This window comes from Suricata suricatta, chromosome 7 (genome assembly GCF_006229205.1).
Source record: "Suricata suricatta isolate VVHF042 chromosome 7, meerkat_22Aug2017_6uvM2_HiC, whole genome shotgun sequence".
NCBI lineage: Eukaryota > Metazoa > Chordata > Mammalia > Carnivora > Herpestidae > Suricata > Suricata suricatta.
In genome coordinates, this window is record NC_043706.1 from 6,781,549 (window position 1) to 6,844,470 (window position 62,922).

The 62,922-nt window shown below is 40.5% G+C and overlaps 2 long non-coding RNA genes across 3 annotated transcripts; both read right to left on the minus strand.

Annotated features, from left to right (window-relative positions):
- Positions 1 to 48,926: 48,926 nt before the first annotated feature.
- LOC115297145 lies at positions 48,927 to 49,688 on the minus strand. Its single transcript, XR_003911301.1, has 2 exons — positions 49,561 to 49,688; positions 48,927 to 49,302 (listed from the first exon to the last, which is right to left on the minus strand). It is a non-coding gene; the product is annotated as an uncharacterized LOC115297145 (long non-coding RNA).
- Positions 49,689 to 52,199: 2,511 nt separating this feature from the next.
- LOC115297146 lies at positions 52,200 to 60,544 on the minus strand. Of its 2 annotated transcripts, none has more exons than XR_003911302.1 (3): positions 60,376 to 60,544; positions 52,960 to 53,133; positions 52,200 to 52,420 (listed from the first exon to the last, which is right to left on the minus strand). It is a non-coding gene; the product is annotated as an uncharacterized LOC115297146 (long non-coding RNA). The 2 variants fall into 2 exon arrangements; XR_003911303.1 differs by lacking the exon at positions 60,376 to 60,544 and adding an exon at positions 58,326 to 58,348.
- Positions 60,545 to 62,922: the final 2,378 nt, after the last annotated feature.

Consider the following 62,922-nt stretch of genomic DNA (forward strand, 5'->3'; position numbering starts at 1 on the left):
GCTTGCAGTGATAACTAAATGGCTTATGACAGCAGAATATCTGCTCCTGAAAACGTACATGAGGACATAGAGTTTTAGAGAAAGAAATGGTCCCTTAATAGGATCTCTGCTTCTTTCATGTAGGTAGACAAGATATTCTGGGAAAGAGATCATGTTCACAGTTCCAAATGCACCGTTTAGGCAAATTCTTACCCTGCTCATGCAAGGGTCTAATTGTGCTGCTAAAATTGCTGAATTAAAGTTACTATAACCAGAGGTGGTAACTGGATAATGGCTTCCCCCTGACAACTGGCTGTGTGGACCGAGGTATTTATGCACAAAGCAGAAGGCCTTTTTAAGTAGCAAGAATCCAATTTCGTTGTCATTATTACCATTGTGCCAAATGACTTGTAAAATAAAACAAATGAGATCTACCGCACCTAGCCAGCTGAGACAAGCCCCAATTCATCATCCCCCGCAAAATGGCCGTCTGAGAGTCTCAAAAGGAGGGGGAGACAGAGCATCAGTCCTGACCTTCCGCTGCTCAGAACAAAGTGGTATTCTTGATCTCACTTCACTGGTTTTTGACTCGCACAGCATTTTTTTGTATTGTCTTATTTTTCGTCTCTTCATAAATCAAAGTAAGAATCTAAAGAGCTTCAGGACCTGCCTCCTCGCTATAGTTTTGCATAGAAAACGCCTCCTGCTACCTTTGGAGTTGATTTATGCTTGAACGAATAGGTAAATACCAAGCTCTGGGTGGAAACCACTAATTCCATAAAATCGCCAGAGAGCCCTCTCACAGTGGGTCTTGGGCAGCATTTGAGAAGTGTGTCATCAGCTTCCCCTCCCCCTTCAAATTCCATATTTACCTTTCTGCGACTGGCACCCTGTGTCAGAAAAGTAGCAACCGGCAGTAAGTGAAGAGAGAAGTGCGGAGGGCAGGTGGTTCGAACATATCCAGAACATTGAGAAGCTCCAGCGACAAGTCTTGACTGGGTCCCTGCGAAAACTGTTTCAAGATCTTGGAAAAAGGCTCATTCCCCTGGCTCACCGTGTGAGCCTGAGAGCAAGACTTCATCTGAGCATGTTGTCCAAAACATACAGGGCATTCGCTTCTTAAGAACAATGCCACGTGTTGCACTAAATCAAGTAAAACTTGGAAGTTGTTGAGATTTTTTTTTTATTACTGTTATTTTCCGTCTTGACATAAAGTGACAGCAGATCTAGTTGAGGGAGATTTACTCATCGTTCCAAAGCAGCCACAGGACTAATCTTGGTCTGGATGAACTCATCCTTCCCGATAGCCTCTGAATCTGGGCTGGACCATTCCCACATTCGGTGTGATTTAGATTAAAGGGTGCAAGTTTTGGAGGTGGATAGCTCGGGTTATGAATCCCAGCCCATGTAACCACTTGGGTAGTCGGGGTGGAGTCACCTAAAACCACTGATGTTCAGATTTCCCTGCTGGAATTGTAAAGGTACTGAGATATTTAGTGGTTTCATTCCTGTTTGGGGGGTTGTTGTGCTGGGCAATTTGCTAAGGGCTTCACGTACATCATGTCGGTTGATGCTCATAAGAACATTGAAGTATCAGCCACTGTTTCACTAATTATATTTGAGGAACTGCTACTCAGGAGGGTTAATTATTGTGTCCAGGTGAACAGCTAGTAAGGAGCAGAGTCACTTCCCCGTACAGGTGTTACAGCAAAGCCTGTGTCAGGACCACCACCAGCCCTCGGGGAGCAAAATGGTGCCTTACCACACAGGTGCTGGGTTTCTCTGGCCCTGAGCCACCTCTGTGGAAAGGAATCCTGAGCTTTCCTTCCAGCCACATGAGGCCACTCCTCTCACCACCCTTCTTGCTCCTGATGCTTTTTTAATATGCAAAACCTATCTTGCCACCAACTTGTCTGGGTTCCCAGCTTAGGCTAAGACCAAGCCCTGTGTCTGAATCTCTTCTGGGTTATAATCCACTGCTCTTTGGCCGGAGTTTTAACTCTACCCCACAGCCTTCTATAATTCTCTTCTGTCTAAATTTCATGAGGCCAGGAGCCCTCCATTTCCATTTGATGAAGCTGGGTTCCCTAGACTTTACATTTTTTTTTATGTCAGAGTGTATTTTTATCTCTTTAAACCTTCCTGGCTTAGCTACTTTTCTCTATTATGACTCTCTTATCTGGTTGCAAATTTAACACCTATCTGCCTTCCCCTGCCTTTCTAAGCTTTATATGATACATCTGTGCATTTGTGCATGCCTGTGCCTATGTACGTATCATTCTATATGTAACCATGTCACTTGCTTAGAAAACTCTGGTTCTTATCTTCACTCTCGTAGCCTCCAGGGTCTGTTCATGGTCCATCCCAGGCCATGTGCTCCCCTGAAAAATACCCAGAGGCTCATAAATGGATTATTTTCTTCTCCATCCACACTTCGTGCTGGTTGCAAACACAATCCATGCATATTATCACTTATGAAAGACTGTGGGAAGGTAAAAAAAATTAAAAACCAAAAATACTTTATTCTCCTTTTTTGAGTAATAAACATCTTGAATCCATACAAGGATCCTTTTTTCCCCTTTGATTTACTAGTTAGATTTCATTAAAAAGACATTCCACCACGACAACAGAAAAATAAAAATTACGATCATCAAAATGAAACACGAAGGCAGAAAGAAATGGCTTTTACTCTTGTGAAGGTCAGCTTGTTCCTTGAAACATTATACCTAAGTGTTTTTCAAAACCGCAGATTTCCGGGTCAGTTCGTTTTCTTTTCTCAGTACTAAATATTTCGGTAAGACATAAAGATAGGCCGATGAGCCGATGTTTTCATTAATTTTATATAGTAACTCAGGAACAAAGTGTTACATTTTTTTACAAAAAGCAGGGAGGATTTGCATGGAATGGTGTCCCCTTTAATATTCAGATGCACTTAACAATCAGCTGACTAAAACCTCTACCAGCGTTGTGTATACAGACCTGGTTGTGTTCAGAATCCCTTCCTCCTGAATGTGTTGGGTGACAGGGCCATGGCTGCTGCCTCGGCCCAAGGACAGCTGCAGCGTCACCCACGTCTGCAGCGTTACCCATATCTGCAGTGGCTGAGATGGGACCCACAGTAGTCTCCATACTTAACAATTACAAATCGAGAAATAAGGAAAAATCCATCAGGAAGTTTTTTTCATGAAAATCTGGAAAATGAGCCATAATGCAATCAAATCAGGGACCCAACGGTCCCCACAATAAGAAGTCCTGAAGCCCAATTGGAAAAAATGGCAAGTCTAGAAATCTGTCAGTGAGAGATCAGATCTGTGTGACCAGTTCCAGTGAAGTTTTTGCAGACTTTGGCATTTTTATGTAGGAGCTAATTAAAGAGGTGGACAGGACACAAACATATGCCCCAGTGCAGGGCTGAGCTGGAAATAGACGTGCAAACGCAATCTGGTCCCACCTTGAAGGGCAGAAAGAACAAAAGCCCCGGTGTGTGTAGTAAACATTCCTATTTGATCAGAGGTTGTTCTGTTCTGTTTTTTGTTTTGTGTTGTTTTCCTGCTGAGCGGCAACATGGCCCTTGGATCCTTCTCAACATGGCGCCTCAGGCACTCCCTGCCGGTCACTGGAGGTGACCTACCAAGTGAAAGGGACTTGCCACCTCTGCTTGGGTAGCTTTTACCTTCATAGAGGTGCGTTCAGTCCCCTGTAAATCACTGCGACACATGGCAGCAGGTGGTAAATTTTGGAAAGTAATGTAACAATAAAACATGTTTAGAGAACAATGATTTCTGACCGGCGTGACAGCACAAGGCTTCATGGATACAGTGGCCTTTGAGTCAAGTAAAAGCCTTTCTACAGCATAAAAGCAGAGACGATATGGAAGGAGGTAAGTATTGTTTCACGTTGTGAATATGAAAGTATATTATTTGAGCCTGGATTTCACAGGGCTGCTACATGTGCCATCCTGTTTTAAATCAAAGGGGAGGAAACCTTCCAATAAATGGCGAAGATAATTAAAATATTCATGTGTCCCTAAGACTGATTTATAGTCTCCAAATATAGAACTGAAGGATGAGCTCCAGAATTTGGTAATTCTCTGTTTCTAAATGTAGGCACTATTATTTATGACAATAGTAATTCTTTTTTATGGCGGTTACATAAACAATGTTTCTGTGACTTAAAAATAAACTATTAAAATAGTGGTCTCATAAAAACAAAATAAATCACATAAGTAATTAAATTTATAATAAAGGCTTTATTTGTGGGACATTTGCATGTGATTTCTAACTAAATTATCAACCGTTCATCGCACATGAGCACGAGGGTACTAGTCACTTTCCTTCAATTGAAGTTTAGGAAGAGAGAAAAAGAAACCTAAATTCTGAGCTTAAATGTAAGTAGATACATATATTTGTCCTTTCAAGCCGATAGTGACCTGTTCTTCAAGTAAAGCTTCATATAAATGGACAAAATCCTATAAGAACCAGAAAAGAGCAAATTCCAGCACTCTGGTACTTTCTCATAGTGTCCATTCTTGCTTATAGGAAAACCCAGTTAAGAAAACTTTCTAGAAGGGCTCTTGGGTGGCTCAGTCAGCTAAACAATGGACTCTTGATCTCAACTCAGGTCATGATCTCATGGTTCCTGGGTTCAAGCTCCTCATTGGGCTCTATGCTGACAGTGTAGAGCCTATTTGGGATTCTCCCTCCCTCCCTCTCTCTCCATCTCTGCCCTTCCCATGCTTGCACACACACTCTCTCTCAAAGGTAAATAATCAATAAACATAAAAAAAGAAAGAAAACTTTCTAGAAACAGACTCAGACTCAGGCCCAATCCCAGTAGACCCACTCACTCAATGTTATTTTCTTCATTTCGTTTTATGTGTTTGCTTGCTTTGTCTATGGAGAAACTAGTCCATTTGGTAAGGATGAAGAGCATTCCATGAAGAAGGGAGGATTTTCTGAACCGCACGGAGCTTATGGTTTACACCGCATCTTATCATTGTATCTGTTTCCTGGGTGGCCATAACACATTACAACAAAACTGAGTGACCTACAGCAACAGAAATTTATTCTCTCCCAGTCTGGACATCGGAAGCTCACAGATAAGTTGATGGCACAGTTGGCTCCTACGGGAAGCTGTGAGGGAGAATCTGCTCGAGGCCTCTGCTATATTTGGGGAGTCCCAGCAGGTCCCCTGGCTCATGACAGATCATGCCAATTTCCACTGCCTTCATATGGCCCTCTGCTCTGTGTCCTGTTACTTTCTTTCTTTATTCTCAGAGAGACACCTATCACTGGATGCAGGGCCCATCCTAATCCACAATGATCTCATCTCCATAACCTTAATTACACCTGTAAAGATCCTTTTCCAAACAAGGCCCCATGTCTAAATAAGGAATATTCTCAGGTTTTGCATGGACATACCTTTTGGGGGGCCACCTTTCAACCAACCACAGTCATGCTCTGCTATTTTTCCTGTTATCCACATTGTAGTGTAGCTGATTCTGCTCCTTTTTGGTAATAATATTAAATTTTAAAAATTATATGTGACTCCGAACAGTGAAATTTTGCTCTCTCCTGATTTCATTTGGCTTTGTTAATTGATGTAAATTTCATGCATCTTTTACCTGATTATAAGACATTGCTGTAAATCAACAGAAAGCTTAATTGTATCTCTTTCTTAAAATCCCTCAAACACAATTCTAGCTGAAGAAAAATAAGAAACACCTATTTGTTTACTTTCAGTTAATGATTTAGTTATGTGTTCTCCCAGAATATAAGAATCTCCTATTGAATTGTCAATATGCTATAAAAATATTTTAGTGCTAGGAAGAATGTGGGGTAGTTAAAATAAAATGCACGGGCTTTAGCCAGAAATGGATCTGGTCATTATTCATAGCTCAGAGCTAACATTTTTAACCTATTTGATTGAGGCACACCATCCAGTCTTCTTTAGTCCCTACTGTTCATCCATCGTATGGAGACACAAGTACCTCTATGCCTCTTTATGATGAGGATTAGACATAATATAGGTAAGCCACTTAGTACAAGGGCAGGCACATAGTATTTATTTTGTAAATGGTAACTAATATTTATTACATACCTTGCCTATAAAGCAAATATGAAAGGGAATTTTGGTTGTTAGCTTAGTTATTTAATTCATTTAAATGCTGAAATGAATAGTCTGTGGTGTCACGGAGGTTTGCGTGATGTGGTGGAAAGTGGTGGAATATGAAAGACCAATGGCTGGCATTATGTCCTAACAGTTTCCTCAGTGGATCTGCTTCCCTATCCCTCTCATTTCTATCTATTTGTCACCCTGGTGTCCTCACTCTTCCCTGAAAACATGATTCTCCTTTCTGCCTGCGTGCTTGTCTATACCATGTGACTACTTGGGAAGGTCTTATTTTCTTCTCAGCTTGCTATCCATACTTGCCCACTGTTATGGCCCAACAGGAGTTGCTTATTTTCCCCCAAAGACTTCTCCTATATTATGCTCACACATACATTCTACTTTGAAGTTTAAAAATTCTTACACTTTGTACTCATTTTGGCATTGGACATATGTTGCCTTGCATTGTTAGAAGATGTGAATAAGTTAGGTGTTGCATATCATAAAAATGTAAGTTTCATGAGGTCAAGGATTCTAAGTTTTTTAGTGTTTTGGACTTGGATTCAGAAATTAATGAAATGGTTCTCGCACGTTCAGATCTGTGTTTTCTTTTTAGTAAAATTAAATTCAACTCCAAGTTCCCATCATCTAGATTGATGGGAAATTTGACTCTGGTGATTTGATTCTTGGGTTATTTAACCATCCAGACATCTAAAATGGAGACAAGCATTTGGATCCTTCAGTCCTTGGTCTTCTCTAGTTACCTCTGGAAGGCCATTAATCATGCCTGCATAGTCCTTGAGATCTAGAAGCACTATGTAATCTAGACAGAAGTCTCCATGGCTGGCAATTCCAATGCCTAGAGTTCAGGTTAGCTATTTTGGGAGATCTAGCCACCACTTTATGTTATGAGAAACTGGTTCATGAATCCGAAAACTTCTTGGATCTCAGAAGTCACCAGCTTTTGCTTTAGCTTGGAGAAATCTTTGTTGATGTCTGGCTTTTCTCCCTTCAAAGCCATCTTCCCCACCCTTGCCTACATATGCAGTCAAAGTCTCTTCATTGAGCTTAGATTTACAAATACAGAAAAAGAAACTGTCTTTGAAAATACGCCCTTTTCAACCCTACATTCCTACCTTAGATGGGTCCTACTACTTAAACTAGAAATAGATCCCCCCAAAATCATGAGATACAATACACTTTAGTGTTTTAATAAAATTTTCTTTCTAATTGTAAGCACCCAACCATCTAGATGATCTGGAATGTCTCAAAGGTTTGCAGAACACACTTATCAATGATCAAAGTGTGCAACAGCCTTAGGAACCAACTGGAAAATAAATTATTTCAAAGGAAAGGAGATACCAACAGAAAAATTGGATGGAGGAACTATTTCTCCAATAATATGAGGGGATGGGAGTGGGAATTAATTACACCTTTAACAGTCGTCTAAGACTTGTCCTCTAGCTCAGCCCTTCCAATCTGAGAACTTGGATGAGATTGTTATGAAGTGGAAACTGCAGAAGGGCTACTTTAAAAAGTCCAAAAGACGCAGGAAGCACCTAAGAATATTGCTTCAGGATTCTCTCACGTAGATGAATGAGAACATGAATTTAGAATACTGAGTGCTCTGAACAGCAATGCGTGCCTTTGGTCCTTTGAGATTTGGCACACTATGAACACATGCCCTGATGTGGGAACATTCTCACTAAGCGCACCAAGGTAACACGTGCTGCAGACACCTGGATACATGCGTGGGAACCTGGTAATCCCTACAACATTGGTTAAGCTTTCAGGGCCCTGTTGCACTGGAGGAGAGCCAATGGCATATGGACAACTATGATGATTTTAGTAACGATGAGCCCACATGCATCCTCATTGAACACTATTCATTATGAGAACCTATGGCAAATCACATTTGATTAGCTTGTGAGATATTAAGAGGTGTGAGAAGCAGACATATTTAAATGGAGTCAAAAAGGAGGGAGATGAGGACCAATGTGTTGAAAAACATGTGGACTAATTCTCTGGACTCTCAAAATTGTATGTATGAGAACAGCATGGGTAATACTTCGTAAAGGTCTAGATTCCAGATATATTTCAAGTCAGGTCTGCACCCAGAGAAATAGTCTAGTGGTCACCTTTACCCCAAAGTCCCTGGAGTCAACACGTGTGGACATTGGTTACATTTATATCTCTTCCCTTCATAATGCTTACTCAGTAGTCAATAAATACTTGCTTTGATAAATCATACTACTTTCATCAATTTTTTTGACTAATTGTTAGAGAAGTTGGCTTCTAAACACTCAGTTAACACTGCTGTTTCCTCACACAGGAAACTGGAGTTTTGTAGGAGTAGGTTACAATGTGAAAGCAGTTACTCAAGATCAGGAATTAAAGCATTGTTGACAGGGGTGCTTTTACAGTATCTTTAGATGGAAAGAATGAACTTGAGCTCTCTAGTGATCCCTAAGTATCTGGTGTTTCCTGAAATGTATGCTATCAAAGTCTAGTTTGTCAGTAAAGATACTGGAAGATGGTCAACCACTTTTAAATGGGGTTAGCAACCTCTGTGTATTATAACCTCATTTTAATTATCCATCACACACACTACCCACAATAGACCTTAAAAGTTCTTCAGTGGATGTTTTTAAATGGCTTTTACTTAACATGCTTCAAATTAATTGTCCATGGTACTCATTTTTCAAACGATGTCTATCAGCGCTACTGAGCAAATATTGCTCTAGGAATGTATTTTGCAAAATGGCTGTATTCCTAACGTGACCTGTGTTATTAGAAATCTTGATCATTAGCTCCATATTAAAGGTATCCCAGGGGCACTATATAGATAGATAGACAGGTAGATATTACACAATGATTTAAGCACACATGAAATAAATACACTACACTAATATGATACATAAAACACAACATAACATCACAGATAGTCTGTGACTCATGGTGGTTCGACTTAGGATTTTCTTGACTTTACGATGGTATCAAAGCAATAGCCATTGAGTAGAAACTATACTTCATATTTTGAATTTGGATCTTTTCCAGGGGTATGATATGCGATGTGATCTTCTCCCTTGATGCGGGGCCTCAAACCACAGATCCCAGACAGCTTTACAATGACAAGGCAAACATCCCAGGGGCGCTTGGGTGGCTCAGTTGGTTAAGTATCTGACTTCAGCTCAGGTCATGATCTCATGGTCCATGAGTTCAAGCCCTGTGTCAGTCTCTGTGCTGACAGCTCAGATCTTGGAGCCCGCTTTGGATTCTGTGTCTCTTTCTCTCTCTGCCCCTCCGCCATTTGAATTCTGTTTCTCCCTCTCTCTCAAAAATATATAACATTTAAAAAAATTTTTTTTAAATCATACCATTAGGCGTACCTGGGTGGCTCAGTCAGTTAAGTGTCTGATTTTGGCTCATGTGTCTCCCCCTCTCTCTCTGCTCTCCCCTGCTCATGCTCTGACTCTCTCTCTCTCTCTCAAAAATAAATAAACATTAAAAAAATTTTTTTTAATCAGACCATTACACTCTTATTCTATAAATCTCAAAGTTTAACTATTATAGTCTGTGGGGAGCGGCAAAGATTCAGCCACTTGGCCATTTGCTAGCTGGATATGTCACTCCCTGAGGGGAGTTGCAAAATAGGCAGGGGAGCGCCACTCCCTGTCAGAGGAGAAGCCAGAAGATCAAAGATCAACCGCTGTAGGCAGGGTAGTATCAGCCCCTCAGGCGCTGTGCTAAAACACTTTAGTCTGGTTCCTCTTTTACTCCAGCCTTAATCCCTTAACCCTGTTTCCTAGCAACCGACCTAGGTCAGCTGCCTTGTTTTCCCGCCTTGAAACCTTTATAAGATAGGGTGTTTTCTCAATAAAGAGAAGAGGCTTGATCAGATTCCATGTGTTGTCCTTACTCTCTGTGCATCCCCCTTCCTGCCCTGTTTTCTCTCCTTCCCTCAGGATCAAGAACTCACGAGGATTCACCACCCCAAGGGCCAGAGCGGCAGGGGCGGGACACGACAATAGTCAAGCTTTGTTAACTGGTGATCTTGGCTTAATAGGTGAGTAGGCTTACTCGTGCTTAGAAAATTATGGGATGAACTGAAAATAGACCCCTATTCATAAAGAATACAAATATAATACAGAAACAGAAAGAGCTGTAACACTGTCATGAGTTTAACATATTTTGGGCCTCAAACTGACATTTTCAGAGATGATGCTTTTTTCCTCCCTGTTTCAAGTACAAGGGCAAACAAATTCTGGGAAACAGTCAAATTCTCCTCTGGTTATAGTAAGAGCAGCTCTTCCCTGACCAGCCTGTCATAGTTTCCAATATACAATAGGTACTTATTTTATTCATAGAGAGAGAGAGAGAGAGAGAGCGAGGGAAGGAGAGAGATATCAGTATGAGTTGAATAAACATCTTTAAGTAAAATTCAGCAAAACGAAAATCCAGTCATTGGCTTCACTAATTTGATAAATGGAGATAATTAAAATTAAATCAGATCATTCAAGCTTGCATGTTTAACTAGTGACCTGAAATACACAGTTCAAAACCAGTGTGGGCTTGCAAAAGACGTCTTTTTGGAAGTTGCTACTTCTTTCCCCTGAGTTCTCAAATACTACTCTTCAATGGATCAGCAATGACCCTAAACACCACGCAGTGTTCTAGGTCATCCAAAAGGCAAACTTTCAGAACAAACATTGGCCCACTGTCTACTCTGTCCCTGCGAGCAATGAAAGTTTCCCACACTAGTCCCTGCTACTGATGTCATGTGCACATGAGCCCTATGATAAATACCTCCCCCAGTCCCCCGCCACTCCAATGAGGGTGGCTCTGTATCACACCTGTGAATGCAGTGCCATTGTCCAGCACAGAAATAATGGACTCATTGGGAATTAAATCAGAAAAACAACTTTGAGTCCTACCGCCTTATTTCATGAAAGAGCAACCTAAGGTCTAACCAAGTGAAATGATGCGACCAAGGTCAACCCAAATCATAATCAACCACTATTCCAAAAAAGTCCTAAGAAAGCTAAAGATGATTCTGACTGATCAGCATTACAGATCAATTTATTTTTAAATTAATATGCAAATGATAAGAAGTCAAGCAGGTGGACAGACTGAAAAAAATGAATAAAGACAAGCTGTGGTATTTATTGGTTGAACCACATAACCTTTTTGTGTGGTACAAACCACATGCAAAGCCAGATAATACTGAAGTATAGACACATGATCTGTGCCTAGACATGAGAGATGGATTTCTGAGGATTCTTCCTAGCCAGCAAACAGACACAATAACCAGATACACTGAGCTAGGTAACTAATTATCTAATGGAATATTTGCTCAAAGGATAGAAACACACGGGAAAACTCTGCAATTAACCTTTGAAAACAAAAAGAATTGTTGCCTAGAAGGTTTTCTGAGCTTCATTATTGATAGAAACCTAAGGCTAAATCTAAATCATGACCTTAAATACCCTTTGTCTTTCCATAGTACACCTTATTTGGGAAGTGAGACAACTCTGGCTCCTATTCTCATCAGGAATGGGACTTGACAACGTTTAAGCAACTTCTTAAATCACAGTTAGTGCATCAGAGGAAACTTCCTTTATAGAATTTTAACTTCATTGTTCTATAACCTTAAGGAATAGATTTTTCCAATTTTTATACCAGTATATATTTCCTTAATAAAAACAGTAAAAAAATTCTTCTTCACACTATAAAGTGAAAATTTTCCACATTTGAAAAGTTCTCCAAATCTGAGTTGATAGTGCTGCATTAGACCAATAATCATCACATCACACCTGCCTTTTGCTGCCTGTGAATGTTTAATATAGTCCAAGTCTCTCTGAGCTTAGTGTCACAATGTAAACTGTACATGGCATATCAGGGAATTTGTATATGAAACTGGAAGTGGTATAGCAAAAATAAATAACAATTTAATTGGCAAACATGTGATATTTTGCTGGACAGAATTGATGATGGGTGTTTCACTCTTTCCCAAGTCATATTTTCGGTGCATGCTTACCAACAAAAGAAGTCATGCAATTTTATTGATAATGTACTACATGTTTAGGGCATAGCAGGTGCACAATAAATATTTTTGAATGGATGTAGGTCAGGCACTGTGCCAGACAATTTATATGTGTTTTGTTATTTAATTTTAATTTCACATAGAGATATTGGGACACTATTAAGTTAGGTAGTTGGCTCATATTGTCCTATGTGATAATGCCAAAGTTTAAAGCTGTGTCTACCATTCTGTAAATGTCTCTACCCAAAAATATTTTCACCCTAAAATCCCGTGAATTTTAAATATGAATCTAAATACTCATCTTAGTCCAGTATTTTCAAAATATAGTCTCCTCTTCTGTGCCCACAGTGATGAAAATAGGAAGCATGATTGCCTGACTAGAATGTGGAGTAAGCTTTTACCTAATGGTAAGATATGATGAATAATGTAAAAGACCATCTCCTTAAAAATCTCTTTCCACACATGCAATTCTTTGTTTTGCATGCTGTCTAAATTTCTATTAATAAAAGACTAATTTATGTTAATAATTTTCCTCTTTCAAAATGCAAATATCCTTGAGAACATCAAATGGGTGGCCATTAATTCCTTAAAGTGAACTGATTTAATCAAATTGCTTCCACCCAGCTGAGATGAGTCTTACTGAGGAGAGAGGCATTTCAATTCAGATGCTTCTGCCCTCAAAGGGAAGGGAGAAAAGGGTATTTCCTTTGAGGGCAGACTTGGGTAGAACCATTATAAGCTTTGCGAATCCTAAGAGGAGCATGAGGGCAGTGGGGACCTGCACTTGGAAGAAGAGATAATAATCATTCGGATGGGAATCCAGAAAGAGATTGGAAAGACTGGCTTCTCTTCTTAGTTTGTGAAGGTCCAGATTTGATTTATCTTGGCGAGAACACACAACTTAATCCTAAATGCTCTCCAACCTTGGACTATGTCAGCTTGATCCATTTATTGAATTGTGCCATGCATAAGCAGGAAAACAAATATGTGTATGTATGTGGGTAAATACATATTTCCGAAGCAGGACTAGAGACAAGGAAAGCATATACTTGTTTGAAAGAGGCTTGCAGTTTTATTTGTGTGGCCGTATAATGCAAAATGCTAAGTTTCCAGAACCCTATGTATTGGACTCTTCGGGCTGCTGTAACAAAGTATGGCTCAAAACAACAGACTTGTTCTCTCACAGTTTCAGAGCTAGAAGATCAAAACCAAGGAGTCAGCAGGGACAGGCTCCCCCTGAGACACTTCCTCACCTCTTCCTAGCTGCTGGTGGCTTCTGGCTGAGTCACCATTCTTGGCTTGCAGCCTTCCAATCTCTGCTTCCGTCCTCACAGTGCTTTTTCTCTCTGCTTCCCTTTCTTTCCATAGCATTTTCCTCTTCTTATAAGAACACCAGTCAGCTTGGACTAGGACTCACTCCGATTGACTTCACCTTAACTTGATTACATTTACAAAGACTCTTATTTCCGGTAAGGTCACATTCACAGATACTGGGTGTTCAAGCTTCAAGGAACCTTTTGGGGGGACATAATTCAACCCATAAAACCAATTCATTCCTTACTAAATAACGTGATATGACTACCTCACTCTAGTCATGAGTTTTGAAGAACTGTATAATGGCTTGTACTTGGGCCACCGCCCAAAACTTTCCCAACATTTATTTATCCCAGCGAGAGGGGGCCCAGAATCTCCTGCTAAGTACCCCATGATCTAACAAAATCAGGTGTTTAATCTAAGAACTGTGATATCCCTAAAGAGGACTGAGGTCATAACTAATTCATCAAAAGTAAAACTATTTACATAGAAGTTTAATTAAATAGCATCAATTTTAATCACTCTAGCATTGACTGATGCAAAGAATAAAATTCCAACCTAGGGAGAAAGAGCACCATAGATAATATGACCATTCCTGGAACAGAATTTTATTTCTAACAGTATTTCCCATGGGTCTTCAAAAATGTTATTTTGATATTTGTGTCCCATTAGTTAGACAGATGGTACAATATTTCTGCTTTTTAGATAAAAGAGATAATCTAGTCAGTGAGCATAAAGTCTTCTCACACTATAGTCACTTCAATGATGTATTAATTTTTGTTTAAATTTTGTTTTGATTTTTTTTTTAGTGTTCATTTATTTCTGAGAGAGAGAGAGAGAAAGTGAGAGAGCATGCGCAGGGGAAGAGCAGAGAGAGAGGGAGATACAGAATCTGAAGCAGGCTCCAGGCTCTGAGTTAGCTGTCAGCACAGAGCCAGACACAGGACTAGAACCTACAAACCGTGAGATCATGACCTGAGCTGAAGTCAGATGCTTAACCAACTGAGCCAGCCAGGCGCCCCTGTCTGGATTCTCTTATGTAGCTTCTCCCAAAGTGCTCTCTCTCACCAAATGACTGGGTATTTTTTAAATTCACATCTTCCACAGGACCACTCATTAATCTTGTGCTTTCTAGTACACATTGAACAAAACTTCATGAACATTTATTATCAATCATGTGCAACTTTCTTTTGCATTTTAATTTGCATAAAGTTTTATATTTTAGCATAATAAATTTAATGATAAACCCTTGTATTTCTATTAAAAAGGGCGGATTGAAATTTAAATGTATATGATATGTCATGAGCTAGCTCTAAGAGGTGGGTATTCAAATTATTTTATAAGAGGATGTTATTGCTTGATACGCTTTCAGCTCTGTATAGTATTGGTATAAATTTTCAAGACAAGTTACCTATGAAATAGTGACAAATGGCCTTCTTGGCTCTATGCCAGAGAAAGGCATGGCCAGACCAGTCTGGGTCCTCTTGATATATCAGAATTTAAGAAGATTTCATCAGCATCTCCGGGAAGCTTCTCCGTCTGTCCATTTCGATTTTCACCACCCCAAAACTCAAGCCAGAACTTGCATGTGTAAGCCTAGTTTCATTGCGTTTTTTGAGCTGTGGCTGGACTACAGTTTGTGTGACTGCTTGGCTCTAAGCCATTCTTTGCAACACTGTGGATCTGGTGAAGGTTACACCCTGGGGCAGTGGGAAGAAAGGTGGCCTTGGGCAAAACCCACCTGAGCAGACTCATTTTGCCCTTGAGAATGGAAGGAGTGTGTGCAGAGAGCATAGCTCCCCATGAAGGCAGCTCTTGCCCAAAGCCATTCTTTAAACTTGATTCACAAAGGCTATTTGACTTGGTTGTATCTACCCCTGTAACGGGTGTAATTGTCTCCCCTCTAACTTTGTATGTTGGGATGCTAATCCAGTATCTCATAATGTAGACTTATTTGGAAATAGGGTCATTGTAGATGAGTTAGGATGAGACCATATTGGAGGAGGTGGGCCCTTCATCCGATATGACCATTGTTCTCGTCAAAAGGGAAGTTTGGCCACAGACACGAACACAGGCAGAACACCATGTGAACATGAAAGCAGAGGTCAGGCTAACATGCCTACAGGTCAAGGAACTTGACATCATAAAACAAACATCATAAAAGAGCATCTAGAAAAAGTTGGAAGCAGCCGCCAACACACACTGCAGAACCCAGTTGGATTTCCTGCTGCCTTTGTGTGTGTGAGCACACGATTGTACATTTTTCATATGAGTGTATATTACCCAACATGAAAAAGCAACTCTGGGGCTTCTGGTCCTTTGAACTTTGGTAACTGTGGCCTATAACTCAGTGTTACCCAACTTACTTGATTCCCAGTGTGTGATTTGGTTTGCTACAAAGTATGTGCAGACAGGTAGGCGTGTGCACATATAAATAGATGTACATGCTTGTGCCCATGTTTAAAACCTAAGGTCTTGTCAAGAAACATGCTAAGAGTACGGAAGCCGGCCCAGACTGCGTTTGCACCCTTCCAAATGAGGCAGAAAGTCGTAGGGCCGTGTGCTGTGTTTTTTAGGAATCTCATTTATTGTCAGCACACGTCAACGCAGGTGGAGCACGTGTAACTGTTAGTTTCGTTTCCTTCCCACGAGTTTGCCTTCCCAAGATCTGCATGTAGCAGGGGCACTGGTGTGTGTGCTGGGGAATGGGGAAGCTTAGTGAAGACGCCTTAGAATAGTCTGGATTAGTGAAGTCTTCTTTAACTCCATCTTTCTCAGCTCTGAGTTCATTTTCCCTTTGCCAAATATAGCTACTAAAGGAGTCAACGTAAATAACTAGCACATCAACGTCAGCGGAAATCCAAGCTAGGGGAAGGTGACACAGAAAAATGCCTATCAATCCACGCTAATTCAGAGGTGGCATTTATGCTAACATGGGCTGGACTACAATTTATTTAGCACAGTTTATTGAGGCAAAAAGATGTTAAGCAAATTGATAGTGTAATATTTATAACTTGGCTAGGTTAGATGTCTATCAACCTAGCTTTTTTCTGTCCTTATATGGCAATTACAAAAAACCCCCACTTCTATATACATAAATATAATAACTATAAATGTTTCTGGTTTGTGTGTTAAAACAGGTCCAATAACCAGTATTTTCATGTTATTTAAAATTAGTGGGCCTAGGGGCATCTGAGTGGCTCAGTCAGTTAAGCATCTGACTTCGGCTCAGGTCATGATCTTACAGTTCGTGGGTTCGAGCTCTGCATCAGGTTCTATGCTGAATGCTTGCTCAGAGCCTGGAGCCTGCTTTGGATTCTGTGTCTCTTTCTCTCTCTGACCCTCCCCGTTCATGCTCTGTCTCACTCTATCTCTCAAAAAATAAATAAATGTAAAAAAATTTTTTTTGATGAGTGGGCCTACATTTCTTTTTAAATGTCTTATAGTAGAAATCCTCACTAATCAAAACTTGCTCTCTCTACCTTTTTGAGATTGTGTGATTGTCCACGTGTCTTCTTTAGCTTTGAGATGCGGTCTTGAGCCATAATCTTTACAGCGTGGACTCCAGGGAGCCAGAGAACACACAACCGCAGAGAGGGACCACCATTTTGGAGAAAGGACTTTTCTATTGAGGACTGAGGAGTTTTCCATGGGATGATTCATTTTGTGCGCAATAATTAGAAAATCTGGAACACAGAGATAAAAAAAAAGAGAGGAAGAGAAAGAAAACATCATTATCTATAGCAATGCTGTGAAAAGAGTGCCTAGTTTCCTTTCTGTTCGGTTTTACTGAAGGACCAACATCACGGTGCTTCGCATTATCTGAAGGAAAAGTGAAAAATGAACAAGTCATGGATTTTCAGTGCTCTAATGACTTATACTAATGTATTCCTTCATCTAAATACAGATTTCTATTTAAAATTCAGTATGCAGGGGTATTATGAATTCCAGTTTAATGGATTCCAAATAATTGCCCTTTAGAAATGATGAATAGCTGTTTAAATCCACTGATAAGAATATACTATTTCTTTCCTAACAATAGGCCTTCCACATTAACTGTGTCGTATATGCCTGAAATTAGTTTATTAATTTTTTATTGATATGCAAAATCCAAACTGGTGACAGATGGAAATAACCCTTTGCTAAGAGTCCCCAACATTCCCCCTAAAATGTCTGTCGTTATTCTTGTCGTGATAAAGAAGAGCAAAGCCTCTCCACAAAAGGAAGGCAGCCCCCGAGATGTGGAAGATGCCAAAGTCCTCTTTCTTTGCTGTTTCCAGGTCGCATAGCTCAAAGGGATGTCCTTCTAAGGTGGACATACTGACCAGTGGTCTCCAAACCCCACAAAGACAAAGCGGTTGGAAATTCTCAGTTGTAATTGTACAACGACTTCACAAAAGACATCCAGGACTTGTCCATCACTTTAAAAGGCCACGGAAGCAAGAAAGGCAGAACTATTAAAAATACATTATTCATTTCCCTTATGTAGCACTGACCTAGGGTTTTATTTTATCCCTGATCAGAATGGATGCCTTTCTATACTAGTTAAAAAAAATAAATAATACTCTGCAAGTCATGGCCAGAGAAGACGCAATAAACACCATGCTGTGTTGAAGTGAGAGGCATATTCACTATTGGAGTGTGTTTCCTGTACTTATACACAATTAATATATCCTATCCATCTTATTATATATACTGATGTATTCAATTAAGGAAAAGGTATTCATACAGAAAAAGGAAAATAATTCTCAGCTTTGTCTGAACTGAGTTATGATAAATGACACAACGGAAAAATTGAAACAACTGTTAGTCAATCTATTGATAAGAAGTGCCCCCACCACTTTTGATATTATGTCTCTTACCTTTCTCTAAAATTCTATGGGAAAACTTATGCTCTTCACAAACTGGAAAAATACCATAATATTCTATGGGAACCAAAATGCATTGAATTTATATGATTCTTTGTACCCTGCTGTTAGATTTACAAACCCACTGTTCATAGTGCAGTGTGGATATTTTTAGAACAGTTTGTAAATGGTGTACATATAATATATATGGAAAAGTCTATGCACATAAACACAATAAATACAAGCAGAGTGCAACGACACAGAGATTTCCAGTTTGTGGTGCTCAGTTCATTGCGCAAGAAGACACAGATTACTAAGGGAAAAAACCCGCTCAGATTCCCGATTTTACCTCTGCCGTCAATATTAGTACAATTTGCTCATTTGTCCCTGTAAAAAATACTTGGAAGCAAAAGCTTGTTTCATTTCTTTGTGAGTAAATCACACTGTTTCTTCTTTTCCCTCAGTCTTCTCTAACAGGAATCAGAGATGGACAGAGAGAGAATAAATATTTCCCGTATCAGAGACGGCAAATACTACGGTAGGAAGGGTGAAATCCTGTTTTTGTTCTTTCAGTGCACTTGTGTCTAAAATCCTGAGCTCCCGTTACTGGAGATTTGTCTTTTTCTCTAGCTGAGGGGTGACTGCTGCCTTTCTCTGGCCTTTTCGGGTTTTCTCCAGAGCCTGCTGTGTCTCTGCACACCGTGGGGGCGCACAGAATGGCTCTTCTGTCTGCCTGCCGGCCTGCGTGTTACACCCATTACTCCATTCAGCCAGCCTCTCAGATCTGCTAACTCCGGCTGTACAACGTAGCTTTTATGCTCTACTGACAGGGCTTTTCTGAAGCCAGACGGTTTCTGAAAAGAGGGTCTATTTGCATAAACAATGCCATGTGAGGAGGTCTGCTGGAAACAAAATCAAAATTCACTCAAGCAAATCTTCCTGATCAACTCTTTTTTTTTTCCTGCAACTAACACCTCCTATAGTTACCATCTGTATGCTAAAATGTAGCTGAGAGCTTGAGCAATCCTTTTCCTCCTTTTCCTGTGTGTCCAGCTTTATTAAACAAGACAAAAATATATCTTCCTTTCTGAGTTGGTCTGAACGGAATCCATAAATAGACCATGGTATGTGGAATGAGGAATGCATTGTGTGTTAAATGAGGGCAGCGGGCCAGCTCTGCCTCCGCTAGCCAGAGCCTTCCATTAGATTTGTCACGGGAGCCTCATCAAAATGCACATCCAGACCCAGAACTACCCACCCATGGGCTCTGTGATTGCAGGTCACCAAATGCAGAGCTGCCCCAGCGCTGGGCGATCACGGAGGATCACGGACATCTCAGCTCGCTTTGGCTAATTTCTGAGCGTGCTACCCACAGAAATAGACCAGATTATGATATCAAGCTCAAAACAGGCTGGAGCAAGCGGTTCAAATAAGGCTGCATAAACAAAATGAAGAGGAGCATTATTAAATCAGTCACATCGATAGGAAACCACGCCTGGCTTTTTAAACATCGTTTTGAAGCAAACCCAATTTTAAAGGGGGGTACTTCAGGGCAATGCTAAGAATTTTTCACTTAATAAAAATCCCAAAGTAATAAATGTATGCTTAGGCAAATGGTACCTACCCAAAGCTTCCCGTCTGAAAAGAAGGATGCAGTTTGGCTTAACTCTTTCTTTCCCTTTTTTGGAGACTGTGAACATTATAACCCAGGAGATAAAGCACAAAAGCAGACTTTCTTCCAACATCTCTTCCTCTTGTTTTCCTTCATCCTTTTCCTACATCTATCAAATGTAATCCAGTATTTTGCTGGCCTCCTGGTTTGCCCAATCTGGAGTGCATGTTTTCTCTCCTTCAAAATGTCATAATTGTGACATTTCATGGGACTTTATGGGAAATATTATTTTCCATAAAAGGATATGTCTTCTTGGAGAAATTGCTGATTTCCCTCTGAGGCAGGAAAATACAAAATAAGCATGGGTATTTTGTTACACAAGAAAAAGAGATCATTCTTTATCAAAAGACTTCACAGCCGGTCTGGATAAACTCTTACCAGCCAAAATGTAACAATTTAACCATCAGTAGAGACAACACTTGCCTTGGCTAGAAAATCAAATATGCTTAAATTTATGAGGATGATATTTCTCAAAAAAAAAAAAAACCTACTTGGTTGCTTTGGATGCTAAGAAGTTATTTCGTGACTACATGAACTGGTAAATAAATGGAAAGAGACAAAAGCAATTATTCTGCTTTTCCTTTGTAAATGGTGCTGGAGAACCAAAGGGTTGGTAAGAGGAAGCTTCTCCTTATAGAAATAATGAACTTTCAGCATCTCTGTGTCATAAGCCCATATGCGACAGTGGGTCTGGTGCAGATCACCAGTTATTGAAAACCCCACCTGCCTGCACGCTCACACTTGCCACCTTTGAGGATGTCTCTTCAAAATCCACCAGTAAAAGCAAAACTAAACTTGAATCCTACGGGTCTGTAAATAGAAGAGAGGCCAGTTTCAGAGAAGATATCAAATAAAACCATAGAGATAAAATCAGTTCAATTCAGGATTTGGAAAACCCCACAAGACAAATGATCTGGGTTCTTCAACAAAAGAATTCGCCAAGTGGAGCCAAATGGGTTAAAAGAAACCTGACAGGCACACCTCTCCGCAGTGTGGATCCCTATTCAAATGTGTCTATTAATTAATTAATAAATTAAACAACTAAATGGAAATAAGAATGAAAGTAAATTATAAGATAATTGGGGAACAGAGAACTTGACTAGATATGCGATGATATTAAGAAAGTGTGATTAAGGTATTGTGGTTATGGCATTAAAAATCAGTCCTTAAGTATTAGAGAAACTTACTGAAATACGTACAGATGAAATAATACTCCATCTTGGATTAGCTTCAAAAACTGATCCAGAGGGGAGGAAGGTCATGGTTCAGGGGAGAAGTGATGAAACAAAATTGGCGATGAATTAATAATAATTATGGAGGTTGGGCTCTGAGTAAACCAAGTGGATTGTACATTTCCTCTACTTTTGTGTATGTTTAAAATTTTTTGTAATGAAAGCTTTAAAATAAGAATATTAAAGTTTACTCCAAGATGATACTACAAAAATAGGCACTATTTTCCCCACCAAACTTTCCACAAATAAATCTAACAATTAAGCTGGTGGGGGCTAGGTTAGAAATGGGGAGAAGCAAATGATCTAGGCAAATATTTGCCAAATTTTGGAAAACCTAGAATTTATAGCATGTACAAGAGAACAATAAATACATATAAGGCCACCAAAAAAAAAACCCTCACAACACTTTAAGCTCTAGAAACAATACCCCAAAAAATGTCCTGCTTTCGTAAGCAAAGTGTTTGCTAATAATATATTAACTATCTATTTATTGACTTAAAGCATTCAATTAGAACTGTTATAACTATGGGGGGAAACTAACCATATTACAATGCATAAGACCACTTAATGTAAGAGTGTAGGAACTTTTTTTTTAATTTATATATACCATCTTTAGGATATTATGCCTACTAAGACTTGACTATCATTTTTACGTTCTCTAGGCATACATACTTCTTTTGGCTTTCAAAAGCATATTTGTGTATATAGTTGCATTTTTCTTACCCAGAAGACTATAAAACTTAGATTAAAATGCCTCTAAATTGAATTAAGTCTATTTTTAAGAAATAAGCCTTTTTCTATCAGAACTTTATCCATGTAATAATGATAACTAATATTCATTAAATGCTTTACAAGCCATCTTATCTCATTTACTCATCCCAACAGCGTGATGAATTAGGGATGTGGGGACACAGTTCTCCATGGGTCACTCCCACATCTGTGCATCTTTCAAGCAGAGTCACTGACAGCCCTTTGTGAAGGTCTGTCTTTTCAGGAATGTTTGCACAGAGAACAGCCTGGAAGATCATGACAGTGTCTTTTTTTCGGATCAGGAGACATGTTTGTTTGCTGTCTCGTATGTTAATGACAATGTCTCTCTATGGAGCAAAGCTGTATGACCTTACAGCCCCTTAGTATGTTTTGGGGTTTCCTAAGCTCAGGGTCTCTCATCTGTGACACAAACCCACTGTAGGCACACATTACCTGGGCCCCTCTGAGTCACTTCTGTGAGACCCAGGAGCATGGGAAACAAATGGGAACATAAAAGCTTTTGTCTCTGACCCAAGAATCTCATGTCTTCAGCCAACATTCATTAAACTGTAGCAGGTTAACTCTAAGCTGGAGAAGAAAGGGTCCCCCAAACTCATATTGGGCTTTGGGTGAACAGAAAGCATTGGATGTGAGTTTGGTTGAGCCATGAGCAGCCAATGTGCCTTACTTACTGGCACAGAGAGCTATTCTCTCCCTCTGTGGCTTCTGATCACCTCCACCCTAGCTTTCTGACCTTAGTTCTTTGAGGAAAAAAAATGACCAAGGGTTGTACACAAGGTTTCCTGTCTCCAATGGGGACTAAGTATGAGATGAATCTGTCTGAATGTTCTGGGGAACTCCATGAAAGAGAAGGACTCAAGGTTTTATGGATCCACAAGATATAGGCACTGAAATCAAACTCACCATCTGACCCTGGTCTCTGAGGGGTCCAGATTCACCCGAGGTGGTTTGAGAAGAGTTCAGAGTGAAGTGGAGAGGCTAATGTAATCCTATGAGTGAATCCTTTGAGCCAATTCAAGGTCCTTTTTTTGTTATTGTTTCTATGTCTAAATGTTATAGTTGAGGAGTTTCCTGCTTCTGTCTCCATGTTCCATGAGTCAGAGGAAATTCTTCTTATTGGGAAGAGTAGCACCTAGAGAAGTGCTAGTAGGCAAAACTTCTCTGCCATTTTCCAGGAGGAGCGGGTTCAAGATTCAGCACATGTTTCTCCGCCTTCTGATGTGCCAAATTTTGGTTGCATAGATAACGTCCTGTTGGGAATCACCTCAGGAGCCTCACCTCAATGGCCGTGGCCACAGTGTTATCACACCTCTGCTAACAGGGGCAGCTAATGATACTTATAAAGTTAAGGGGGCTGCTTATTGCCTGTATGTGATTGGGTTTACAGTGTTCAATCCCTCCTGCAATCAAAGTCTTCTCTCTCCAGCCTCCATCATCACAGAGCTGGCCAGCGTTTTATTGGAATCTGTGCAGTGTATTCCTCACTTGTACATTCTACTTGGGTCCTTTATATTGGCCAGTCCCCAAATTAGCATCCTTTGAGTGGGAGCCAAACCAACAGGTGTCCCTGGATGCCGTCCAGCAAGCTGCAGCAAGCTGCACTCTCTGTCCTTGGGGCCCTATGATCCTAATGACCTCTTCAAGATTCTGGTCTCTGTAACTGAAGAAGTTTTCAGTGGAGCCTCTGGAAACAGAAGACAGCCACCATCTAGAGATGTCCCTTGAGGTTTTGGATTTGTCACCTCCCTGACATGGCTACCAGGTGCATAATTTTTAAAGAGTGACTCTTGGTTTGCTCTTGGGTCTTGTTGAAACTGAACGTCTGATTCAGGATGGCCTGTGACTTTCCTGTCTACTTTCCTGTTGATATTTGATCAATCCAGGCTCCATGACCAAGAAGGTGGCAAAGACACGAAAACCCGTTTGTAGAAGGAAAGTTATGTATCCAAGGACAAACATGGTCTGGCACAGAGGCGTCTTGGCTTTTTGTGAAAATACGGCAGCAATCCCTCTGGGGGAAAATGTATCCCCTTCTCTGCAACTGATGAAAAGCTGCTAATTCTACAGAGCCTGTTTTCTGAAGAGATCAATTGGAGCCACTCTGCTGATAAGCCTGTACCTGCAGATTCCCTCCAATTGCAGTCTGGACACACCACTTTACCAGATGTGACATGCATTCACCACTTTAGATTGAGCACAAAGCCAAGAATTCTACATTTCTATGCAGAGGCCACTTAATGCCAAATGAGTGATGCCTACTGGAAGTTGACCCATCTGTCTCCCAGTGAAAGAGGCTAAATCATATGAGCCATTATTCACACCCAATCCTGGCAGAGGTGCTATATCTGACCTTTGACTCCTCTAAAGGCTATCAGTGGCATTCACAACTGTTGACACTTTTTTAGCATCCATCCCACTCAGCTGCTCTGACCACACCACCATGGCAGTTGAAACTTAGGCTTTAGGTTTTGTGTGTCATTCACAGGATGATAAGTATGTACCTTTTGTCACGAAAGCAACTAAACAGTAGGCTGATAGTCAACACCTATGATGGACTTTCAATGCTCTGTATAATTTTCAGGCATCTACTATTTGCAGGTTTTATTGAGCAGTAGAATAGCCTCATCAAAAATTTACTTGCACATATTTTTGTCTCCCACCCTCATCACACCCTGGACCACACACAGTGGTAACGAAATGTGGTCATTGAACATAACTGTCCTCAGAAAGGCATCATTATCTCTTGGCTGCTTCTTAGGTAATGATCAGGATGAAAGGGGTTGGAGAGACCTATTTTTGAAAAGTCAGGATTCTGGCTTGACCATCCTGGGCATAACGTGCCTCTCTTTCTGCAGCACCAGCTCAGCCTGATTTGACACACTCTCCAAGTGGAAGGCTGGCCAAAAGGAGGTTCAAACTTCATCCTGGTTCAGTTTTATAAAGATGTCTTCAACCCTCTCTCCTGACCCCTGCAAATGAAAGGTTTGAGTGTAAATTGAGATATATTTGGGGGGTGGGGAAGGCAATAGGCAGTGAAATGGAATGTTTCATTTCTGTGGCAACAGAGAGAATGGAGTGTCACAACCCAGCAGCATGGTGGGGATCACCTCAGATCTGGAAGGGAAGGGACCAGAGAGCCATTAGCAAGCTCTCGTATTTCAGAAATGTCCCTGGAACCTTGCTTGTGAAGGAAGACACCTTGATATGGCTCTTCTAAATCATTGAACGTCCCTCAAATTTAGTTGATGGATGGATCTATCATCCCCAATGGGAAGGTTTTGACTATGAATTCAATTGCTGTTCCTTTTGGCCTCCCTGAGACTCTATTGTAAAAAGCAAGTGGCCTCAGATTTTGCTCCTCCCATGTAAGACACCTCCAGATGTCTCTGTTCACCCCATCTTGCCACTCTCAGTCATTCCACGGGGTCAATGAATGCCACCTGGATGTTGCCTTGAATAAACAGAACAGATTGGACAGATTGCCTTCAAAAATAGACTCAATTGTTTGAATGGAACCAGGAATCCTAAGTCCTACCAGCTAGCCAGGAGGCTGTCTTGGGGACTCTCTCACCCTGTGTCCCATGAAGGATGTAGGTTCCATGTGGGGGACCCCAACAATTATAAACAATACCTTCTTTCTAGAGTCACCATGTGTGTCCTTGGGATTATGCAGCATCTGTAAGAACAAAATGCTAATTTGCCACCCTCCCAAAACTACAATGTTCGTCATCCATTTACAAAAGTGACTATGAAATCTGTCCTGCCCTAATTTTAGTTAAATTGATCAATTATACTTCCTTGGCCCTGGAAGGAATCTAGATCAGCCCCAACTTATTGGCATGGTTTTTTATATATGATGCATAGACTTTTTCCTTACAAGTAAAGGCAAAGTCTGTGCAATCACTAATGCATCCCACCAAACCTGGATTATTGCCTTGGATTTAAGGAAAGGTTAATTTGGGAACTTTAGAAGAAAGATCCTTGGCTTTCTCCCATCCAAGTACTGACCAGGCCCAACCCTGCTTAGCTTCCAAGATCAGATGAGGTCGGGCACATTCAATGTCATGGGGCCATCGACCCCTATTCTTCTAAGTTAGACTCTGATGGTTCCCAGGATTTGTTCAACTAATTGTTTCTAAGACCAGTACTGGGGGCGTGGTTAAAGTCAGTACTGAATTGGCTCCACCTTGCTTCTTGGAGTCCTGTGGATAGTAGTTTTTATTCAATGCTGTATACACAAATTGAACAGATGTGGTCCCAGACTTTTTCTGTCAGCCTAATCAGAGACTAAAGATATGCTTGTGGGAAAAATTTCCAGAAGCCAAAGCAGTGTAGAAATGAGAGGCAGATATTTGGGGACAGTAGAGGGAAATGTGATAAATAAATGTTAGACTCCCAGACCAGCACACAAGTGTTTGTTAGACCCTGACCATGACTGAAATAAGGTATTTCATATTTTGCTTTAGTTTTCTGACTTCTTTGACAGATGCATACAAACCCAAATCCAAAAGGTTTATTTCGGCTACATTGTATGTTAAATAGACTTTGAAAGTGATACATTCAAAGGATTGCACACACAGACTCAATACACAGATGAGATATGTAACATAGACTTGGCCTTGGTTCTGAGTGTCCCTGGAAGTCTCACAGTGGAAAAAGGAAACTCATTCCAGAGGGACACTTCACTCTTTAGTGTTTTAGGAAACTCTCTCTTCAGGATGTACTAGGCCATCAACATAGACAAGTTTCACAGTTATTGTCAGTGGAGAGTGCTCTGTATTTTTAAATTAGCAAAAGTGGGGCTCCTGGGTGGTTCAGTCAGTTAAGTGTTAGACTTAAGCTCAGGTCATGATCTCATGGTTCGTGGGTTTGAGCCCTGGATCAGACTCTGTGCTGACAGCTCAGAGCCTGGAGCCTGCTTCAGATTAAGTGTTTCAGTCTCTGTCCCTCCCTCGCTTGTGCTCTGTCTCTCTCTCACTCTCTCTCTCTCAAAATAAATAAACAAACTTTAAAATTAGCAGGAAGTTACCAGAGTAGAAGTCCAATAGAAAGTACTATTAAAGAAAAAAGAGAGAGGACTTAAAAACATAATAATTGCTTTAACTGAAGATTATTTCTAAAATTCTATTTAAACTAACTATAATTTTTTCCTCCTTCATGATAGAAAATTCCATATTGGAAGTAGGTCTCAAGGCTAAGTAGTTATTACTATTTTTACTGGAACAAAATCTTTAATATGACACCAAGAGAAATTAATAATAAAGGAAGGTAAGATGTTAACTTTAGTGGTTCTGAAACAAGATCAGAATAATGAGCATATCCTCAGAGAGGAAATAACATGCACAGATTGATATTTTAATTACCTCGACATGTTAGCCTATTGCCACTTTAAAAAATAATATTCCTGAAGTGTTCAGACAGTCCTTCTTAACTTTCTTTATTTGAGGTGAAGGGCAAGAGGGTTTTGCACAGACTCTCTTCCCAGAAAAATTCACATAATAAGTGTTGATTATGTTTCCAGGCATGGCACCATGTGCTGGAGTCATCTGAGCATCAAAGCGATTCTATGGGGTTGGTAATACCAGTACCTGCATTTTTCCAATAAAGAGATGGAGGCACAGATGAGCGGGTAGAAGATCACATGGTGACCAGCAGCAGCGCTGGGATTGAAACCCGGGGAGCTGGGCTCCAGGATCTACTTGACTTGGTAGCACGCTGGACTCTGTGTCTCACACTCAGACATGCATAAGCATATCCAAAATTGTACATACATACACACATCACATACATACATACTCATACATCATAGGCATATACAAAATTATACACACAATTTCAAGTCTCAAGGTCTAGAGTAAAAAAATATATATATACACATTTAATGTTTATTTTAGAGAGAGACAGAGTTCGAGTGGGGGAGAGGCAGAGAGAGGGAGATACTGAATCCAAAGCAGGCTCCAGGCTCTGAGCTGTCAGCACAGACCCCGACGCAGGGCTCCAACCCATGAGCTGTGAGATCATGACTTGAGCCAAACCAACTGAGCCACCCAGGCTTCCCTAGAGTAAAAATATTTATTCGACAGGTTGTTTGGCAACATTTACTCCTCCAGAATATTTGAAAAATAGGACACCATAGCCAGAGCTTGTTCTACCAAAGAGAAAGAACTGGTGGTGATGGGGCGGGGGGGGAGGACTGAACAGACTGATGGCCCACATCTGTTTCTAATATAGAAAAATATCTAGATGAATGCAGTAAATTCTTCTTAAAGAACCAGAGCCTTAGAATTTCTAGGTACCACTTATTTCTCCTATACTAAAGTACATACAAATTTCAAATATCTCTTCATGTCAGAATTTTTGCAACATCTTCAGCCTGCAGATCAGATGAGCTTCCTTGCCTTTGATTTCAGAAATCACCCAGCACGTGTGTCTCTGTGAAGGCTAATACCATGGTGGTCTTCATCTTCTGGCTATGGCTGGCGAACAGGGCAAGGCCTGCTGGGAATATCCCAGTGATGGCCTGAGTTAAACTGTATTTTTACTTATACTTTTAAAATAAAAAGGAAAGGATGTATTTCCCACAAACAAAGAGACTAATGTTAAATGCCCCCTGGCCACATCTTATAACCCTCTCCTCCTCATTCATACTTTAGCCATGTTGGCTCTCCTTCACTTCCTCAGATACACCAATCTCCTGTCCTTCCCCTCAGCCCATCCATGTCCAACAACTCCCCCCTTGTCCAGGACTCAGCTCAAATGTTCCAATCCCAGTGCAGGTTTTCCCTGGTACACATACAGTAAAAGACCCATTAGAACAGCAACTTTGGGGATTTTCCTATCACAAGAACACCAATGTCACCTCTTCGTAGAGCAGAACTCGGTACATAGTATTTGCTGCAAAAATACCTGCTGAAGAAATACAGTCTCATGTTTCCCCAGGTCCCGTCTCACACCAAACTTAACCAGTCTAGTTGGGCAGCTCAGAAGTCGTAGGAAAATAAATAAATAAATAAATAAACAATTGACAACATTTTGCACATCTTTTTTCTACTGTCAAGCAAATTTAGCAGTCAGGCTCTATAATACCAAAACATAACTTTCTCCTTCATTTTTTTGTTCATTGAAAAAAAAAATTAATGCACATCCGTTGTTACCTAATCATTGCATTTTACTGCTCAAAGCTCTAAACTGTTTGTGTCCATGGACAGCTTGAATACTAAATGCACATCAGTCAAGGACTTTTTTTTCCCCCTAAAGAACAGCTTTTCCTCAGGCATAGCTTTTAAAGATTTAAGCATACCCACAAAGAAATTGTAGTTTTGGTGTCAGACCACAACAATATGACAATGCACTAAGTGAGTCAAATGAATTTTTTGGTTTCCCAGTACAAATAAAATTTATTGACACTGTACTGTAGTTTATTAAGTGTGCAAAAGCATTATGTCCAAACAACAATGTATATACCTTAACTAAAAAATACATAGGGGCACCAGAGTGTCTCAGTCGCTTAGGCATTTGACTTCAGCACAGGTCATGATCTCAGTTTGTGGGTTCAAGCCCCAAGTCAGGCTCTGTGCTGACAGTTCAGAGCCTGGAGCCTACCTTGGATTCTGTGCCTCCCTCTCTCTCTGCCCCTCCCCTGCTCACCCTGTCTCTCTCTCTTTCTCAAAAATAAACATTAAAAAAAAATGTTAAATACTTTATTGCTAAAGAATGTGAACCATAACCTGAATTTACTGGTGGAGGGTCTTGCCTCCATGCCAATGGCTTCTGACCGATCAGGGTGGCGGGTGCTGAAGATTGGGTGGCTGTGCCAATTTCTTAAAATACAACAATAAAGTTCAAAACATAGATCGATTCTTCCTTTCACAAACGATTTCTCTGTAGCATATGATGTTGTTTGATAGCATTTTACCCAGAGTGGAACTTCATTCAAAATGGAGGCAATCCTCTAAAATCCTGCTCTATCAACTAAGTTTATATATTATTCTAAATCCTTTGTTGTCATTTTGACTACGAACAGCATCTTCACTGGGAGTAGATTTCAGCTCAAGAAACTTTCTTTGCTCATCGAGAAGAAGCAACTCCTCAGACATCAAACTTTGATCAGGAGATGGCAGCCATTCAGTCCTATCTTCAGGCTCCATTTCTTTTTTTTTTCTTTAAATTTTCTTAATGTTTTCTTTATTTTTGAGAGAGAGAGAGAGAGAATGAGCAGAGGAGGGTCAGAGAGAGAGAGACACACAGACTTTGAAGACAGGCTCCAGGCTCTGAGCTAAGAGTCAGCATGGAGCCCAATGCAGGGCTCAAACTGACGAACCATGAGGTCATGACCTGAGCCAAAGTTGGACACTTAACCAACTGAGCCACCCAGGTGCTTCTAGGCTCCACTTCTAACACTAGTTCTCCTGCTAGTCCCACCACATCTGCAGTTATTTTCTCTACTGGAGCCATGAGCCCCTCAAAGTCATCTGTAAGGGTTGGAATCAACTTCTTCCAAAGTCTTGATCACGTTGATATTTACCTCTTCCAATAAATCACAAATGTTCTTCATGGCCTCTAGAATAGTGAATCAATTCTAGATTATTTTTGATTTGCCCAGATCCACCGGAGGAATCACTATCTATGGCCACCATAGCACTGTGAAATGGATTTCTTAAACAATAAGAACTTGAACATCAAAATGATGCCTTGATCTGTGGGCTGCAGAATGGATGTTATATCAGCAGCCGTGAAAGCAATGTTGGTCTCATTGTCTGTCTCCACCAGAGCTCCTGGGTGACCAGGTGCATTGTCAATGAGCAGTAATATTCTGAAAGGATTTTTGTTCTAAGCAGTAGGTCTCAATGGTGGGCCTAAAATATTTAGGAATCCACGTTATAAACACATGTGCTGTCATCCAGGTTTTGTCCCATTTATAGAAAACAGGCAGAGTAGATTTAGCATCATTCATAAGGGCTGTAGGATTTTGGGGAGGGTAATGCAGCATTGGCTTCAGCTTAAAGTCACCAGCTGCATTAGATTCTAACAAGAGAGTCAGTCTGTCCTTTGACTCTTTGAAGCCAGGCATTGACTTTACTCTAGCTATGAAAGTCCTAGATGACATCTTTTTCCAAAATAAGACTGGTTTCCTCTACATTGAAACTCTGTTGTTCAGTGCAGCCACCTTCAGTAACTACCTCAGCTGGATCTTCTGGAGAACGTGCTGCAGCTTCTCCATCAGCACTCGCTGCTCCCCCTCCCACTTTTCTGATATGAACATGGCTTCTTTCCTTAAGCCTCATGAACCAAACTTCTGCTGGCTTGAGATGTTCCTTCTGCAGCTTCCCTAAGCCTTCACAGAATTGAGGAGAGTCAGGGCCATGCCTGGGATGAGGCTTTGGCCTCATTTGGGAATGTTATGACTGGTCTGATCTTCTGTCCAGACCACTCCAACTTTCTCCATATCAGCAATAAGGCTGTTTCACTTATCATTCATGTGTTCATGGAAGTAGCACTTCTAATTTTCTTCAAAACGCCTCTGCATTCACGACTTGGCCAACTGTTTGGCACTAGAGTCCTTGCTTTCGGCCTATCTTGGCTTTCAACATGCCTTCTTCACTGAGCTTAATCATTTCAAGTTTTATTTAAAGTGAGAGATAATGCAACTTTTCCTTTCACTTGAACACTAAGAGGCCATTGTAGGGTTATTAATTGGCCTAATTTCAATATTGTTGTTTCTCAGGGAGTAGAGAGGCTTGAGGAGAGGGAGAAAGATAGGAAAACAGACAGGAAATGGAGCAGTCAAAACATACACATTTATTGATAAAATTTGCTATCTTATATGGGTGCAATTTGTCCCCCCCCCAAATTATAATACTAACATCAAACTCACTGATCACAGATCACCATAAAAAAGATAATAATGTTTAAAAATATACAATAATAATTTAAAAGTTTAAAATATTGTGAGAATTACCAACATGTGACACAGAGACACAAAGTGAGCAAATGCTGTTGGAAAAATGGTGCTGACCAATGTGCTTAATGCAGGGTTGCCATAAACCTTCAATTATAAAAAGAAAAAACAAAAACAAAACAATATCTGTGAAGCACAATAAATCAAAATGCAATAAAAGGAGGTATCTTTGTATCTAAAAAAAAAGTCTCCAGTGATATGAGACAGCAGAAAATTATAACAATTAGATTTGTGTATATTATAGCCAGTTGGGGGGGAAAGATTGTCTGTGGCCTGACTGGAGAGCCACAAGGACTGAGAGTGAATATTGCATGCCGAGCTCCTAGTCTTCATAACCCGAAAATCAATAAGAGACATGCGGGAGAAGTGAAAAGTCAATGGGTCTACCCATTAAGCTTAAGTCACCTATTCTTGGATGCAGAAATAAATTTTTAAAAACATAACATGCAGACTTTTCAGTTTGCAACTGGTCAAATGCCATAATTATCTTACTCTGTTTTATTTCAAATAGCGGTCTCATAGCCTAATGCATCTGGCATCCAACTGCAAGTTGGCAAAGGATCTATAATGACTCTTGAAATGGCTCTCAAGAAAAATTCTGTCATCCTATAATCATCTTATTCATGCTGAAGGCATACTACTGTCTTTTGGGAATATTCAAATTTGTGAAACATGTAAAAAAAGAATGAAATGACACTTTGGAGGAGCTGCTACTCAGAGAACAATTACTTATTACAGCATTTACCCTGATGGCAAATGACAAAGGATTTTGCTTTTATTTTTTTTAATTAACCAAGCAGGGTATCTTTCCAGAAATAATACTCCCAGTCTAGTTAATTTATTAATGTGAAGATTTGACAAGGGCCGACTTGTTTGGACAACTTTTATTTTTCCAAATTACAGTGAGAGTTTGTAAATTCTTGATTTTAATATCTAGAAATCATTTATAACTTTCACTTTATATTTCTGTTAAATATCCTATAATATACCCTAATGTTATCAATATCTCAATGATCATTAAAATAGATATGCAACTTTAAAAATTTTCACTTTTCTAATTCATTTCATGTGAATTATCATTATTTCTCTCTTAGATTTCTTTTGTTAGCCTTTTGTTTTCATTTCCCACTTGTTTCACTTCCTGAAATCTTAGGTCATAAATCTTGAAACATGTTTTAAAGTCAGCAAAAGATGACAACAAATTAAATATGTCACAACCAACCAAACTGGACTCTTGTAGGCCTCTCCTTTGTTTGCCTAAATCACCAAGAGAGCTGGGCAAAGTTAAAATGGCGTTCTGTTTTTAATTCATCAGTTGTTCAAGAGTGGCTGGGGGATCTATCAGAACTGGAAGAGAAACCGACAATGATGCCTGTATGTATGAAGCATATTACAATTTACAAAGCTGTGGGCAGCCATTTTCTCATTTAAATATCACTACATTCCTATAGGATAAACAGGACACATCCTATTATCCCCTTTTAAAAGATGGAGAGGGGCTCCTGGGTGGCTCAGTCCATCAAGCGTCTGACTCTTGGTTTCAGCTCATGTCATAATCTCACAGTTTGTGAGATCAAGCCCCACACTGGGCTGTGTGCTGACATGCAGAGCCTGCCTGGGTTCTCTCTCCTCTCTCTCTCTGCCCCTACTCCACTTTCTCTCTTTCTTTGTCTCTCTCAAAATAAATAAACTTAAAAAAAATAGATGAAAAGATGGAGAGATTGAAGTGTGGGATGTTTAAATACTCTGTGGAAGGCTACAGATCTGGGAATCCTGTGAAGCCTGCCCAGAACCCAACAGTTTTCTTTGTTATTCTATTGTACATTCCACTCACTAACACTGGTCCGCAATTATGTAAGAAAAGAATGTTTGCTTATAAGTTTAACAAGTTAGATTTCAATACTCAAATGATTTTCTATGTAACTTTAAGCAACTATATGCAACTAAATGCCAGTCCAGTTGTTAAAGCGATGACTTTAGTTTCAATTTTTTAACAAGTTGGCTGCTTGCAAACTTGATGGCTTGGTTTGTTTGTTTGTTTGTTTGTTAACCTTTGAGAGAGAGCAAGAGTACAAGTGGGGACGACAGAAGAAAAGAGAGAAAGAGAATCTTAAGCAGGATCCACAGGAGCCTGACGTGGGGCTTGATCTTACAAACCATGAGGTCATGACCTGATCTGGAATCAAGAGCTGGATGCTTAACCCATTGAGCCACCGAAGTGCTCCCTTGATGGTATTTCTAAGGCAAATGTTTGAAATGACCTCTTAAAATCTCTAACTTTTCGGAAGGTGTATTCAACCATATATTGATCTCAAGTAGTAAGATTTTTCAACATTGCTTAATTCTTCTCTATTTATTGCCACATAAATAGCATACAAACTGAAAACCATAATGTACTAGATAAAATATCCGTTTAAAACCTCTTACTGAAATTCTCCTGGGGCTGGGATAGAATTGAAAACACTTAACAGAATCTTTCAGGGAATGTTGCCAAGGAATGAATAAGAGAATCACATTTCATTTTTAAATGCCAGACAAAAGTCACCTAAAATGACGGTAACGGTGGTTAGGAGAAGGAAGGAAACTGGGCTGGGGGAAGGCGTAATTTACATAAGGTGCTTTTTATCTAAAATTTTCTTTCTTTTGTTGAATTTGACAATTTACCAGAGCCTTTTCAGAAGTGTCTGACATCCCTTTTAATTAAGCAGCAAGCAGTAAGTGACAGGCAGTGCGTTTCTAGAGCATTAATGCGTATCTTGAGTGAATTCACCCCTCAAGAACAGCTCTAATTCTGAATAAAGCATTTACTTCTGTCTCATATGGAATCTTAACATTGAATAAAACTGTAAAGCTACATTTATTCATTTAGGTTAAATCTATCTCATTTCCAGCTTAAAGAAGCAGTATCTTTTTATGCCATAGGAAAGTCTCATACTTCCATAAAAGTTAAGGGAGGCATCAGGTGTTGTCCCTACAATTACTTAGACATGACATCTGGTGATTTCTTAAAGGCTAGAGAATACTCAGGCCTAACTAGTAAGGCCAACTCTAAAACTCGACAATGCACTTCTCAGGTTAGATTCGTCCCTTTTGGAACATGCTCTTGGTTTGGGGAGACATAGCAGGCTATCTGGAAGGAGATTGCCCCAGAGGCTTCCCAAACTTGCAGCATTTGCTTCAGAACTGCCCCGGTTAGAGCACCTACCACCTCCCAGTCAGGTAACTAGCGGTTCTCACTTCTTTTTGGGTTCCTTCTCAGTGCCCATTGCCTCCAGGTTAACACGTCACTTGGCTTTCGTTTGCTCTCTTGCCTTTTAGTTTCGTTTTCTGCACACAAATCAGTGTTTCTTCCTATTGTGTATTGAGAGAGGGAGAGGGACAGACAGACAGACAAAAGATACAGAGTGGAGGGAAAATTTCAGAACTCCAATGAGCAGGGAGACAGGAGAACATGCGGTCTGAAACATGGAAATGAAATTAGACGCTCTAGAGTCTTCCCATGTTAAGTTTCCATGAAGACTGGCCATATGCAATTCAGTACCAGTGTTGTGTGGTATTATTATAATCTTCCCCTTCTGAGTGGCTTCCTTGTCAACAAGAAAGATGGACTGAGAAAAAGTGCTGAGCTATTTCAAATATGGCTCTCGTAAGGGATGCATCTAGATGCTAAGGAACATTCTAGCATGGCCTAGCAAAAGCACTCACTGTCTCTGCAGTCCTCCACTGACTGAGACCTAGAGAGGTTATTCTGGAAGCTACAAAGAACTGGAGTTTACTGAGGAGTTACCAACAGTGGGTAACTCCACTGAGTAGTGATTCAATCAGATAGTTGACTCATGCCCTAATTTGAGTGGACACCATTAATTTAGCTTTTCGGTGGAAGGGTCTGTTGTGCATAGAATGCCATCTGGAGGTGGAGCAACATGTCAGGTCGTTGGTGTCTCTGACCACCATCAACCTCAGCCTGATATGGAACCCATGACGTGAGAGTGACCAGGATTTTTTAGTGGAAGCCTTCACCCCCACCAATTGCTGGGAAGGTTTGGCTTCTGTGCAGCTGCATTTCACTGTGGCCCATGAAATCTGAAGCTTTTCAGAATACACTGAAGAAACTGGAGGAGCAGGGGGTTTAAGATGTTTTTCTGCGTTCTGTCCTTCAATGAGCCATTCTTCTCATAATGAGGGACCCAGACACACGCCTGTTTAAAGTCATAGAGACAGGCATTCTGCGCATACATTGTGAAGAACCCCAGGGCTCGCCCAAACACCAGGCGCTGTTGCTCCTTCTTAATATTTGTAAAGAAAAGGCATACATATAAGGTGGCTTCCATGGAGTCATTTTCAGTTTTCATGTCACACATTGTTTGTGTGGAAAACCACCAACCACTACTTGGAGTCTTTTTCTCCCCACATCTGCTGCAGAATTCTCTCACGGGCCCATTGGTATTGATGACAATCTGGGCTGCATGAGGCAGAGGAAAGGACAATTATTTATGCATTTTTCCATTCAAGTAGGCAAGGATTACAACAAGATATGACTTTACAACCACTAGAGAGTCCATAACAAGTGTTGGATGGGATGGGAAGAAATTGGAACCCTCATAACATTGCAGGAGGAAATGCAAAATGGTGCAGTCACTTTGGGAAGAAATTGGCAGTTACTCAAAATATACACATAAAGTTAGCATGTGGCCCACCAATTCTACTTCTAGATATCCATCTAAGAGAACTAAAGACATTTGTCCGTGCAAAATTTTGAGTGCAAATATTCACAGCAGCATTCTTATAATAGCTAAAAAGTGGAAACAATCCAAGAGCCCATCAACTGCAGAACAGACAAATAAAATGAGGTATAGCTCATTAATGTGATGGAATATTATTTTGTGACATAAAGGAATGAAATACTGACACATACCATGACATGGATGAACCTTGAAAACTACAGTAAATGAGAGAAGCCCATGACCAAAGACCATGTATTATATGACTTGATTTATGTGAAGTGTTCAAAATAGAAGGCAAAACCTATAGAGACAACACGGAGAAAGTAGATTAGCTGTTGCATAAGCCTAAGGCATCAGGGGAGGATGGAGAGTGACAGCTAGTGGTCACGAGGATAATTTTGAGGGATTAAAATCTCTCTGGACTTAAGTATCAATACCCCAGCTGGCTGCTGAGTCAGCCTGGGATGCGAGGAAGGGCTGGCTTCCGCCCCGCCTCTGCTTTGGGCACGCCAGCTTTTGACGTGTTGGAGGATCTATGTTTATGGTTGAGGATGGAGAACTCTCTTGCCTGGTCAAGTAACCTGTACCTTGCTTATGCTGAACCAGTTTATGTTTGGAAAAGATCTGTTTACAAAGGAAGCATAGATTGAAGAGAATCAAGAATGAACGCAAGCCATCTCAGTGGAATTCCATTGCAGTATGCTAGATGAGATGATTTCAAGTATTATCTACTTGATAACAGACTGAAAGAAAAAGGGTGAAGAAAGAGAGAAATCGAATCTTACTCGCGTTCTGAAATCGGGAAGCGTTGTAAAGGCAGATACTGTACAGGCAAACCAGAGTATTACATAAGATCTTCTCAACATCAACACTCAGTTTCTCAGGATATACATTACTCAAAAAAATTTATGTGGGTGTGTCTGTAAACATAGAGAGAGCCATAAATATACATACTTTAAAAATGTTTACTATTTATTTCTTAGAGAGAAAGAAACCGAGCATGAGCAGGGGAGGGCAGAGAGGGAGACACAGAATCCAAAGCAGGCTCCAGGCTCTGAGCTCTCAGCACAGACCCCCTTGCAAGTCTCAAACCCATGAACCATGAGCACATGACCTGAGCTGAAGTTGGACATTTAACTAACTGAATCACCCAGGAGCCCCTACATACTTTTTGATATATATTGCTGTATAATATTATATATTTTATGTCTTATTATATATCATGTTATATAATATATAATGTACTAGGAAATATATAAAACATCTATTTGCAGCTGGTAATTGAGCTGTGGTCAGATCATTCATTGTCATTAATTCTTTCATCAGCAGGTAAGAAATTTTGATTCAACCAAAAGTCTTTCAGACACCACAAAAATGGTCACACCCTAAGAGTCAGCCTATTGAGGGACCTGCAGCTGGGAGATGGTTCAGTATTTGATCTTCCTAAAGGTGTGTCAAGCTACAAAGAAATGATATTCTGACTCAGTTGGCTTTGCACTCAATGGAGAGGATGTGTTTGGTATGTTCTTGTTTATTTAAGCAATGCTGTGTAATCCAATAAAGACGGGGTACAAAGTACAGCAGATATACAAACTTCCTGCCTTTGGGGACAAATATCACAGTCTCTCAATTGTCAAGGATAAGAAAATACAAATGAGAAGGAAGAGCCAACAGTGGGCTGGCTCTAGTTTTTGGGTCTTTTGAATTTATTCTTGTTTAGGACAGGTTTTCCAGAGTGGGTTTCCAGATTGTTTAAATCAGGCCCTCAGGGCTTTAAAGAGTAGAACTTCCACTTGCCATTTACAACTGAGAAGGGAAAAGAAACAGGTAGTTACTGCATTTCTATGTGCTAAGTAATACAGGAATTATCAAACATAACATTTATTGTCCCTTGTAATATCCACTAAGAAATCATTTTTATACCAAATTTACAGATCTAAGAGCTGAGCCTCTGATCAAGCAGCTTAGTAAGTTCAGACAGCTAGTAAGTGGGGAAATTGGAATGGAAATTCAGGTCGGCTAGCGCTAAAGATAACTTTTTCCCCACTACACTGTGCAGCTAGGAGATTATTAAGCTCTCTGAAATGGGGGTTGCGGGTAGGAAAGAAAGAGAGAAAGGGAGAGAGATTGAAGAATATTAGAAATTTCTAGTGTCTTTTAACATTATACCTTTAATGATCTATAGAAATTTCTAGTGTCTTTTAATGTTTTATCTTTAATGATCTAAAGGGTTTATATTTAGATACCTTTGGTTTAATTCTTCAGAGCTATAAAAGAGCAGTAATATAGAGTAACTAAGTCTCCTGGAACATCTTTATTTTTAAAGATGTGATTTTCTCTGAATCAAAAGTAAGAGACTGCCTTTATACTCTCTAAATATCTTCTTTTAAAGTGAGAGAAGCAGGAAGACACACCATCAGTCTGACCCAGTGAAACAGCTTAAATACATCGGTGTGTTAATACACTTCAGGGACAAAAACCATATCTGGAAGCAGGGCATGACACACTCTGTAGATGAGTCAAGCATTTGATGAGTATGTATTTAGGTCTTAAATGTAATCAGCGTTGGACTTAATAGATAAGTCAATACAATATTTTACTTGTCCCCAGAGGAGAATTCTCTTTCTCTCTCTCTCTCTCTCTCTCTCTCACACACACACACACACACACACACACACTCTCTCTCTCTCTCTCTCACACACACACACCCTGACATGCCACACAACTTAGTATGCTGTCACTGCTCCCTTGGATCCCATGGTTGACATCACCCATGGCAGGGTAGGGCTCAATCCAAGCTGGCCTGATGGTAGAGACTGTCCTGGTAACCAGGCCTCCAGGACATCCACCTTCATAGAGACTTGAAGCCCCAGACTTTCACTTTTACTCTACCTAACAAGAAGAACAGACGGTATCTTCCTTTTCAAGGCCTTGTCCTACACCTTGCTCGAGAAATCACGTTGACATTGCAGTAGAAGCGGAGATGCCCAGGGTTAGGCGGTGGTGCTAAATGACACAGCCAGTAAGTCACTGCTCTAAAAGCTAGTGTCTACAAGGACAAGGAACAAGAAAGACCGACACTTGGTGTTGCCGAGTCCAAGGCCAGCTGACTCCATAGACTGGAATGGCTCAAAAATATGACATCCAGATGGCCAACTGTCCTTTTGGGGTCAAGGGAGGCCCTGAAGCAGGGTCAATCATATATTAAGTTTGTCAGTTCAGTTTCCCAAAACTCACCTACAAAATGTCAGACACGCTACCAGAGAACAAGTAAAAGGGTGTCTGGGTTGCCGGCCAAGCAGTGACTTAGGTGGTGCCTTGGATAATGTTGGTAGAATCATACGGATTTCTTCCTCCCAGGCACGCAGAAGATTCCAGTCGACGTAGAAGGAAGTTTCACTTGTTCTATACGACAGAGAATTTTACAGTCCTGTGAGTTGATCGTTAAGAGAGTTGTGTGGGATGTTAATCATGTATAGATGCTGCCAAGGGGTCGAACATCATCTCTCGTTTCCCTGGCTGCGTGGTGAGATAAAGGGCTAAGGGCAGTCACGGAGTCTCAGACAGCAACAGCAAAAAGTCAGAGAAACGCTCTTGTGAAACATAAAAACGGCTTAAAACAACTCTCATTTCAACACTACCAGAAGACCCACCGTGCTAATCAGTAATCTTTCAGTCAAGAACTATCCCACCAGATTATCTAGATCACCCTGCTCTCCTTCTCTCTGCCTTCTTCCCTTTACGTCCTTCACCCTGGGGGAGAAGCAGGGGCGAGGGGCAAGATGGGAGGAGGTGAGGAGGGCCTCCAGGGAAAAGGCTCTGGCTCTGGAAACAATTAATCCTGTGCTGCTTTAATTCATGTCAACACAACAATTTACATTGTGCCTTCCCAGGATTTTCTACTCCTTTTCTCTCTTGGGAATTCGATTATCCACAAGGTGAAGAGCAGAAGGCCGACTGCCTTGGTTTGAATCCTGGCCTCCCTGCTCACTAGCTGTGTGCCCCCATACCACGTACTCAACGTCTCTGTGCCCCAGTCAAATGAGGCTAACAATAGTACCTTCCACGTAGGATTGTTAAGAATATTAAATGAGTTGGGAGTCATCAAACACTTATAAGTGTGTCAGATGTACAGTAAGCACTAGGTAAACACTTGTTTAATAAAATAAATTAGTTTTACTTATTTCGTTGTTTTCCAACTATTGCGTTTTGCAGATACTTCTAGAAGTTGGCTCTCTTTACCCTGATGTCCCATCCAGCTGTCAATAAAATGAGAACACTTTAATAATAATCCCTGTTATTCTGGGTTTTTTTTTTTTTGAGCCCTCATTTTATCACTCCATTTCCACAAAACACAGTTCTTTCTATAGAACTAGAGGAATAAAAGGGTTCTGGAAAGGTCATTAATTTTTTTCTCTTACCTTTGCCACCCACTCTCAAGCCAGACCACACACATAAATCATCCTAGACTTTTTCTTCATCACACTGTGGTTTCTATTCATGTCGACTCTACCCTAAGGAAACGATTCTGCTACAGGTGGGGAAATTCGGCACTAATAGCATTACCCTATGTTTTCAGAAAAACTTTTGAGGGCAAAATAGCCCCATTATCTGTGCCAATTTCATAGGTTTCTTGTCACTGATCAAGTTTGATTATTTCCTGTGCCAGTAGTGAAAACCCAGAAAGCAACTTCTCCCTCACAATTCATGTTCAGATTGAATTATCTCATGGTAAATTTCTTAGACTGCTACCATAATGGGTTTCTCCCTATTTTTTAGAAAATGGCTCAAAGGTGAAAACCTGCTGTTTTGCTGTTACTGGCACACAAGCTCTAACTAAGCCCTGTGACTTGATGAGAAAAATATAGTCAAGTCAGTCTAAAAATGAAAAAAGATCGTTATGTAATATTGTAGTATGCAAACGGGTTGTTTGGGCTTTTCACTATCAAATGGATGATCAAACAACCAAAATAAAACAAAACAAAAGAAAACAAAAACCCTCAGGTTAGAAAACAATCTGGAAAGTTAAAAGTTCTGAAATTATATGGTTTTTAGGCATTATATTTTCAGCAGCTAGTCACGCAGCATTAAAAGGAAGACAGTGTGTTTTATTTTAGACAACCTCCCAAACTCTTCTTGAAAACTCTTCTGCTTCTCTCTGGCACCAGATGTACCTCAGAGTCCACATCCATACACCCAGGTAGCCTGAGAGGATTCTCCAGGAATCTTCCTCAAGTTGCCACTCTATCCAGGCAGAACAGAGGACAGATAGTTCCCAGGCAGTAGAAGGTACCACTCAATGCAAATGAAGTGAGGAATGTCGTCACCCCCAAACCTTGTCCTACTGAAGTCTGAAATCACATCGTTTGCAAATTTATTTATTTCAGTTAAGGCCCTTCGTCTATTAATGTCTTGAATGACATAGAGAGCATTCAACTCATAACTCTGGGGCGTGAGTGAAATTCCTTCCCTGTTTTACTCTTTGCAAGGAGAAGCTAGAGCCCAGCAGTAAACATCAAGGTTTTTTCTGATGTTTGTTTTTATTATTTTAAGTTTATTTATTTATTGTGTGTGAGAGAGAGAAAAATGCAGAGAGAGAGAATGCAGGGTAGGGGCAGAGAGAAAGTGAGAGAGAGAGAGACTCCCAAGCAGGCTCCACACTGTCAACACAGGGCCTGATGTGGTGTTCGAACTCATGAACTATGAGATCTACTAGAACTGAGCTGCAATCAGGAGTTGGATACCCAACCAACTGAGCCACCCAGCTACCACTTTTCTCTGATTTTTTAAAAATAATGTGAACGGATCCAATCACTTAACAAACAACTCTTTGGCACCCACTCTATGGCAGGTGTGGTCTTAGGCACTGTGGATGTAAAAAAGAAAGAAAGCAACATCCAGTTGAGGTCCTCTGGAGGGAAGACAATATAGTCATTGAAGACTGTGACCACAGGCTGGAAGGGGGACATCTGGCATAAAGTAGGAAAGTGATATCTGGGGGGGACAGGGAAGGATATGTATCAGTCTGCCTGGAAAAGTCAGAAAGGGCTACCCTTAAGTAGGAATTGTTCAAGCCCAGTCTTGAAGGATACATAGGAGAACATTGAGATGAGGAGGAGCACTGAGAGCCAAGGAAGAAGTGTGGCGAGTGTACAGAGGGGATGGAGACTCACAGGACAGCCAAGGAGCCATGGACAGATCATCAGCACCGGCATGAGGACTCCGTGACAAATGAATGAGAGGCTCCGTGGAGAAGGTTGCCTGGCTCAATCAGTACATCCTAAGATTCTGAGGTTCATCCTATAGGTCACGGATTCTCATTAGAGGGATCCCCACGTGCCCCAGCCTGCCAGGGGACATCCATATTAAAGCGTAATTCCAGGGACACCTGGGTGGCTCGTTCAGTTAAGAGTCTGACTTCAGCTCAGGTCATAATCTCATGGTTCATGGGTTCAAGAGCCCTGCATCAGGCTCTGCACTGACATTGCAGAGCCTGCTTGGGATCCTCTCTCTCTGCCCCTCCTCTGTGCGCGCACACACACACACAGACACACACGCTCTCTCTCAAAATAAATAAAACTTTCTTAAAAGGTATAATTACAGGTGAACTGCCTGCAGCTTCATCTGTTCTTAGGAAACATGTGTCTGAATCCCAGAAAGTGAAGGTAAACAGAGGAATAACAGGATCCTTTTTTCTTCATCAGAAAAGCACCTCAAAATTCACCAGTGAGCTCTAGCTAGCTGTCTAGATCAAACCAACATAGGATAACTTTCCTTACACCACTCTGCCATGATAGCAACTTTAAGAACTACTCTGAGAGATGCTAAAACAGTAAACGGATAGCATCAAGAGAGGAATGTGCTCAATTCAGGTTCTGGAAAGACTGGCCTATTGATGATGAGGAGGTAGACTAAGAAAGGATAGAGTGGAGAAAGAGTGCGTCAGACACCATTTCAGTAGTCTAGAAAAGGATCTGAAATTGTGCCAGTCTGAATGGAGAGGAGAGGAAGGGGAGAGATTTGCTCACCAAGGAGTAAAGATGGTGAGGGAGAAGGAAGGGAGGAGTCTGCTCACCTGTCAGACCAGACGGCAGAGAACTATCAGAAATGAGATGAACAGGAGTACATTCATTTTAGACACTTTGAGACTTGGGAAGCCATACATTCATCTTTTCCAACCTTTGGTTCTCTGAAGACTAATGAAAGAAAGTAGGTAAAGTCTGAGATCAATAATATAATTATAAACACCAGGTTTGTACAGTGTAGGGTTCATAAACTTTTTCTGCAAAAGGTTAAGTAGTAAATATTTTAGCCTTTGAAAGCCTTATAGTCTCTGTTATGGCTGCTCAAATCTGCCCTTGTATTGTCGTAAGTAGACACTATGTAAATAAGTAGACAGTATGTAAATAAATGGGCCTGGCTGTGTTCCAGTAAAACTTTATTTACAAAAGCAGGCAGTGGTCTGATTTGGCTTACCATCCACAGTTGACCAACCCCTCATATAGAGACAGCCTTGATTTAAAAAATGATACTGTGTGAAATGCTTTCTCTTGGATTTTACTGTTATTGAATCAGATAATTTTTAAAGTGTCTAAACACCAAGGTCATGTTCAAAGTTACCCCTTCCATTATATTTTTCTTCACTGCAGATTTCTATAACACACATATATATTTTTTCATAATTAAAGATGATAACAGCTTCAGAAACAAAGCAGTTACCAGTTTACACTAGGCTTGTATTAAGAAACATCAGAGTAAAGAGGAATAATTGTTTTCCATTGAGAATTGCATGTATATACACATACGTGTGTGTGTGTGTGCGTGTGTGTATAGAATAGCATCCTCTTAGAAAATACAAAAGACTCAACTACAAATTCTGGTGGAGAATCTCAGTAGGCTAGCTGGCTTCTAACATTCAGAGGCCAAGAATATTAATAAGGTTTTAACGTCTTACAAAAATGATTTTCAATAAAAAGACCGCCAACGAAATCTCCAGAGATGGAAGACAAGACTGTCATCACTCTGCAGTGACTGACATTTGCTTTTGAAAGCCCAGAAATCTTTCCTTGTGTCCCAGGTAGGCAAAACCTGATTTAGTCATTAAAACAGTATATTAGGCAACCTTTCTTAATAAGTAGCCAGAAATAAGTTGCCTAATGGAATATCATGTTGAAACTATATTCCCACTAGTCATATCCTTAATGGGCTCCTGTCAAAAGATGGAATAAAAATAATGAGTAGATACCCATATTTCTCTTCTTATCCTTACATAGCTTTTTATTTTTTTGTAATGGAAAAAAAGTGCCATATAAAGTAAAGGAATGCAGAATTGTATGGCAGTGTAATCTGAGACCATAATTCCAACTTTCATAAGATCCACTTAAAATTATTAAAGCAGAGTGAAGGGAAATGCTAAATAGACCTACGGTTCACTTTCATTGAAATATAGTTTGGTTTTAAAGTTGTTCTTTTGATCTGTTGTTTTATCCGTCTCCATGGCAACGGTATGTGTTCATAAATATCCTTGCTGCAGGTTTATCTGATTTTAGTATGTGCAATTAAAAAGTTTCTCTTGACCATTTATCATTTCTCCCTGGTACAAAACTTTTCCATTTTGTTTTCCTTTAACGTTAGGAATGTGGTAATTCCAGAGTCTGGTGATTTGTTGGCTTCTTGAGGGAGGTCCTGTTAACCTATGATTGTTTTCTTTCTTCCTCCCTTCCAGGGTCTGTTTTCCAGTTCTCTTACTTTCTAGTTTCTTATTAATTTGAAAACGTCTCACTCAGTTATCTGAGCAAAGCGAATTTAACATTAAACACACACACACACACACAGATAATTATACATAAGATTATTCACTTGGTAACTCAAAGGGTAAAAAGGGAACTCTAAGTCTGAAATCAGCAAATGTTTTCTATAAAGGACCAGCTTACATCGTTTGGGGTTCCCTGGTCATCACAATCACCGAACTCTACTGCAGAAACAAGAAAGCAGCAGCCTCAGCTATAACGCGCGATCCTGCGTTATAGATGAGTCCCCATAAAACTGCAAATATTGGGAAAATGGCACACCCAATCCAACTACACAGATCGGCTGCTCCCCAGCGGGGACGCATTGCTAGAGTGATGTTCAGGGCGAGGGTCAGAGAGCCCACAGGATGTTCAGGGGACACTGAGAGGAAGACACAAACTGGCTTTTACCTCTGTAGCCTTGTGTCTCCCCTTAGCGCCCCCTATTGGCTGCTCAAGATAGCAAAGCAGAAACAATTTGCAGAGCCCCAGCGGACATACACTGTGCATGGACCGGCAGGTGTGGAGCTGAGAGGCAATAACTTAATTGACACATTACATCAAAACCCAAGATCCTCTTTTAGTTGATATTTTAGGGTTGAATTATGATTGGAAAATATCTCACATTGTCATCTTATGGTCATATAGGGGACTATTTCAGATTGGAATTGTGTCAGACCCCCTCCCTAGTCTACCAAATTCTGACAATATACACTGTTGGTATGGAATCCATAATGGAAAAGAAGAATTCTATGTATGTATGTGTGTATGTTTGTATGTGTGTTTGTATCTAAGTCTGTGTGTGTCCATGTATAAAACATAAGTGTAAGGTCCCAACTCTTCATTCTTGGAAAGGACTATGCTTTAATCTGACAAATATCCACATTTATTTTTTGGCGTTAAAATACAATTTCTTTTATTGAGTGTCAGTAATAGCAAACAGTACTAGTTGTTTGTATTATTTAAATTCCTGCTTGGGGAAAAAAAACATTAGCAATTCTATGTCAATTCTCAATTTGTAATTTTTTTAAAAAAAATTTCACTGGTTGATGAACTGCAAAGCCCTGGAGTGATTGTTTATGAGCATCTCTAGTTCTGATTGACTGATTGATCGATTGCGTGATTAACTGATTGACAAGTGGTGAGGGACTCATCAGGCAGGCTGCTCTCACTAACATCCTTTGAGGATGTCTTAAAAGTTCGAGTTATTCAGGAGAAAAATCTCCAGAATGATGCACTGTAGTTTAGTACTCTGCACTGTCAAAATGCCTTTCTGTGTCGATGACCCCACGTGTTTGGGTATACTTAGACAATAAATAATATATGACATATGAGTGACATCGATTTCGGTGTATAAATATCTACTAGTCTTGCACAAGAACGGAGTTTCTTCTCAGCTCTACCATCTGTGCTATATTTTATAGTTTTGACATTTTCTCCCCCAATAGTTTGTTATTTTAACATCTCGCACACGAGTTGGGTCTCAGCTCTCTGCTGAATAATGTTTTCTTGATGCAGCACACCTGTACCACGTAATTGACACTAACTGTCACTATGGCAGGGGAAATGCCAGAGTTGGACTCAAAAAAACCTCAAGCCATCTATTATATGATGTGCCAAGTGATGGCTCACAGACACCTATTTATATCTCCCTCTAAATATTTCATATCTCCTCTATTACTGATAAGAGTTCATCCATAAGGTTCCTGAGGGCTTTTCACAAGTGTATGTAGGATCTCATTTCTGGTATTCCAAACCACCATGCATTAATTTTATTAAAGAAGTTCGGTGGATTCTCAAGAAGTTACCTGGTGAAGAAATAATCAGGAAGATTCATAATGAGTCATTCAGTGCAATTCTGCGCACAACACATGATCACTGTGGCCATTGTAGGAGTGGTGGATGCCGTCCGAGTACACCAGCTCTGACTTTTTGATATAGAAGGCTCCGAGTTTGTCCGCCCTAAGGACTCTGAGAACATTAATGTCTTAATATTTGCAAGCCACCATATATATTTTCACAGCAAAGGACAGCCTCGCTTATTTGTAAAACATAAGCTTAGGAAATAGAACTACGTAAATAAGCCATGCCAAACATAGTTTTTTAAATTTTTTACCATAAGAAACCATTTTGCATCATTTACTAGCTTCCAGCCTCCTGATCTGTATCAAGCTCTCCAAAGGCTTGGCCATGGGGAGACTTTAAAAAGACATTTTGATGCCAAAGTCTTCTTTCAAGAGAAGCTGAGGGCTTCTTCCATGGGTGAGTGGTTTTAAAATCCCACAAAATTGACACATTTTTAGAACTCTGTTCAGCAAATGTAAGTGCTCAAAATTGTGAAGATTTGGGACGTCATAATTTTCCCAGCGGGGTGAAGTGGATAGTGCTAAGGGGCCTCAGAGATCATACGATGTTGTCATTTATTATAATGTTTTAACACTCTGTGGAATCAGCGTTGTCAAGAGCATTGGGCGGGGTGATTTATTGGCTAGGATTGATTATGCCGCTAATAGTGCAGATGGCCTGAATTTTGGAAGGGGGAAATTTCTTGTCACTGAGCACGCAGGAATAACCACCGAGCTGCCAAGAAACAAAGGGACTTTCACTTAGAAAAGACTTATTTACCTGCCGCGTGTGGCCACCATTCAAGAGGTAGGTTTTGTTTGCTTCAAACGCACGCTTTAAACGCTCTTTTCTTTTTGCCTCAGGAGCAGTGGACATTTTATGTGAGTGAAATGTTTCCCACAGCAGAGCCAACTTTTGTCAGCTCTCCCTCTGGGACAGTGTGGACGGTGATTCTCTTTAGTTTCTTGCTACAAGTACCCAAACTGTGACCTTGCCTGAAAGGCTTTTTGCAGCTGAACGTCCAGAGCTCTGGCGTTGGCATTGACTTTCAGCGACTTCCTGTAGGCTAACACCTGGAAGCCATCACCTACAGATGCCCAGCAGCCCCCCGCCCTCCCGCCCAGCAGTGCCTGCGCTCGTGGGGAGGCGTTGACCCACAAGGTGAAACAAAGGACAGACACCAGATTGTCTCATGCACAAAATGACACTGTCTCTCCAGATCTGATCATGATTATTCAACAATTCAGATGAGGAGCAAAAAAAATTCCCTGAATAATAAACAACTCAATGTTGCCTTTTCTTCCTGAGTGACACATGTATATGCAGAGGCTTCTCCTCAGACCCTCAATGACAAGTTCATCCTGTCTCTCTTGACGCTCATTCTGTTCACTTAAAGGTGGGATTTTGGAGACCAGGACCTTGGGCTTTACCATCTTCCTTCAACAGCCAGTAGTTTTGTGCTGGATCCTTTACTCTCAGCCACTCACAAGTTACAATTAAAGCATCTAAATATTAATAAAGTGGCAGTGACATCCCCTGAGGAGAGTGAAATCAGACTCTAATTTGAAGAAGACTTGACATATTATGACGCTCACAGCTGGCTTCATGTGGTTTGCCTGGAAATATTTTGCTTACAGCAGTGAGTCACCTATAAACTAAGGATTTATTCTTCAAGTCCATTTATAGAAATAAAGTGAACACATCAGTGATGTGCTGATTAATTGAAAATTGATGCATCACCTGATAGATGTCTCCTTATCAAAGGAAGGACACTGCTCATCTCTATGGATGGACAAAGGACTTGAGAAGTTTCTCTAGGAGAGAACATCTCCCTTTAATGGATGAGATTCTACAAGTTGCTCTTGCACATAATCATCTTGCCGCGCTGATATCTATTCTGGGCACATTTGCAAGGCTCCACTTAAAAGCCTTTTATTCTTCTTCTGTGCACAACGAGGATGATAAACACACACCTCGCTTTGAAGTACAGTGAAGGGCGACTCTATGAAGTCAAGGGGCCCTGCAAAAGAATGCAAAGCAAAAGTTGAAAAACTTGACTCACACCACTTGGGGATGAAAATGTGTTTCAGTGGGGATTCCATTAGCTGATCAAAGAGTGATGTGTGCACACACACATCTATACAGGCTGTTACACGAGAGGTTTAAATTTGTTTTTCCATGTGCTTTATCAAATGGGCTTGGCCAACATCCCCTTGCCACCAGCACTCCGATGTCACATCAAAGCAGATTTGTGCAATGCATCTCTGTAACTCATTACCTGAATTTCCTATCTTGCGTGTAGTTCCATTTGCTCCCTGGCTGATGTTTATTTCTTCCTAAGAGAAGCGTTCTGTTTGAAGAAGGAGCTGACTGGCTGGTTCAGGGTCAGATGTGGACAATCACTTCCATTTCTGAAACCAGAACCAAAAAAGTGTTTCTTCCTCAAGGCAAGAGAAGCTGGTCTGCAGACTTGTATCTGAGATCTGGTTCTAGATACTTTTAGTGCTTTACTGAGCTTCAAGTTTGGATCTACTGGATTCAATGTTCGCAACTAGCAAAGGACTAGTTATTGTTGAGTAACGTTGTAGCATGTAAGATGATTTAATAATAATTAATTATGAAACCCCTACCCTCCACCTTTTACTGAGTGAGACACTCCAGATAAGGTGACAGGCATGGTAGACATAGTGCCTGCCGTTGTGATATTTGGGGTGGCAAATAGGCACCCATTTGTTCCCAGGTCTCTGCACTTAGATATATTTGTAATCACTCAAGTTGTTTTCTGCCTTTGGCCAGATATATCTACATGGCCCCATATTCAAGGTGGGGTTGGGAGAAGAATGAAGGAAGAAGGAAAGATAAATTGGCCTGAAACTATTTCTGATACTCCCCCCCCCCATTTTCATATCTATTCCTATCCAATGACACCATTCTCTTCTAAATCCTAACTGAACTAAAATCAGCAGACCACATCTTTTCACGGCCCAGGTATCATTGTTGGAAAAACAGAGGTACATTGATGCCACTCTGCCCCGATCAAAGCAGGTGTGTGGCCATGCTCTGACTGGGAGACATGGTGGGAGCAGTACAGACGGTGTTAGTCGCCACAGGACTTGGTGTGCTAAGATACATGTCACTACCCCAGCATTGTTCATCTTTGATTTAAGATGCAGGTTCCTTTCTTCTACCCTTTGATCAGCAGGAAAAGTGGTTGTTGGTCAGGACATGCTAGGTAAATTCTGTAATCACTGGGAGCCTAAAAGTCAGTGTGTAAACGGGACAATACACCCGATATTTTGCTTCCAAGAAAAGAAAAGAATTTTTAAAAATGTGTTTCTGTTTTTGTGCCTTCACACTTGGGAGCTTTGGGGGTCTTGTTTTATAAGCATAATGAATCAAAATTTATCAGGCCTCTACTGCAATGAGGCCCTCAGATGGCGGCATTATCCGGAGACCCAGATATTTGCGCTGCGAACTTCAGTAGGTGAAATAGAAAACGATCAGCAAGCAATGAGGACTATTATAAGGGAAGCATCATTTAAAATGAAGGCTTCAACATCTGTTTCGCTTTCTAATTACAAATGCAACACTCCCTCCTGGCACCCAGTCTGACCAACACTGCCATGAATCACAACCATAAAAAAGCTAAAAGATGAAGTGATTTATGTGGTTGCAGATGCTTTGTATTCAGAACCGCATGCATGTTTCAATCATGTTGCTATCATGCAGCAGTTGAAATCAGGTGGGATAGAGGGAGGGGAAGCACACGCACGCACACACACACACACACACACACGAGACACAATTAACTTTGGAAAGTTCCTTCAGTCATTAGTCAGTAAATATTTTTGGGGACACCTGGATGGCTCAGTCAGTTAAGCATCCAACTCTCGGTTTTGGCTCAGGTCATGATCTCAAGGTTTCTGAGCTGGAGCCCACATGGGGCTGTGTGGTAACAGTGTGGAGTCTGCGTGGGAGTCTCCGGATCTCCCCCTCTCTCTGTTCCTCCCCCACCTGCACTGTCTCTCTCAAAATAAATAAATAAATAAAATAAAAATAAAATATTGTTTATTTATTTATTTATTAAAAAAAACCTACTGTGACCGGAATGGTTCTGGCCTCTGGGGACAAAGGAATAGACAAAACACATAGTCCTCAGGGTGGCCGTGTGGCTCAGTTGGTTACGTATCTCCCTTTGTCTCAGGTCATGGTTTCACAGTTCATGGCTTCAGGCCCCACGACGGGCTCTGTGCTGACAGCTCAGAGCCTGGAGCCTGCTTCGGTTTCTGTGACTCCCTCTCTCTCTCTGCCCCTAACCCACTCATACTCTGTCTCTGTCTCACTCAAAAACAAACCTTTAAAAAGAAACAGTCTTCGAAGTGAAAACCTAATTGTTGAAGGAGATGTTTAAAAAATACAATTGCACACTTAAATATATAATTATTACCATGATGTTTCATGTTTGCCTTCAGTGAAGGCAAATTTCATGGTTCTGTGACAATGAAATTTTCCGCAAAAATCCCAAGAAGATAGCGAAACCCTAAGGAGACAGCAAAAAGACCCCGGGAAGCATTCAGCGGACTCGTAGGAAACACAACTCTTCCAGGACTTTTCAATTTCTGGTCAATCAGCAATGAGAAGATGCGTGTGGGTAATTTAAATAGAATATTAAAGATGAAATTTATAGATTTAAGTTTCTAAAATTATGGGCTTAAGGAATGAAAACGCTACCTAATCCCTGTGTCAACCATTCTACCAAGAAGTAATGAGTCTAGTGTAGATTAGTATGGAAGAGTTTGGTGCACAGAAATAGAGCTGTGAAGGGTGCTGAACTCGCTGACCCCGGAAGTGGGTATAGACAGAGCAGGGCAAATACCCCCCTGTGCTGACAGAGACGCATGCCCAACTTGCCATGGATCCCTTTATGGTTTCTGACTTCATGATGGGGCGAAGGCCAGACGCATTCCATAGAAAGCAGGCACTGAATTTTGAACTTGGGTCTTTTCCAGGGCCGGCGATGTGCCGTAGGATCCTCTCCCATGACACTGGTCAGGGGTGAGTGGTCGCCAGGGAGACAACCTGTCGCTAGGACAACGCTCCCATTTGCCCGAAAGTACAGAGGAATCAGATCTTCTTTTCTGCCAATAAAAAATAATATTGCATTTAACGTATGTATCATATATTATATACACTTATATATAATTGTATAAATATAATAAATAAATAGAAATATAAGTCTATATATAAAACTATATGAGTATATTTCATTTTTTTCCGTAACGTGTAAAATATTGGCATCTGCACTGCATTCATCTGATTATTTACAGTAAAAATACAGAACTTGGGACACCTGGGTGGCTCAGACTGTTAAGCATCTGACTTCAGTTCCAGTCATGATCTCACAGTTTGGGAGCTCATGCCCTGTATTGGGCCCTGTGCTGACAGCTCAGAGCCTGGAGCCTGCTTTGGATTCTGTGTCTCCCTCTCTCTCTGTCCCTCCCCTGTTCAGGCTCTGTCTCTGTCTCTGTCTCTCTCTCAAAACTAAATAAATATTAAAAACATTTAAAATTTTTTAAAAAAGAAAATACAGAAACTTTTATGAAAAATCTGATAAATAGCCTTTGCTTTCCACCTCTCTTTTATAAAAACGACATCTACACAGGTGAACATCACTTACCTGTACATGAAAACACAAGTCATTGTGCCCACTAAGCAGGAGTAGGAATACTAGAGACATCTCTGCAAAAGTGACAACGTTCCAAAAACTTTCACTCATGACGGCCAAGGAGATATGACAAATCGTGTGCTTATAAGATGAAGTTAGCGATTAGGAACCTACAGTTGCTGAAATCTGAAAGAGCATAATTAGATGGGAGAGAAAGCCACGCTGGTAAAGTCTAATTAATATGGACCCAGTTTGTTCATTAAAAATTTTGTTTCCCAGGGGCACCCGGGGGTGGTTAAGTGTCGGACTTGGGCTCAGGTCATGATCTAGTGGTCTGTGAGGTCAAGTTCCACGTCGGGCTCTCCTGACAGCACAGAGCCTGCTCGGGATTCTTTCTTCCCCTCTCTCTCGGCCCCATTCTCTCTCACTCTCACTCTCTCTCTCTCTTTCTCTCTCTCAAAGATAAAATAAAAACATAAAAATGATAAAATTTATAAAACAATTTTCCCTTAAAACTATGTTGTGCATGGTAGACAGTCAGAAATGTGTATTTTTTCAGTGTGTTATACAAGGGATAAAACATTTTAGCCTTCTTCTATAAGACAGTGAAATGTTCATTTCATAGAAGAGGTCTTTTATGTATACAGAAACATTTTTGCTTATAAATCTATATTTTAAAACTGTGCATATCTTGTTGAGTGATTCCTTTTTTCTCCTTCTTCCAAAACATACATACATAATCCTTGCCCTAGGAAATCACTGAAGGTTTCATTTCAATAGTAGAACATAAATATTAAAACAATAGCTAAGTAAACAAGAGGATTTCAAAGACAGTCTAAACTCACACAGATCTCCATTTGGAAACTGACTCCACTAAATATCAACGGTAGTTAATATCTATCAGCCTTATTTACCGCATGCATAAAATGGGGACAAAAATACAATTCTCACAAGGTTCATGTGAAAGTTCAATGACGTAATGTATGTAACATGCCCAAAATGGGGCACGGCCCATAAACATAATTTAACAGAGGTTAACATTATCAGTTATTCTTTGGTAAAGTGTCTTTGGAAACCACCTTTATGACATAGTCAGATGGTAAGTAACTGCAATCAACGTTTGGAAACATCAGCTGTGACAACTTTTCCCCACATCTAAAAGGAGTCCTCCCTGATAACACATGAGCACATTTTCCCTTGATCCTTTCTCACAGACAATGGAGAATGGCTGATCACTTTCATCTGTTCTAATAACACTTCACATAATAAAAATCACTATTAACTGACCCCTTCTACTTATCCTTCCCCTCACTTAAAAAAAATCCATCTCATTTAACCCTTTCGAATTGGGCTTGTTTTCCAACTCCTTAGGAACCATTGTGGCTCACCTTTGGACCCTCCACATTTTCTCTTGTAATTATGAAGGCACAAAATGGATACAGTGCTGTGAGTCTGACCCGTGCTAGCACATTGTGCAAATTACCGGTGGAAAAAGAAGACATGAAAGAGCTTCGGTTTTATGGCCAGATATTGTGCTGTCTCTATTAACAGCGATGCATTGCTGATGCAGCTCTCAGACACTAACAACCTAACCTGAAGGTCCCTATCATTGCCGTGTAAATATCTTGGTTATTTCTCTTCTTATTGGGACTTTTTTCTTTTTTTTTAATTTTTTAAAATTTATTTTTGAAAGAGAGAGACAGCATGAGCAGGAGAAGGGCAGAGAGAGAGAGAGAGAGAGATGGAGACACAGAATCCGAAGACAGGCTCCAGGCTCTGAGCTAGCTGTCAGCACAGAGCCCGATGCGGGGCTCGAACCCACGAACTGTGAGATCATGACCTGAGCCGAAGTTGGACGCTTAACTGACTGAGCCACCCAGGTGCCCCTGGGGACTTTTCTCTACCATAAGTTTCCTTATCCTAATAAGGCAATGCACAGAAAGTTAAAAAAAATAATAATTACTGTAATGTGGAAACACAAAGCAAGGTCACTGTCATGCAAATAACATGGCTGATTGTATCTGTTTTCCTTTGCATATTGTCTCTATTTACAGACCATCTTCTTAACATGCATTCATATAATTTTAGAATTGGAAAAGACACTAACAATAATGAAAACAAGCATTTTTATAGTAGTGTGGAGAGAAAGGCTGCATGGTCAAAAATGCCTAATATATCACATTCACCTCTTGAAAACTCCAGTTTCATTGATATATGAAAGTCTAGAGAGTCCAGTGGTAAATAAAAATGTCCAATTCGTCTGACCAGGTTTTTCTCAAACCCATTTTATAATGGAAACTTTGAGGGATCCGTACTTACATCCAACAGAAGTTGCGTTCCAAGTGGAATACACTGAAAATGCTAATATTGCCCAAACTTATTATTGTCCACAAGCAAACTGAGGACCAAAGTGGGCACGTGCCCCATTCTCATTTCTTTTATTTTTCCTCTAAAACCTTAGCATTCTCCCTCACCCTCTTTGCTCCCCAGATATTTCTGATGGCTGCATTTGACCCCAAATAGCTAAACGTGCTTTCACCATCCTCCAACAAAGAGAGAGAGCAAAATTGCAGATCTGTATGTAGAGGTAATTTCTAATCTATTCCCTATACATCTCCTCTGCATGCATTTCCTAAAGATATATTGCTGCAAATGTTGCTGGAAGAAATGTGTATGAAATGTGTATTCTTGGCTGTAGACGAGAGATTGTGGTCTTTGATCTGTCTTTGAATATGTATTTGCACAGTCAGGCTTCCTGGTTTCAAGTCCTGCTAACATGTGAGGACATGACAAAGCATGAGGTCACCATGAAGTCATAAAATATCCCAAATGTTGATCAATATTAACTTATGAGTGCATGTGTAAGGCACACATCTCATTTTTCAGCTGGTGATTCCTATTACCAGAAAGAGCCTCATGGAAGAGAATTATACAAGTCCTTTCCCATCAGACTGGAAACTGAAAGCCATGGAAAGCATCCATTTTGAGAAACAGGTCACTTTTTATTATTGTGTATGACCTGGGGCAAGTGTCTTCATTTCCACTCTAAAGAATAATCCATTTGAAAATCACTTTGAGACCCTCACATAACAGATGAGAGCAGTGTACTATCAAAAACCTGAATAGGAAAGAGCTTGAGAATTGATTTTCTATGTTGCTGTGACCAATCTGCTTTTCATTAGCTCCACTAACATCAGTACTAAATATATAAAAATAAGAGTCGCGTGTGGGTGGGGGGTGGTGTGTTGTTCTGTTTCTGTTTTATCTTAACATCACCCGCAATGCCGCTGCCTTCCGATGAAAGAGAAGGGGACAAACAAGCCTCATCCTTCTCTTACTTGTCCTCAAGACCAAAATCACCCCGTTTTCCCAAGTCAGCAAATGCCTCCTACATCCGAGGCACTAATGTTGGCTCCTGAAAATATTGCCTGCTTGTTAAATCACCCACACTGGATAGGCCCTTAAAGAGCCAGACATGCCTTGAGATTTACTGCCACAAGTGTGTAGATCTTTCTAAAGCCTGCAATTCTCGCGAGTCTTTCCCCCAAACAACGCTCCCGCTGTTCATCCCTGCAGAGGGCAACGGAGAGCCACGCTGCTGGCCAGATCCTTCCTCGCACCCCAAAGACACAAGTGAGCCCGGGCTCCAGGGCTGGGGCCTTTGTAGGACCTCAACAGCAAATCAGAGTCATGTGAATGGCTTTAAGCTGACCCATCTTTTCTTTTTAATTTAGCAGCATGAGCAACGGCTTGGGAAAGACCAATTAGGCTGATCCATCGTTCCTTCAAAGGCCTGATTGTTCTGCTGCTTGGTCAAGTCTGCGCACTATGCATAGAAAGGCTGTAGACGCCAGAGTCCCGACACAAACCTACAGGCCTTCTGGCTTTCCCCGACTCCAGCCCACTCCTTCTCCTGGGTAGGCAGATGTGGTCTTGTTTGGCACCTCAAAGGTTGGCTCACCCCATCAGCCTCCTTTAAACCATCTCAGAACAGGTTTCATGAATTAACCTCCTTTCGTGGCGTCTAACAGTCACAAGCCCTAGTGATATTGGCTTGGTAGCAAAGAATTCCATAGCTAGGCAGCGGCGTATTTTCATTTTCCAGCTAAAATTGTCTCGTGTGCTCTCTGCATTAGCATTTATAGCACAGCCAATGTGCTTCAAAGCTGACAGTGTCCCGTTCCTCTTTACTACGGTATCCCCGGATTGCAGCATTAAACACGCGTGCAGCGAGAAGATGTGCAGGAGACCCCTGTATGGCTGCCCCCATCGGGCAGCTCCAGCTTCAGTTCAGGTTTAATACTGACCACTTCCATAGCCCCAGAAAGTAAATTAACTGGTTATCGGATGAGACACAAGGTTTAAAATGAAATGTCTTAGAGCCTTGTGGAGCTTAGTTGAGAGATGGTTTTCTTTTCTTAAAAAAAATTATTTTTTTTAATTTTCTTTTTTTTTTATTTTTTTTTCCATAATATTTTATTGTCAAATTGTTTTCCATACAACACCCAGTGCTCTTCCCCTTTTGAGAGAGAGAGAGAGAGAGAACATGCACGAATGGAGGAAGTGGCAGGGGCAGGGTTGGGGTTGATCTAAAGTGGACTCTGTGCTGACAGCAGAGAGCCTGATGCGGGGCTCACAACTCATGAAGCGAGATCATGACCTGAGCTGAAGTCAGCCACTTAACCGACTGAGCCTCCCAGGTGCACTTTGAGAGATGGTCTTCAGCTGCTTCTGGCTCCCATTTGGTAGGTACTTTATAAAGACCTACACTCCTGGCCAATTTTCAAATTACTCATACCATACTTCCCCTTCGCTAATGGCATCTTGGGATTTTAGATCCACAAGGATCCATAGAGAGCAGATGATGATTGAGCAATTAAGCCATATTATCATAACACCGTAGACCAGTGTTCCCAGAGTATGGTTCCCGAGACCAGCAACATCAACCTCAACAGTCCGGAAACTTGCTAGAAAAGCAAACTCCTGCCCCCTCCTCCAGACCTGTTGGCTCACAAATCCTGGGACCAGAAAGCTGTGTTTAAGTCCTCCAGGTGAGTTTGATGCCAGCTACATTTTGGGAATCACTGCCTTAGACGTTTTTGAGGCTTTTGAGATTTACAAATTATTGTGACATATACCAGTTTCACTTTGTTTCATAATAACGTCATCAAGTAAGCAGAGCAGATAGGAGCTGTTTCAACTTCCTGAAGAAGAAACTGTACCTTAGAAAGAAAATCTGCTCAAGGGCATCCTGCTACAAATGCTAAAGCAAGACTAGATCACAGGGCTTCAAGTTCAACATTTATTCCGGGGCATCCGGTTATCTGGGTAGTAGCAAAGTTTCTACTGAGAGGACCGAGAAGCCAAGGGAGGCTCACCTGGCCCTAGTCACTGTCTTGGCTGGATTGTCCAGGTAGAGCCCTTTATGGCCGAGCACCACAAAAATAATTAAAAGAAAAAAAAAGAAAGTTAGAAAATTTTGGATTGGGGAACCTGGGTGGCTCAGTCGGTTAAGCGTCTGACTTCCGCTCAGGTCATGATTTCACAGTTCGTGAGTTTGAGCCCCTCATCAGGCTCTGTGCTGACAGCTCAGAGCCTGGAACCTGCTTCAGATTCTGTGTCTCCCTCTTTCTCTGCTCCTTCCTCCACTCATGCTCTGTTTTTGTCTCAATAATAAATAAAAATTAAAAATTTAAAAAAAAGAAAATTGGATTTAGGACAAGGGACAAAATTAAGGAACGAGGAGACTCCAAATTTCTGAGAAAAGTATATGAGGTGAGAGGAAGCAGTCAAGCCATGAAAAGTAGGAAAGAGAAGAAGAGCCCATTTAAACAATGGAAGAGAGCTGGGCTGGACATTCTTCTTAGGCCTTGTGGCAGGAAAAAAATCACTCAGATTCAGAACCACGTCTATGACAAATATGGAAGCCACAAAAAATTGTCCTGTCCCCAAACACGTTCAAGACAGTTTTCCCCCCTTATTTACCTTTGCATCTCAGTTGCCAACACCAGTGTTTCTAACACTGTCGGTAGACCAACCATCCCAGACATATCAGAGTAATTGTCTTAAATTCAGATTCCTGAGCAATGCATTTAAATTTGCCAGATCTGGAGTTGGGGCACAAAATCACTCTATGCCATGTCTCAGGTGAGCTTTCTAGGTTAAGGTCAATAGCTAGATGAATGAGTTCATAGTCTGCACTGTGTGTGTGTGTGTGTGTGTGTGTGTGTGCACTCGCACATGCACATGCATGTATGTGTATGTGTTAACTAGTATTTTGTAACAAAAAGTGGAGGCGGGGGACTTCCTTCTTAATATTCAAAGAAGGCCAAGGGAAAGACCTCTGGTTTGAACCCAAAGTGGAAGAAAAAAGTGTGACCCTGGACATAATGGAAAAGCCCTCTGTGTGAGTGATCCCTATCTGAATTGAGGAAGAAGGAAATAGTATTGACAATGGATCCATGTGGTCATGCCTACTCCAACATATCACTACATTATGGTAAAAATAAATATTGTTTGTTTTCTAAGTACACATATTACATAAATATACTATATGACACTGAAAATATTCAGAGGTGGCATGATTCCATGGGAAAAATAAAGAGTAATTTCTAGGTCCAAAGATGCAGTGTCTGGAAAATCATATTCCACACCTTACCCCAGGCACTTAATTCTACTAACAGGAAACACAATTGGATAGATTTCTATTTGTGTGAGAGGTCCTGACTCTGTTTCCTCTTGCCAATTTGCCATCGCTTAAAAATTAGGACATAAAAAGTCATAAAAAAAAAAAAGCAAATGTGAAACAAATAAATGAGTTGGCCCAATGCATCTCAAGTCAATTCAATCTGCTCCAACTACTACTAGTTCTTTTCTTTAATCCTAAACCAATGTTCTCCAACATATACTCCCAGCGATTGTGATTTACTTGGTTTGGAACATGGCCTGGGCTTTGGAATATGCAAAAGATCCCCAGAGGATTCCAAATGTTCAGATAAACTTGGGAACCAAGACTCCACTTGCATAGGGCAAAAGTAAAGCAAGCACGGAGTATGATACTGAAATGCAATTATTTTCCCTGACTCCACGTTGTGTTTGCTATTTTTTACATCCTGTAGAATAAATTTCAGGTGTCCAGCAGGAAAAGGCAGCCCTTCCTTCACCTGGCCACTTGGTCTTTCCACTTTCATTTCTGTCTTGCCACCCAGCAATTCACACTCAAGGAATGTGAAACTTTCTCAAATCAATAACTATCTGTTGAATTGGGTAAATAAAACAGAAAATATGTTCAGATGGATGTCTAAAACTACTGTAACATGCCCACGAGTAAAACTTAGAAGTACCCTGTGGATTTGGGGAGCGGGGCAGGATATTCTGTATTTTTTATTTAACAGCTAAGGTTTGCTCTCATTTTCAATCACTAATTACCAAATATGTCAAAGACTTTGTTCTAAGCCTTCAGTCGTCAGAGCTAGTAAGATGGGTGCTCTCGTGATTCTCCTTCCAACTGTGTTTCCTTCTCCATGGTTCTTCCTCTTCTGTTCCCACCTTCTGGTCTCTGTGGCCTGAGGCCATGCCCACTTGCTGGCTTGGAGAGGCGTCTCTTTCAGATACAAGATACAAGTGTAAGATACAAGATACAAGACACAAGAACGTACTGCAGCCCATCACCATACATAATGAAAATGAAAGTTGAACAAGAAAGAGGGAGTAGAAATCACACTTCCTTTCCATTTTATACACACGTTCACAGATTCACACTTCAAATCGATAGGGATACAGGGGCGTTCATCTAAAAGACTCTCATGCATTTCTGTCATCCCGTTTCCTGGTTTGGTTGCTTTTCCAGAGAAGCCACATCTTTGTCACACCCAGTCATATCCTGTCCAGCCTATCCATAAATCTCAGAATAGCCACTCATGTATATCCAAAATAACAGTCTAGAAATATCTTTCCCAGCAATTTGAGCTGCAATTCCAACCAAAAATGTGGTGACTGTCTCACCCACATTCTTCCTGACCTCTAGGTCAGGGTTTGCTTGTTTGGTTGATTGATTGATTGACTGATTGATTGATTCCCAGCTACCCACTCTGTCGATATGAGAATCTGGTTCTATCTAATGACATTAGATTGAAGGCAATCCACCTGAATTATTCCAAACTACCTTAGAAAACATCGTTGCTCCAAAAAGGAACTGAGTCTGTTGGATTCTACAACAGAGATTTATTGTGACTTTTTAACTTAATAACGTTACTTTAAGAGCAAAAGAAACAGTCTTGGGAAAAAGCATCAGAAATTGCTACCCCTGTAGAGAGCTGGCAGCCAGCCTTCTTGTCTGTCTAAATGTGTGATTACCATCGCCAAACATGAGATAGTACATTTATATCAAATCCATAAACTTTCTCTCAACTGTGTGAATCTACTCCAATGTATGGCAAAACATGGATCTGAAATTACAGGCACACCTCCAACCACCGAACATTATATCACAAAGAAAAACATAAACAAAGGTAAATTTAGAAATCATAAAATAAGAGCATGCTACACTTATGCCGTGTCATTTGGCATTTTCCAAGAGAGCTCAGAAGCTAACGTATTTGCTCCTGTTGACACTTGTGGATAATGTATTCATCTTTAATGAAGACGTTAAAAAAAACCGATCTGGAGCTGGTACATTTCAGAGGATGAAATGGCTTATTATGATATATCAGGGAAGATGTTATTAGTTTTGTTGTAAAGGGACTAATACTAAAGATAAAAAACTTTTGTGCTTAGATCCAAGATAAACAAGCCTACTGAGACAACACTGCTTTTTAAAAGTATCTGGGCAGGGAAAAATTATATGAATCAAAAAAAAATTTGGGCACGTCTATTATGTACCCAACTTTGTGTAAAAGGCTTATAGCATAAACTCCTGATGTTGAGTTTACACTTCCAATTGGTTTCACCTTCATTTTTGAAAACCATACTGGAAGTGCTTTGGTTAATATTTAAGGTATATTTTAATATTTTTAAAAATATATATAATCTCAACTTATTCTTTCCAGTGAAATTTTTAATTTCCTTTTTGTTTGGGGTTTTTGTTTTGGGTAGCAGGGCTAAGTAAGGAGAGGGGAAGAGACAATAAGAATGGAGGAAACTTCTTACCCAGCGGTAAAGCCAGTAACACTATCAGCCAACTTAAACACTCCCAACTACAGCTCTACATAAACTTGTTTCTGAGGTTATGAAAATTAGTGATTTTCCACTCAGGTTAACATTTTGATTCCGTGTCTTTTTTCTTAAACAGGCTAATTCTGTCAATGAGACTAAGTATAAATATGAGAACATTTTTTTGTAAAAAGAAAGTCCTAGATAAGGATTTCTGAGGCTTAAGAGTGTAAATATTTGATTCTTCATGAGTAGGGATAAGACTATTTGTTAATTTAAACCTGGGATCTGAAAGGCCTTTGAAAATAAGTAATGGCGCAACCAGGTTATTGATTATGTCTCAAACTACAATTTGAGAAGGCAAAGATATGTTTCCTCCTTTGGCCAGAAGGAAGGGACAGATGCTTTTTTTTCAAAATGGAAATAAGTTTACAGTTTTGTAAGTTATAATAGTAATAGTGTTTTATTACACAAATTCAAATACCAGAAGGCAAACTCCAGAAGGTTATCTCAAATAATGTTAGATTGTTAATGGGTTAAATGAATATCATCAAGAAGCCGTAGCATATTTTCCATAAATCTGGAAAAACACTTTCTGGCTTATGTAGGGGTTAAAAGAAAACCAGGCCATATTGGAGTATAGGAAGAGGGGGGCCTAAGTGGCTCAGTCGGCTAAGTGTCCAACTTCAGCTCAGGTCATGATGTTACAATTCATGGGTTCAAGCCCTGCATTAGGCTCTGTGCTGACAGCTTGGAGCCTGGAGCCTGGAGCTGCTCCAGATTCTGTGTCTCCCTCTCTCTCTGCCCCTCCTAGCTTGTGTTCTG